The 63,825-nt window shown below is 44.3% G+C and overlaps 1 protein-coding gene across 1 annotated transcript; it reads left to right on the top strand.

The window, feature by feature from the left end:
* Window positions 1-5,072: 5,072 nt before the first annotated feature.
* LOC137547295 (putative gastrointestinal growth factor xP1) lies at window positions 5,073-17,715 on the top strand. The gene is made up of 3 exons (XM_068270724.1): window positions 5,073-5,209; window positions 9,584-9,730; window positions 17,510-17,715. The coding sequence occupies exons 1-3, from the start codon at window positions 5,128-5,130 to the stop codon at window positions 17,521-17,523; spliced, it is 243 nt and encodes an 80-aa protein (XP_068126825.1). The 5' UTR covers window positions 5,073-5,127; the 3' UTR covers window positions 17,524-17,715.
* The last annotated feature ends 46,110 nt before the right edge of the window (window positions 17,716-63,825 follow it).

Below are 63,825 nucleotides of genomic sequence, written 5' to 3'. Positions count from 1 at the left end.
TGAAAAGAGCTCTTTTTGTGGTGCTTTTCAACAACAAATATCAGCTAGGATCAAACTACAAGAGCCTAACTAAGCTTTCCCTATTTCTGCAGCAGGTTTCTCTCCCTTCTCTCACTACTGCAGCAACACCGAGTGAGATAATGGCTGACGCAGCTGCCTTATATAAGGGCCAGTTGTCCTTATATAAGGCAGGTGCGTCAGGAGGGAGTTCAGCCTGACTGGCTGTCATGGGTCTGCTGACTGTGATGTAGAGGGTCAAAGTTTAGCCCAATGATGTAGTATAGGGGCGGGTCGAACTCGCCATAAAGTTCGCGCATGGACGCGGACGCGAACCACCGATGTTCGCGCGAATAAGTTCGCTGCCAAACCGTTCGGGACAACTCCAGCCCTAGGACCACCTAACATAGAAAGGCATAAAGTCCTGGGGCGGTGTTGCAGGGGATCGCGCGCCGATGCGTGTGCATCCCCGCTTGAGCGACGGAGCTCTGTCATCAGTTTCCCTGTGGCGATCGCCGCTAGCAGCAGACTGCTAGACGGCAAAACCGTAGTCTATGTACATTGTACAGCGCTGTGATCTACGGCAGCGCTGTACTGGGGACAGCCGTGTCACTCGGCTGTCCCTGGGAGAGGTTACGATCGCGATCCCCTGTGATGTATATGAGAAGGGATTGCTGTGATTGACAGGGAAGGGGGGGGGGCAGGAAAATAGACAAATTTATTTACAAATAAATAAAAAATAAATGGTCAAACAGGGCACCATCGATCAGAGACCACCAACAGAAAGCTCTGTTGGTGGGTAGAGAGGGGGGGGGAGGTTCATTTGTGTGCTTAGTAGTATGGTTCTGCAGTGAGCTATTAAAAGGGGTACTTAACCTGGAACGGAGAAGGTTCAGGATCCTAAAGAGGCTTGCCCGTCCTCCTCAGCAGAGGGGATCCAGTGCTTGTTGGCGCTTGTCGCCTCTGCGTGCAGGCGCACTTGCTGGACATAGCCAAGCCCGATTGGGTTCGCTCTACTATGCAGGCACGAGCCATATGCACCTGCGCAGTATAGCAGACCCAATTGGGCTCTGCTATTTCCGCCTGCACCAATTGGAAAGCCGCTAGTGCACCTGCGCAAGCAGGTGAATGTAAATATTAGTGTCGCGATTTGTTCACTTGTGCCAGGCAGCGCTGAATCGAGCCAGCTGAGGAGGGCAGGTGAAGCCTGATTAGGATTAAGAGGCTTCCCCCTCCTGAGGTATTAGTTTTAAAAAGTTACAGATTCCCTTAAAGGATACTTTAGCACTTAAGATATTTAAAAATGACGCCTACTGTGTGTGTGTGGAGTTGTACAGATGTTTACCGCACCTCCCGCGCCCCACAGTCACCCGCCATTGTCAGGTAATTAGCCCTGTGCCCGGAACATAATGGTCAGCATGGCCGGTACCCTCTGACCTGGACATACTACACTGCCCATGCGTAGTATGTCTGCTAGGGATGGAGCGCATGCGTGTTCTGACAGGAGTGCATGCCGACATCACATGGGTTTGGCTGGTGAACAAGGTCACAAGGAGCCCAAGCAGACATTCTGCGCATGCGCAGCATAGTGTGCTCGGGTCAGTGGGCACCGACCACATAGCTCCCAACTGTCCTGCAATGTTACAGGGCTCATGGAAGGACACATAGGGCGCGCACCAGACTTTGCGCACCAGACTTTGCGCACGAGTTTATTCCTCAAAACGGTGCTAACCAACTTACTGCAATGGTTATCACGCCCAAAAGTCTTTAGGCGTGCTAAGAAGGTTAGCACCGCCTTGTGAATCAAGCCCATAGGATTCCAGGAGAACCTCTACTGTATATTGGCCTCTACGCTGGCATATGTGACTAAACAGAATCATGTTTGTTTTTGTAAACCGATACCTCTGACCTTTGATTAGCTATCGGGACAGTAGCAGCGTCCTGAAATGACTGTGTTAGATGAACTCTTCACACGCTCACACTATTTTGCAGTCTGATATTTAGTCACACTCCCTCTTTAGCACCGCCAGTTCACCTAATTTTATTTTAACTTAGGAGGATACAAAAAGTGAAGAATCGAGAGCCCACTATGGTGCAGTATGTCAAGATGAAAAGAGTATAGTACAAAATATAAAAGTGATATATTTGCAAGGCTGGGTTACCTCAAAGGCAACCACTGGATGTGCAGGTGGGAAGAATTATGACCTGACCCCACTCAGGTAGTAAGAAGTCGCTCTCTGTAGATAGGAAGAATAGGGGATACACCCCTCCACCAAAGGTGGACTAGATCAGTAGATAATAGGTGAAAACAGAGGCGCCAAATTAGAATAAAATAGTTAAAAACTGTTTAAATGGAGGGGGGGTAGGTGGATATAAGCTCTCCAAGTATGCAACGTGTCACAGTAGGCGCTTGGCCCATTGATTGACACAGCAATGTGTATTTTCAACTTTGATTGCCTGAGGAAGCGGGCGGTAGACCCGTGAAACGCGTTGCATACTTAGAGAGCTTATAATAAATTTTATTGTCTCTTTAATAGGACTCATTGGCTGGTCATTATATACCTGAGGGAGGTGTCCACCTACCCCCCTCCTTTTAAACAGTTTTTAACTATTTTATTCTAATTTGGCGCCTCCGTTTTCACCAATTATCTACTAATCTCATTTTAAGCAAACGTGATCCATACCTAAAAAGAAAATAAAACATTGATACTAAACCTTCGGAGAGGGAAGGCTCTGGATCTCATAGAGCAGAGATCCCCAACCCTGTCCTCAAGGCCCACCAACAGTGCATGTTTTGCAGGAAACCACAAACATGCACAGGTGAGGTAATTAGTGTCACAGTCGAGCTGATTAACTACCTCTGTGGCTTTCCACAAAACATGCACTGTTGGTGGGTCTTGAGGACAAGTTGGGGAACATGGTCATAGAGCCTTTCCGGTCTTCTCTCCATGCTCTCAGTCCACTGCCCTCCCACGTTGAAATTACGCACTTTCGGGAGTCTTTGGTAGGCTTCAAAAGCACTTGTGCCCCTGAATGCTCCATGTTACACATGCGCGTGTGCACTCTGACATGCACGATTTGGAGTCCCCTGTCTTCTGAAGCACTTGGGGGCACAAGCACTTTTAAAGAATTCTGAGGACTCTTGAAGGTGGATTCAACCAGTTGGTCAACTAACTCCAACGGGAAGGGTTGCAGGTGGACCGTTTCACGCTCAGAGGCCCAGGAAGGCTATATGGGATGTAGAACCTTCCTTCTCCATAGGTGAGAATCGAATTTTAGGTTCATTTTAGTTTTACTAGTACCCCTAAAGTGATAAAATATTTTGTGCATGAAGCCTATGGTGGCCTAGATTACCTGCTGCTGACCTCATTAGTGGTGCTCCTTATCTTTGGAGTCCCTCACTGCCCAGGGCTGTCGGGATTCTAAACTAGGCAAGCCCAGTAAAAGGAAAAGTTTAAGCAACAAACAAAAGCCCCGTGGGCGGGGTGAAATGCGTCGGTGGGCGTGGCTACTGCAGGAATGCCCGCGCAGCGTCCCCACATGTAATGCTGTCCACACTGACCCGGCTCCTTGCACATGAGTGGATAACGCAGCTCCAGAAGCGCTGAGGCCTAAGCAGATGGAGGTGATTGTTTGTACAGCGGCGGAGGAAGTTCTTTATATCCAGTGCACTGCAGTCAACGGAGGGCCCCGTGAGCCGGAGCTAACCAACTGAAGTGCGCAAGTATCATAGGTTGTACAGCCGCAAGATACTACAAGTTTGTGAAGCCTGAATGTGCCATACTGTGACCCCCTGTCCTCAAATGCCAGTGCATGAACTGTTTGTCTGCAGTAGCTACTTCAAAACTAATGGCCATCTAGTACTGCAGCAACATGCCATTCCAGTCACAGAAAGCGGGTTTTGGCAATATAACACAGTGTGTGCGGTGTCCAGGTGGTGGCTGAGGACCATATTGATCCTAGTTTGCTAGGTGGTTTTAGCAGTAGGCTGCGGCTGGGCGATTACACCTTGCGGGTAACTGGATCTGGTCCCTCTTAGATAAAATCGCGCATATCCTGGCCAGGTGCTGTTGTTTTTATTCTTGTGGGGTTTTTAATTGTGTTGTGCAATTTACATGTAGCTAAGGCTGTTATTAAAACGATTTTGTATGTGCATTGAGACTTCCAGGCAACTGGTATTGTTTAAAAGGAAGCATCCATATCCCTCTCAGTTAAAGGGGATCTTTCGCGAAAAAAGTAGGCAGTTAAAAAATGTGACAGATGACAGGTTTTGGGCCAGTCCATCTTTTTAAGGGGGATTCTCAGGGCTTTCTTTGTTTTCAACAGCATTTCCCGAACAACAGTTTAACTGCCAAAATAGCAAGATACCAGCCGGCCTCCCTAATCACTTGCACACTATTATGTCAGTTAAATCTTGCAACTGTTGTTCAGGAAATGCTGTTGAAAACAAAGAAAGCCCTGAGAATCCCCCTTAAAAAGATGGACTGGCCCAAAACCTGTCATCTGTCACATTTTTTAACTGCCTACTTTTTTCGCGAAAGAACTCCTTTAAGGTTCCCTGTAAGTTGCTGGCTCCTTGCCAGGCAAGTTGCACAAATCAGTTCTTAAAGGGGTGGGGCTCATTATTTTTTGTAAATCCAGGTTTTATTGTTTATTACAGAGTCTCTTTAAGCAGGAATTTGCTTGTTCATCGAACCTTTCAGCCCAGTAGTTCCAACCTCCCTTTACACTTCCAGAGACTAAAATAAAGTTGTTCCTCGCCTTGGGCTGTAAACTTACTGAACTTAGATGTTAGTGTTGCACAACACCTTGGCTTGGTCCAGAAATTCCCACCCTGGCTGAGTGTTAAATTTGGCAACTCGTACCTGAGATAACAGAGCAGAGCACCCAAAGGGAAAACATGATGAGTGACTCACAGGTGCTATCACCAGTCCATCGTGCCAAAGCAAAGACCTGAAAATAACTGTGTCCATTGTGTCAGTCCATCCCAGGAGGAGACACGCCTTAATCAGTGTTAGCTGATAAAAGATAAAGTCTGGTGATTGGGAGTATAAAATAACCCCCAGGAAGGACACACCAGCCTACATCGATCTCCATCTGTCCAGGGCAAGACCAATCCAGAGACCAACTATGGAATACCGGGTGTTCTGCTTGTTCGCCATTGCCCTGATCGTCGGCTCCTTCAGCTCTGCAAATGGACAGGCTGCACTGAGTAAGTTCAGTTCAAGGATGGGCTAAATCCAGTCCACAGTATGTCTAGGCCTAGGTCTGGAGACACCTATACCTGGCTATCTATACTGGGGGCACCTATGCCTGGCTACCTATATTGGGGGCACCTATGCTTGGCTACCTATACTGGGGGCACCTATGCCTGGCTACCTATACTGGGGGCACCTATAACTGGCTACCTATACTGGGGGCACCTATGCTTGGCTACCTATACTGGGGGCACCTATGCCTGGCTACCTATACTGGGGGCACCTATGCTTGGCTACCTATACTGGGGGCACCTATGCCTGGCTACCTATACTGGGGGCACCTATACCCTGGCTACCTATACTGGGGGCACCTATGCCTGGCTACCTTTACTGGGGAAACCTATGCCTAGCTACCTATACTGGGGGCACCTATGCCTGGCTACCTATACTGGGGGCATCTATGCCTGGCTACCTATACTGGGGGCACCTATGCCTGCCCACCTATACTGGGGGCACCTATGCCTGGCTACCTATACTTGGGGCATCTATGCCTGGCTACCTATACTTGGGGAACCTATACCAGGCTACCTATACTGGGGGCATCTATGCCAGGCTACCTATACTGGGGGCACCTATGCCTGGCTACCTATACTTGGAGCACCTGGCTGTGCCTGGCAACCTATACTGGGGGCACCTATGCCTGGCTACCTATACTGGGGGAACCTATGCCTGGCTACCTATACTGCGGGCACCAATGCCTGGCTTCCTATACCGGGGGAACCTATACCTGGCCACCTATACTGGGGGCACCTATGCCTGGATACCTATACTGGGGGCACCTGTGCCAGGCTACATATATACTGGGGGCACCTATGCCTAGCTACATATACTGGGGGCATCTATGCCTGGCTACCTATACTTGGGGCACCTGTGCCTGGCTAACCTATACTGGAGGCACCTATTATTATATAGGATAGTTGAATTGCACTCTAAAGGATGCCATACATGGTACAATTTTTCATATTTTTTTTTTATAATTTTATATTTTATAATTTTTGTAGATAATTTAGTTCGATGATTCCGTTAGATCGAATATAAAGATTTTTCAAGCATGTCCGATCAGATTTTTCTCAAAAAGGGGGATAATCGTTCAAATTTCTTCATCGAAAAAGAAAATATTTTCAACTTTCATTGTATTCGATCATTTGATTTAGATTGAATAAACGGAAAAATCGAACGCTTTTATTGTATCGTGTATGGTACCATAAGCCTTCCATTACCATCAGTTATTTTTTTGGAACAGACTCTTTGAGTAACCCTGACAGATAGAAGTACACAAATACAGATGAACAGATGAATTATTTACAGGTCTTCCTGGAGAACTGGCACGTGTACAGTATACCGTATATACAATGTGCCCTTCTAGGAAATAGAATGAATGAATTCCACAACCTGCCGCATGATTCGCAGATCTGAGCTCGGCCAACCCACCAGCGAGAGAAATCATCTTCACCGTCCAGCGTGGCCACAAGGCGGCGATGCGTCATTCGTGGAAAGGCTAAAATTACCCCCATTATTTACTTAGCTCAAAATTTAAAACTTTCTCAGCACGGGAATGAACTCAGCGGCGCGCCGATATAAGTAAACACTTACCCGGCAACTGCCCAGGGATTTCTAATGACTGCATAATTTCCCTTTTGTTTAATTAAATTGTTAAAAACTATATTTAGGAAGCGAGCAGATTAATAATGTCACTGTAAGTAAGCTCGGCTTTGGAAGCGGCTGTATGTAAATAATAGTTATTACCCTTGTTAAACAGATGTTAGCTTGAAGAATGACTTAGCAGAGTACACAGGAAAAATATCATGGAACCGCTGTGAGTCCCGGTACATCTACAGGAAAGAGTCACTTACAGGGAATCTGAAGCGAAAATAAACTTATGATATAAGGAATTTTATGTGTAGTACAACTAAGAAATAGAACAATAGTAGCAAAGAAAAGCGTCGCATATTGTGTCCAGTACAGGAAGAGTTAAAAAACTTCAGTTATTATCTATGCAAAAGAGCTTCTCTGAGCTCTCCGACTAATTTAGTCAGGGAGCAGTGCTATTTTGTGAAGCACTTATCTCAACCTTTTCTGGTTGAGCTCAATGGACGTCTGTCTTTTTTTCAACCCAAATAACTATGTAACCTGTATCCCACTGTTTCTTGTTTGTTAAGGTTTTACTGCTGAGCTAATGACCCTTTGTATTTTAAACTATGAAACAGAGCAGGAAAGTTCAGAGTATAGTTTGTATTGTAAACTGCAAATATTAAATAATGATGCAATGTTATAAAAAAAAAAAGCTATATAAATGAAAATAAAAATATGAGACACTTTTCTTTGCTACTGATGTTCTATGAATTACCCGTACTACACATACAATTCGTAATATCATACTTTTGCGAGCGCGTCTCTGCTTGGTGGGCTCCGCTCCGCCTTCAGTCTCCCAGCGGCGACCGCCGCTTGGAGACTGTTAGACGGCGAAGATGGTTAGACGGCCGTCTATGTACTACGTACAGTGCTGCAATCTAAGGCAGCGATGTACATGTGACAGCCGTGTCACTCGGCTGCCCCCTCCAGAGGGACAAAAGCAATCCACTGTGATAGGCTGAAGTCTATCACAGCCGATCGCGTTGATTGGCTGAAGGGAGGAGGGAGGGAAGGAGGGGGAAGAGAAAAAAATAATAGGAAAAAATATTAGAAAAATAAAGACATAAATATTTATTAAAAAAACAAACAAACACCTGGGATCAGACCCCACCAACAGAGAGCTCTGTTGGTGGGAAGAAAAGGGGAGGGGGCGGAATAAAACTTGTTCACTTGTATGCTGAGTTGTGAGTTGTGCCCTGCGGCGAGCCCTTAAAGCTGCAGTGGCCATTTTTATGAAAAATGGCCTGGTCTTTGGGGGGGGGGGGGGGGGGGGCTGTGGTCTTTAAGTGGTTAAAGAGGAACTGTAGTGAAATTAAAGTATTGAATACAATTGCTTATTTTTTTTACAATATTCACTTATAAATCATTTAGTCAGTGTTTGCCTATTGTAAAATCTTTCCTCTCCCTGATTTACATTCTGAAATGTATCACTGGTGGCGACATCTTTAGTTCTTCCAGGTGATCTGTATGGAATGTTCGTTACTCAGAGTTCCATGCACAGAGGGAGATGCTTGCTTGCTTGCCAGTTGGAAAAAAGCTGTTATTTCCCACAAAGTCAACAGGGTTCACAGACAGCAATCTGTCAGGACCCACAGGTCCGATCTGATTTCTCACCATTTTTCTGATCGATTCCTACAAAGCAAATTAATTGACCACTATCGTGAAAAAGTAGGCAGTTAAAATCTGACAGAACCGACAGGTTTTGGGCCAGTCCATCTCCTCATGGGGGATTCTCAGGGTTTTTTTTGTTTTCAACAGCATTTCCTGAACAGCAGTTGCAAAGTCTAACTGACAATGGCCTCAATTCACTAAGATTATGCTGGAGATGATAAGGCAAGAGAAAACTTACCTCCACACAGTGAGAGAGCTATCTTATCTCTTCATTCCTTAAGTTACCTCCTGTGTTGTTAAGTTACCTCCTCTGTAGTTAATTTACATCCTCTGTAGTTAAGTTATATCCTCTGTAGTTATTTTCACACGCAGTTAATTAACAGCCTGTCTTTAACTTTAGAATTCTAGAGTTGTTTTAAGGATTGAAGAGTTAACTTTAGGTTTGCCTGAGGTAAAATGTTTCCTGAATACTACATGCCTCATTACCATGGTGATAACTTTAGAAACGTTATTAAAGACAGGAGAGAAGCTTAGTGAATTGAGGCCAATATAGTGTGCAAGTGAGTAGGGAGGCTGGATGATATCTTAATATTTTGGCAGTGAAACTACTGTTCAGGAAATGCTGTTGAAAACAAAGCAAACCCTGAGAATTCCACATGAGGAAATGGACAGTCAAATTTTAGCTGCCTACTTTCTTTCGTGATAATAGCCCTTTAAGAAGTTTCAAGCAAATCGTAAACAAAGGTTAACTGATATTAATGTGCTGCAATAGCTGCTACAAATATGAGATGTGAATGGGAAGCCTCCTCGTGGCGCCCCTGGATAGTGCTATGTAGCATGAACTAATTCCCGCAGGGCGATTGTTTTGCGGTTTTTGGTTTTTGACCCTGCATATTTAGGCATGCGAAAGCAAATATATATTTGCATGAGCAATGTCTCGTGATTAGCCAACAGGCCAAATTTGCAAAGCCAGATTTGTCAGGTTCACTTGGTTGATGCACACATTTTCTCTCTGTTGTAATTAGATTTAAATATGAGATGTGTGTAGATTATGATTCATGTCTGTTCTTTCTCTCTGGACACAGCTCAGCAGCAATGTAACGTTCTACCAGTAGCCAGAGTGAACTGCGGAGCGTCTGGCATCACCCCTCAGGAGTGCTTCAACAGAGGCTGCTGCTTCGACAACACCATATCCGATGCCATCTGGTGCTTCTACGCCAAGCCCAACGACGGTAAGAGAAACTCTGAGAAAGGCAAAACAATATGGAGGCGTAGGAGCTGTTGGCAAAGGCATAGCTAGGATTTTCAGGGTTTTCCCGGGAGAAAGACAGTTTTTGCGCCCCGCTCTGGACAAAATGGGCATGGCAACACATCAAAATATAGTCATGGGTGGAGTCTAAAGTTATTTAGATAGCTATATGTGCCCCCTTACCCCATTCAGATAGCCAGATGTGCCCCCCTTTAAATAGCCAAATGTGTGCCCCTTTAGGCCTGGTTCACATTAGCGTTCCAGGTCCGGCTTCCAGACCCGGAACCATCCGTACACAGCGGATGGTGAATGGATACATTGTTAATCAATGTATCCATTCACACTCGTGCGACCGTCCGGATCCGATCCGGTAACGCAGCCCGGGGACGTTCCGGCTTTTTTCCAACTTGCTGCATTTTTGCCGTACGTCCTCGTGCGGCTGCGGACCCGGGCCGGATCCTGACCCGAGCATGTGCCCATGATGTGCAATGGGAAATGGATGTTTCTCCTCACACTGGCAATAGGAACCGATGCTTCCAGCACCGATCCTATGCCACTTGGGGGGCCCGGACTACACGCCGGTATCCCCCCTGCTTGCGGGGATCCATCTGTAAATGACGCCCGAGAATAATGGCGCACGGTGTTGCCGCTAATCCGTTTGCCGCTTATCGCTATTTAACGTTAAAGCCTTATTGTTATTTAACGTTAAAGCCTTATTGTTATTTAGCGTTAACACACAGAACCCTCTCTGTACCTATCCCTAACCCCAAAAACCCCCTGGTGGTGCCTAACTCTAAGACCCCCCTGGTGGTGCCTAACCCTAAGACCCCCCCGGTTGGTGCCTAACCCTAAGACCCCCCTGGTGGTGCCTAACCCTAACCACCCCCCTGGTGGTGCCTAATCCTAACCACCCCCCTCGGTGGTGCCTAACCCTAAGACCCCCCTGGTGGTGCCTAACCCTTAGACCCCCCCTGGTGGTGTCTAACCCTAAGACCCCCCCAGTGGTGCCTAATAGAGTTGGGCCGAACGGTTCGCCTGCGAACGGTTCCAGGCGAACTTTGAGGGTTCGCGTTCGCCTGCATCAGGTGAACTTTTGCGGAAGTTCGATTCGCCCCATAATGCTATATTGAGCAAATTTTTTAACCTCCATTTCACTGTCAGCAGACATGTTATTGTCAAACACACTGCTTTCAGTGTTAGAGAACTCGCCCACCCTCCCTTCAAGCTAGGTCCTTTATACCATTTGACTCAGTTGTCTGCCTACACTAATTAATTATGGGACAGCTGCTACACACTCTGCTAGGGAGATTTTAATTCCTCCCTTCTACCGGAGGGAGGAGGGTCTCTTCTGCCAGGGAATTATACTATTTTAAAAACCAGTATACATCATACCATAGCTGGGAATACATACATGAGTATACATCATACCATAGCTGGGAATCGAACCCAGATCTCACTGTGTGGTGGACACGTCACCCTAAGCACTGTACCACTACAGAAGTAAGTGAAGCTAGCCTAAAATTTAACATTTATGCTCAATGCAATAGAACCATTAGGTTGCTTAAAGGAGAACTGTAGTGAGAGGTATATGGAGGCTGCCATATTGATTTCCTTTTAAGCTATACCAGTTGCCTGGCAGCCCTGCTGATCTATTTGGCTGCAGTAGTGTGAATCACACCAGAAACAAGCATACAGCTAATCTTGTCAGATCTTACAAAAATGTCAAACACCAGATCTGCTGCATGCTTGTTCAGGGTCTAGGGCTAAAAGTATTGGAGGCAGAGGATCTGCAGGATAGCCAGGTAACTGGTATTGCTTAAAAGGAAATCAATATGGTAGCCTCCATATACCTTTCACTACAGTTCTCCTTTAAAGGGAACCTTAACTGAGAGTGATATGGCTGTTTCCTGTAAACAATACCAGTTGCCTGGCAGTCCAGCTGATCTTTGTGACTGCAATAGTGGCTGAATCACACCCTGAAACAAGCATGCAGCTAATCCAGTCTGACTTCAGTCAGAGCACCTGATCTGCATGCTTGTTCAGGGGCTGTGGCTAAAAGCAGGCAATTCAGGCAACTGGTATTATTTTAAAAGGAAAAATTAGCTGCATGCTTGTTTCTGGTGTGATTCACACTACTGCAGCCAAATAGATCAGCAGGGCTGCCAGGCAACTGGTATAGCTTAAAAGGAAATCAATATGGCAGCCTCCATATACCTCTCACTACAGTTCTCCTTTAAGCAACCTAATGGTTCTATTGCATTGAGCATAAATGTTAAATTTTAGGCTAGCTTCACTTACTTCTGTAGTGGTACAGTGCTTAGGGTGATGTGCCCACCACACAGTGAGATCTGGGTTCGATTCCCAGCTATGGTATGATCTGGTGTTTGACATTTTTGTAAGATCTGACAAGATTAGCTGCATGCTTGTTTCTGGTGTGATTCACACTACTGCAGCCAAATAGATCAGCAGGGCTGCCAGGCAACTGGTATAGCTTAAAAGGAAATCAATATGGCAGCCTCCATATACCTCTCACTACAGTTCTCCTTTAAGCAACCTAATGGTTCTATTGCATTGAGCATAAATGTTACATTTTAGGCTAGCTTCACTTACTTCTGTAGTGGTACAGTGCTTAGGGTGACGTGTCCACCACACAGTGAGATCTGGGTTCGATTCCCAGCTATGGTATGATCTGGTGTTTGACATTTTTGTAAGATCTGACAAGATTAGCTGCATACTTGTTTCTGGTGTGATTCACACTACTGCAGCCAAATAGATCAGCAGGGCTGCCAGGCAACTGGTATAGCTTAAAAGGAAATCAATATGGCAGCCTCCATATACCTCTCACTACAGTTCTCCTTTAAGCAACCTAATGGTTCTATTGCATTGAGCATAAATGTTAAATTTTAGGCTAGCTTCACTTACTTCTGTAGTGGTACAGTGCTTAGGGTGACGTGCCCACCACACAGTGAGATCTGGGTTTGATTCCCAGCTATGGTATGATCTGGTGTTTGACATTTTTGTAAGATCTGACAAGATTAGCTGCATGCTTGTTTCTGGTGTGATTCACACTACTGCAGCCAAATAGATCAGCAGGGCTGCCAGGCAACTGGTATAGCTTAAAAGGAAATCAATATGGCAGCCTCCATATACCTCTCACTACAGTTCTCCTTTAAGCAACCTAATGGTTCTATTGCATTGAGCATAAATGTTAAATTTTAGGCTAGTTTCACTTACTTCTGTAGTGGTACAGTGCTTAGGGTGATGTGTCCACCACACAGTGAGATCTGGGTTCAATTCCCAGCTATGGTATGATGTATACTCATGTATGTATTCCCAGCTATGGTATGATGTACCAGCTATGGTATGATGTATACTGGTTTTTAAAATAGTATAATTCCCTGGCAGAAGAGACCCTCCTCCCTCCGGTAGGAGGGAGGAGGGAATAGGTAGAAGGGAGGAGGGAGGTGGAAGGAATTAAAATCTCCCTAGCAGAGAGTGTAGCAGCTGTCCCATAACTAATTAGTGTAGGTAGGCAAATGGTATAAAGGACCTTGCTTGGAGGAGGGAGGGTGGGCGGGTCCTCCAGCAGTGATGTGTATTTCACTGAATTAGGTGTGGCTCCAGGTATTAAAGCTTTTGAAACATGTTTTCTATCATTTTTCCAGTTGATAGAATTTTTTAAAACTTTGAAAGTTCGCCTCCCCATTGAAGTCTATGGCGGTTCGCGAACTTTTTCGCAAACCGAACCTTTCGCGGAAGTTCGCGAACAGGGTTCGCGAACCTAAAATCGGAGGTTCGGCCCAACTCTAGTGCCTAACCCTAACCTTGACAGTGTTACATTAAATCCATTCACCGTTTTGCAGTTAAATAACGTCTGCAGTTTGGCTTAAGTAGGGCGCTATTGATAAATAACGTTACTGTGGGCAATAACGTCTGCTGTTTGGCAAATGAACGGCACTATTGATAAATAACGTTAGTGTGTGCCACTATTGATAAATAACGTTAGTGTGTGCCGTTTTTCTTCTTTTTTCCCTGTGCGCCATTATTATGCAGTACTAACGATAAATAGCGATAAGCGTATCTTTTTAATGCGGCGCCATTTTTATGCATAGGCACTGTGCGCCATTATTCACTGATCCGGCTTGCTGTGCCTTTCCGGCACTGCAATGTATCTAGTTCCGGCTACTTTATTGTAGCCGGGACTGATAAATTCTGGATCCGCAACTTGTGGCCACCGCAGAGACCCGTACGGTCTCTTTACGGCCCCCGGACCCCTGGACCCAGACCCCCGGACACTTGCGGACTCGAACCGCAAGTGTGAATGGGGCCTTAGTTAGCCAGTTGTGCTTCCCTTCACCCTGTTTAGATAGCCAGATGTGCCCCCTTTAGACAGCCTTATTCTGCTGCTGTAATCGCTTCTGCAGAGGGAGGAGAAGCAGGGGCACTTTGGTCAGCCAGCGAGCCGCCTCTCATGCATGTAGGGGTGCAACGGCTGTGCTGAGCGCCCTCACAGTGCTGCGCCTGGGGACATATGTTCCCCCTTGCCCTCCCATAGCTACGTCTCCGGCTGTTGGAAGTATCAACAGGATTATTGACTTGAACTGCAGTGTGGTAAAACAGCCACAAGATGTCACTGTAGAAAAAGATCATGGTGATATTTATGAGATTGTCAGTTTCCTGTATTTATTCACTCTGTGTTTCTCTCTGTTGTAAGCAAGCTGCACTTCCTGATGTTGATGTATAGTATATCTCTGCATGTCTTCCTTTAGTAAAGAGTTCTAACCTGTTATACTGGCTCCCTAGCGGAGTGTAAAAAACAAACAAACAAACAAACAAACAAACCACTAAGCTCCAACAGGAGCAGCAACGTGACCAACTGGGGAATTGGGGTGGAGCCAAAATTCTGGTTTAGAGGATGGTTCCACAAGGAGAGGGCACAGGCACCTCACCAGAACAACTATATACAGGAGGACAATAAAACTATAAGTTACTGTTTTGCAGGAAAGACTATTGTAGTAAATGTACTAACTAATAATCAGGCCTGTGACACCTCTCACACTTTAACCCCTTCAGGACCGGCTGCCTATCCCCCCTTAAGGACCAGGCATTTTATATGCCAGGGGGGTGCGTTTGGGGGGGGGGGTCAGGCAGCCGGATCCCTACTGTGGGCACATAGATATGATCCCCCCTGGGTGGCCAGGTGTCCCCCGTATTGCTAGCGGCCTTTACTCACCTCCCAGGCTCCAGCGATGAGCAGCTGTAGACACCTCCGCTCTCGCTGGCTTACCGGCTTGTACTGACGCTTAGTTCCGGGCCACAGCTTGATGACGTCATCAAGCCGGGACCCGACACATAGCGTCAATACAGCAGGGATGCCGGCCAGAGCGGTGGGGAGCGCCTATCGTCGGGGGAATAGCAGAAAGGTGAGTGGATCCTCTTCTTTCCCCCCTACCACCACAGCTCTGTAAGTGATCACTATGATCCGCCGGCGATCATAGTGATCACGTGATCAGCAGCCATACGCGATGTCAGCTTAATCTCCCCTCTCCGGTTTGCACGATCGCGTCGGGATGGTTTGTTAGCACGGACGTTGAATAAGCGTCCAGTCAGGGTGGCAGCACCACCAGCTGGACGTAAATTCAAACTACCTTGGTCCCCAAAAGGTTAAACATGATGCTGTGTTGCGATTGTTATTCAATCGCTCCACAACATTCCCAACAGGTCGCACTGCATGATAACAGTGTGGTGTGACCATACAGTGGGGCATACAGTACAGTGAAAGTATGCTTCATTCACTGCCATTGTAAACACATAATTCAAGGCAAAGCATCAGTGGCAGAACTACAGATCACGGGGCCCCTATCCGGGGATCATGCGGAATTGGGACCAGGCCCCCATCCCCCCTTCTATTCAGTAATGTGCGCTCTCCCACCCCATTATAGTATCTAGATGTGCCCCTTCCCTCCCTCCCCAGTATGGTAGCTACATGTGCCCCGCTCCTCTCCACCCTAGTACATATCATAGCTGACAGCCCATGCCCATACTTCCCAACTTTTTGAGATGAGAAAGAGGGACACTCAAGCCACGCCCCTGTCACACCCATGATCACACCCCCATCACACTCCTAGTCACACATACTATAAAGATCTCATAAGAAAAATAAGTTGTTTTATAAACCACACTGGTCCTTTCTATCCTGGTTTATTTTCCTTCATAATAACTTTTTAATGGATACCCGAAGTGACATGTGACATGATGAGATGTACAGTGGCTAGCACACAAATAACTATGCTGTGTTCCTTTTTTTCTTTCTCTGCCTGAAAGAGTTAAATATCAGGTATGTAAGTGGCTGACTCGGTCCTGACTCAGACAGGAAGTGACTAGAGTGTGACCCTCACTGATAATAAATTCCAACTATAAAACACTTTCCTAGCAGAAAATGGCTTCTGAGAGAAAGAAAGAAAGATAAAAAGGGAAATTTCTTGTCAGTGAGGGTCACACTGTAGTCACTTCTTCTCCAAGTCAGGACGGAGTCAGCCACTTACATGCCTGATATTTAACTCTTTCAGGCAGAAAAAGAAAAAAAGGAACACAGCCAAGTTATTTGTGTGCTTGGCACTGTACATACACATGTCTATCTCATCATGTCACATGTCATTTCGGGTATCCTTTAAGGTTTCTAATATATGAATTTAAAGGATGGGAATAAAGTTTAGAGTCAATGAAACACATTTTTATATATATATTTACATAGAAAGGGACAAAGTCCAGAAAGAGGGACAAATGAGGAGGAAAGAGGGACAGAGGGACAGGGCTCCCAAAGAGAAACTGTCCCTCCAAAAGAGGGACAGTTGGGAGCTATGCATGCCCAAATTATACACTTGGCAATGCAGCGGACATATATTCTGACTCACATGAGATTGCTGTACCTGCCCAGTCTAGTTGCAGTTTAATTCAACTAAATGGCAGCGTTTGTAATCACAAAAGTGTTAAAGTGGACCCAAATCAAAAATACAAGATTTCAGAAATAAAATCAATTTTCTAAATTATAATAATAAATAGCCGCCTTTTTTCAGCTGCATGATGACAAATATAAAATATTTTACATTTATTGGAGGAACCCCTCCCTTCCTTTCATATTGCCGGGACAGAATCCAGCAAACTGGTGGAGTAGAAGGTGTCCGGCAATGGAGGAATTGCTAATGGCTGCCCCCAGTATAACCCTAGTTATTAAAAGAGAAGGGTGAAAAGCATGCACTGAAATGCTCATAGGCCTGAAGGAGTGTTTACTTATCTTTGTATGTGCCAGAGTAGTGCAACTAAATATTTTGAATTAAAAAAAATGTTTGGTTTCGGTCCGCTTTAAGCCTGGTATACACCTTCAATTTGGATTGGCCAATAACTGGCCAATTTTACCACTTTCACATAGTTTACATTTTTGAATACTAAGTATAGATTGATTATGTAGGTAAGCTTGTATACTACATGGAAGTGGTAAAACTATCCATTTATTGCCCAATCAAAATAGGATGTTTGTACCAGGCTTAATTGACAGGCAGAAGACACACCACTGTTAACTGGCTATGTGTATGAGCCCCTTACAATTTAAATCAGAGAAGTTAAAAACATAAGAGCAGTTTCAGTAAGTCATAGAAATATTTTGGACCTGGTTGAGTTTGGAAAAATCGAGGTAAAGCATCATTTGTTCTTTCATTTTGATTGTCAGGCAAACATTGATAAACATGTTTCCCTCTTACCGCAGAATGCCTCCTCTAAAGGAAACTGGATGAAGAAACCGGTCACTGCCAGTGGAACGATCGTCTCATCTAACACTTCAACACGACGATCTGAGATCTCTCCCTATCTGATGATCAGATGATTGACTAATGCTAAAGACTTTTCCTCTTTTTCAATGTTTTATAGCCAGGCACATATTTAAAGTAATAAAACTGCAACTCTAGAAATGTATACCAGTCTCACAATTCATTTTGGCAAAGGAGAAAGTGTGATTTGTAAGATCCTCAGGGGTGGAGCTAGTGCCTGTGCTGTGTGTGCCCTGAGGATCATTGTAAGATCCTCAGGGGTGGAGCTAGTGGCTGTGCTATGTGTGCCCTGAGGATCATTGTAAGATTCTCGGGGTGGAGCTAGTGTCTGTGCTGTGTGTGCCCTGAGGATCATTGTAAGATCCTTGGGGTTGAGCTAGTGTCTGTGCTGTGTGTGCCCTGAGGATCATTGTAAGATCCTCGGGGTGGAGCTAGTGGCTGTGCTGTGTGTGCCCTAAGGATCATTGTAAGATCCTCAGGGTGGAGCTAGTGGCTGTGCTGTGTGTGCCCTGAGGATCATTGTAAGATCCTTGGGGTTGAGCTAGTGTCTGTGTTGTGTGTGCCCTGAGGATCATTGTAAGATCCTCGGGGTTGAGCTAGTGTCTGTGTTGTGTGTGCCCTGAGGATCATTGTAAGATCCTCGGGGTTGAGCTAGTGTCTGTGTTGTGTGTGCCCTGAGGATCATTGTAAGATCATCGGGGTGGAGCTAGTGTCTGTGCTGTGTATGCCCTGAGGATCATTGTAAGATCCTCGGGGTTGAGCTAGTGTCTGTGCTATGTGTGCCATGAGGATCATTGTAAGATCCTCAGGGGAGGAGCTACTGTCTGTGCTGTGTGTGTGCCCTGAGGATCATTGTAAGATCCTCGGAATGGAGCTACTGTCTGTGCTGTGTGTGCCCTGAGAATCATTGTAAGATCCTCAGGGGTGGAGCAAGTGAGTGTGAGATAGTGCTGACAACACATAAAATTGTTTGTGTTCATTGTCTATTTTTATTTTTCATTGGAAGGGTTAATAAACCTGTATAGTCAAAGAAGTCAGGCTGCAATGGTAGCTCTCCTCAAAATTAATTAGAGGTAATAAAAATTCTGTTTGCCAGACACTCCTGATAGTGGGCTACTGATGAAAATTTCAATAAATCATCATTTCTCTGTATGGGAGCTGAATGAACAGCAGCCATCCATGTACATGCGACGTTAAACATGGCTCAGACTCCAGATTGAGATTTTTAACCACAAAATAAGGACATGGACTCCAGGATAGTTCTAATTAGGATTAGTTGTACAGGTCCAGTACAAAACATCAACATAACCAGACAGGTACAGTTTACTGGAACATTTACTCTGTAAAGTGCTGTGTAAGTGTTATATAAATAATAATAATAGTAATAATAAATACAGCCATAATAACAGAACTTGGTGGATTTCAGTAAGATTTCAGATTTAGAGTTTAAAGAGGAACTGAAGAGAGAGGTATATGGAGGCTGTCATGTTTATTTCCTTTTAGACAATACCAGTTTCCTGGCAGCCCTGCTGATCCCCTGCCTCTAATACTATTAGCCATAGCCCCTGAACAAGCATGCAGCAGATCAGGTGTTTCAGTGGTTCAGACTTATAAGTCTGATCTGACAAGACTAGCTGCATGCTTGTTTCTGGTTTTAATCAGATACTACTGCAGAGAAATAGACCAGCAGGGCTGCCAGGCAACTTGTATTGATTAAAAGGAAATAAACATGACAGCCTCCATATACCTCTCTCTTCAGTTCCCCTTTAAGAAAGTTGCAGACATGGTTTAAAGAGACACTGAAGTGAAAAAAAAATTACGATATAATGAATAAGTTGTGTAGTACACCTAAGAAATTAAACATTAGGAGCAGAAACATAAGTCTAATATTGTTTCCAGTACAGGAAGAGTTAAGAAGCTCGAGTTGTTATCTATGCAAAAGAGCCATTGAGCTCCATGACTTTCAAAGTCACAGAGAGCTCTGTCTTCTGAAGCTTGTTATCTCAAGTGTCTCTAACTGTATTTTTTTTTCCTTCAGAGGACAGTTCAAAAGTTCACTGGCCTGCTCTGTAAAATCATTTAGAATGCTGAGTAGTGTGTAAACTGCAAATATTATAGAATGATGCAATGTTAAAACCTATATAACTGAAAAAAATATGATAATATTTCCTTTGCTACGAATCTTCCAGTAATTATCTGTGCTACACAACCAATTCATTATATCATCATTTTTTTTCACTTCAGCAAATTTTTCGACAGCAAATTTCTCATGATAGTTTGGCTGCCATTAGTTCAGCCCCCAGCCATCATGGCTGACATCCAACAAAGCAAAGCAGCCGAAAAATGTGAAGCTGTATGTGCGTGTAAAGCAGTGTGTGCTATAGACATGTGTTCAGTTTAAATGATACCAGAGTCGAAAGGGTAATTGAAAAACGGGGGAGCAGGCACGGACACAAGCAATCCAGCGCAGGAGATTTGGGCGCCACCATAGGCCGTAATAGGAATTACAGCTATAGCAGCGCACAGAGAGTAACTTTGGCGCCGTCAGAAGACGGAGCTGAAGTTACATTTAAAACACAATAATTCATCCGCCAGCAATAGCTGGAAGCCGAATTCCCCACTATCCACATGGACCTAGAGGGGGAATAGTAATTACCGCTGCCGGGACTTGTGCAGCAGCAGGATCAGCCATATACCGGCTGTATCCTGCGCCCAAGTCTCCCGGCGGCCAGTTATCTCCTACGCAGCAGGCATGAATTAGATGCAGTCCTCACGCCCAACTCTCCCCTCATTGTCCTGTGTCTCCCTCCTCGTTACCCTAAATCGCTGCCGCAGCTCAGCTACTGCTATGCAGGCGCATGCGGCCAGGAGCGTTCTGGGCATGTGCACAATGATGTCATCCTGGCACGCGTACAGCTCCGCCCTGCAACTATTTTGCAGATAACGTCTCTTGACCTATTCCTGTTCATTGCCTGATCTAATGGCAGAGTTCCCCTTTAGCCTTGTAATGGGAGAATTATTAGAGTGCATATGAAATATATCAGTGTGAACATCTCCAGCCTCTATTATAAAATAACACCGGGGGGTCCTCATAGTCTTCCTGTCACATGTAAACTCTGCCTAGGCCTGCTGTGATAACCTGACTCCTGACTCCTCCAGCTCTATTTATACAGTCATTCCACCTGCAGCCTATCTACTCAAGTGTGGAAAATGTCTCTGTATAAACAGCACTGAACATGTTTATGTAAAAAATGCTCTCTGCTTCGTGGTTCTAATATTTATAGGCACCGGTGTCTGGTCACCCAAGTCCCATATCTAGAAATGTATGAAAGAGAGCATTACTCTCCAGGTTAACCAATAACCTTCCTTCTCTCTCATGTGGAAAATATGCAGGTTGGAAAAAATAAAGGATTTAATTAATTTGATTGGCTGTCTTGAAAGTTACGGTGCACCTGTAGGGGGGAAAAAAATCCCCATTTAGATACTCACCTCTGTAGAGGGAAGCCCCACCCCCTTGCCCCCACTGATCCAGTGCTGGGATAACCCGAACTTTTTCAGCAAAGGCTTGTCTAGAGGTGCGCGGTCATACTCCCGACCATGAATGGGGGCCTCGCACTATATAGTCGCGGGGCACCTTGCACAAGCTCAGTAGCATGGAGGCGCTTGAGCTCAACCAGGGACGTAACTAGAAATCACGGGGCTTCCCTGTAAAACTTTGGATAGGACCCCCTCCTCCCGTTTTTTTGCACTGGTAAACTGAGAACCAATGTTATTCAATTGGCAATGGCTAGTGCACACTTGACAGCAGTCAAGCACTGCATGCATTTTGTCTGCCAATTAAATTAGCTTCTGTGATAAAACATGCATGTTTTCACACATACAGACACACAGGGTGTGTAAAAGCTACATACAGAAAACCAACAGAGGAGTGTGCTCCCAGCCTCAGCTTATTGCACTCACTTTGTCCATCTCTGATAGATCAGAACTGGCTCTGCAGACTCCTCCAGCGTCACTACAGTACACAGCACTTGGGAAGGGGTAGGAAGGTTGGGAGTAGAGCAGTGCTGTACACACGACCCTACTGAACACTGAATACTAGGGACCGTCTACAAACCTTTGTCTGCAAAACTATGTATGATTCTTTATCAGTGGCTGAACAGATGCAGTCATTAAAACAATTGTGCAGAGAGCAGAAAGCTTTTTCACTCTGTGCCCTAATTTGTCAGTCTCCCCCCCCCCCCCCCCCCCGTAGCTGCTAGCTGCATCCCTTGCAGGGTCTATTGTTATGCCCCCTGGGCTCAGCATTTTCCACTGAGTCTGAACAGACCCGTGCTACTGCGCAGTGTGGCTGCGCTTGTTCGTGGACTAGAGCACAGCTACACATTTCCAGAGGGTCTCAGTGGTGGATCAGTGGTCTTGAGGAGAACATGAGAAGCTTCTGGAGGATCCAGAGTCTTCCCTCTACCAAAGTATGTGACGTTCTCTCCTTTTGAAGTCACAGGTTTGCTTTACTCGTGCAGCACCACAACTAGACAGTGACCTACAAAGTAAATGTAAGTTATAGGCAGCTTTAAAATGAACCAATCAAATAAACGTCCTGTCAAATTATTTACAGTATGCATGTAATGTGCATGCAAACTAATTATTTGCATCAGTGACCACGGCTGCAGATAACACACTGCTCCGGACCTTGCTAATGCTACCATTCCGTTCCAGGTACGAGGTTGTGGGCACAGTGGCCTGTGTGTAAGAGGTGGTGGATAGGTGGTGGGTACAGTGACTTCTCTATACCAGGTGGTGGTGGGTACAATGATCTCTGTATACCAGGTACAAAAGAAGGGACACCGAGAGCCCAATATAGTGTAGTAAGAACTTGTAATTTCAAAGAGTAATGAAAAGTAAGTATACTAATACTCTGTCGGGCGCTTGGTGTAATTTATACCTGCAACTGTTATATGCTACGTTTATATATTGAAGCAGGGTCACGCTGTAAAACGCGTTGCACAAAATTTTGGAGTATGTAAAAAAATTTCTTTGATTTGTTAGCTTATTTTAGTCTTTTGTTGCCTCTGTTTGCTTTGAACATTGTCTGTATACCAGGCGATGGGCACAGTGACTTCTCTGTACAGCACTGCGGAAGATGTTGGCGCTTTATAAATACTAAATAATAAATTATAATAAGTGTCTCACTTTCTCATCTCAAAAAGTTGGGAGGTGTGCTTTAACTACCTAACGACCATGTCACACTGATGGGCGTGACCGCGGGGGCAGCCCCAGGACCGCTTAACGCCAATTGGCCTCAATGTCCTGGAGCTGCAGTTTAGCAGGGAACGCGCGCATGCGCGATTGTTCCTTGCTATCTAGCGCAGCGCTGTACAAGGAACACACGGCTGTTAATCAGAATGGCTGGCAATCTGTAACGATCTTGTGTCGTAGTTCAGATGTCTGATTATGTGGTGATCTGCAGAATCACCAATAATGCAGACGCTATACCTGATTATGTGTGATCTGCAGAATCACCAATAATACCAGTATAGCAGACAAAGAGCTGAGTGTGTAGTGATTTGGTGCAACCGTAACTTTAATAGTTTAATGAGACCTCACCAGAGGTGCACTAGAGTACAAGCTCCAGCAAGCTGGAGAAAATAATACCGAAGAGGCAGAATCTCCCGTGGAGCGGGTGATTCAGGATGTACTCCAGCCGAGTGAGACACAAGCAGTACTGCACTAGTGATTGCCTGGGAACAGGTGAGTCCGACTGTACTACAGCCGAGTGATCACCCTAGAAGTGGGTGAGTCAGACAGTACTGCAGCCTAGGAGACACAACCAGGACTGCACTAAATAATAACTTCACCAGAGGCGCTGGTGAAGCTAGCACCTCACCAGTGGCGAGGGCCCACTGATGAGTAGAGTAGTCTGACAGGCAAGTTTCGGCAACAGAGAGGTCAGTATCGGTACAGAATCGTGAGGCAGGAGAGTAAACGGTAATCAGGCAGAGGTTCAGCAACAGGAAGGTACGTATCGATACAGAATCGTGAGACAAGAGAGTAATCGGTATTCAGGCAGGGGTTCAGCAACTAAAAGGCAGATAGGCAAAAGTACAGGATCAGAGTCGGAGTAATAGCCAATAGTCATACACAGGAGATCTATATAATAAGCAATATCCTAGTCTAGGTGTGAAGTCCTTGGCATCAACACCTCGGAACTAGTCTAACAAATAAACAGTAACAATATAGTAATATCCTAGACTAGGTGTGAAATCCTTAGCATCAACACCTAGGATCTAGTCTAAGGTCTGAGCGCTAACACGCAAGTATTCACGACAACAGACAGTGTGAGAATGAAGCCCGGAGGATTATGAAGCAGAGGAGACCCCACTGGCACGCCCCTCCTGAATCAGCCAATCCTGGGTGCCGTGGGACTCCTCTGACGTCAGCCGACCAGCAGGTCAGCTGACGGGCTTCCTCCCCGCATAAAGGTCCCGTCTGTGCGCACGCCTGCGCGCTAAGGCGACCCCCTGCACGAGAGAAGGTTCCGTCCTCGGCGTCCTGGACGCTGGACGGACGGATGGCCGCATGGAGGCAGCTGCGGCGGCGGTGCTGTTCGCCGCAGCTGCCTCGTGTATTAGACAATGTAATCAGAATTGCTGGCCGGCGGAGAAGAGGACAGATCGCCGTCCTAGTCAAATCAGGACGGGGCGGGGGGGTGGGAAGGAGAGGGAGGGGGGACGGAGGGAAATTCAGACAGTGTCAGCTGAATAAAAACAAAACCAAAGGATCGCAGGAGCGATCAGACACCTCCAGAAGAATGTCCTGTTAAGGACAAGAAAAGCAGGTAGTATTCTTGTGTGTGCTTAGTTGTAGGGCTGACAAAGCTGCACAGCCCTGTTTTCTTAAAAATGGCCTGATCACTAGGGGGGGCTGTAAGCCTGCGGTCCTGAAGTGGTTAAGCACTAGCACCATGTTTTTAATAGTAATAAATGTAGTGACTGGATGGTGTAATGGTTAAGGGCGCTGCCTCTGACACAGGAGACCTGGGTTCAAATCTCAGCTCTGCCTGTTCAGTAAGCCAGCACCTATTCAGCAGGAGACCTTAGGCAAGTCTCCCTAATGCTGCTACTGCCTATAGAGCGCGTCCTAGTGGCTGCAGCTCTGGCGCTTTGAGTCCGCCAGGAGAAAAGCGCTATATAAGTGTCTGTCTTTGTCTCCTTTTTTTAAATCACAATCTTTTTAAACAGAGTATATATTCCTTTCTTTCTCTCTCTTTTTAATTTATCTGTGCAGTTGCAATCACATTTTCGTAGCAACTCTGGTCGACTCATCAAATAGCACAAATCCTGCTTGACTGGAAAACATTAGAAAAGCGGACACAATCACTGTGCAATTATCAATGAAAGCCCCTCAGAACTGGCGCAATTTGAGGTTTCAGCCATACAGGTCAAATTCGAAAAATTAGAATATCGTGCAAAAGTAGATTTCGTTCAGTAATTCAACTTAAATGGTGAAACTACTCTATGAAATAGACTCATGACATACATAGCGAGATATTTCAAGCCCTTATTTGTTATAAGTTTGATGATTATGGCTTACAGCTTATGAGACCCCTAAAATCAAAATCTCAGACCATTAGAATATTGTGAAAAGGTTCAATATTCTCGGCTCAAAGTGTCAGACTCTAATCAGCTAATTCATCCAAACCACCTGCAAAGGCTTCCTAGTTTATATATTAGTTTCACCTTTTAAGATGAATTACTGAAATTAATGGATTTTTGAACAATATTAAAATTTTTAGTTTCACCTGCATGTTATTTCATATTTTGCCACTAGGTGGCACTGCTTTATTAACTTGAGAATACAGGACTTGAACTGTGACATAGGGCCAAATACCACAAGAACTAGCAAGGAAATGAATGACGTAAAAATAAGTATAAATTCTGCTACAGATTTCTCACACATCTCACAGATGGCTTACATACTATTAACCCCATGCAAGTTCATGCAGAAAATCTGCGTAAGAGTCCAGGGAGTGCAGTCACGAGCTTGGAGTCTGTCAAGAGCTTGGTGGATTCCTTTGGGGGAGTAACTATGTAACGATAACTGTGTGTGTTCTATGATAGGGCACTCACAGTCACATAGTCACACAGTCACACAGTCACATAGTTGGGTTGAAAAAAACACATTCGTGAATGATTCGTCCATCACACAAGCCTGCAGGGCGGATTTCTGGAAAGAACAACAAGGCCCGGGCCTTGGGCGGCAGCAGGCCTAGGGGCGGCTGGACATGGAAGAGGGATTGCTGCATATGGAAGAAGGGTCTGCAAATGGAATACAGAGGTTTCAAATAAGGCCTCTTTTCCACGTGTGTGTGCTCAGCAGCAGTTATCAGACAGCAGTGAGCAGTTGTGAAAGATTGAGAGGCATTTCAATGCCTATCAAAAGTCCGTGGAAAAGAGGCCTAAGGAGAAACATATGGAAATCGGGAGCTGCTGCCCAAGGGACCTGTTTACAACTGAAGGAGGCTGCTGTACATGAATGTTAGACATGGAAGAGGGGGCTGCACAAGGAATAGGAGGGGGTGCTGCACATTGAAGGAACACTGCAAGAAAGTATAAATCCGACCTTGCAAGACCCAGGTAAGGAACCTCTCATTTACACACCGCTCGGGACTCTGCATAGGAAAGGCAAGAGGGAAGGGGAGTGAACCACCTTTCCATTATCAGGTGCCTATAGGCAAGTGCCTACAGTGCCTTATGGTAAATTCGGAAAGCACCTCAGCCCCCTTTAAATGTAGAAATAGAATTTGCCATTACTATTTACTGTGGGAATATATTCCATATTTTAACCATTCTTACTGTAAAGAACCCCTTCCTGAATAGGTGTCAAAAACTGTTCCTTATGCAGGTTATGTGTATACCTCGGTACAAAAAGCTTATTTGCCAGCCAAGCTTTATATTGCCTTCTTGACACTTTTTTCGATATTAAAATGCTTCCTGACCCTTCTCTAAGCAAAAATAAAAATACTGTCATGGATGCTACTTGTTTGCTACATGTTAAGGCTTGATAATAACTGCTATTGTATGCATATGCTGTGACTAATTGTGCTCAAAATCTGGCAGTGTAGATGCAGCAGTTACAGTGAGGTGCTGCAGAAGATGTCAGTGCTATATAAATACATAATAATATGGTAGGACATTACACTATGACTATGGCAGGGATTAGACTGTGAGCTCCTCTGAGGACAGTCAGTGACATGACTATGTACTCTGTAAAGTGCTGCAAAAGAAGTCAAAGATGTCAGTGCTATATAAATACATAATAATAATAATAATAATAATAATAATAATAATAATAAGTAGGATATTAGACTATGACTAGGGTAGGATTAGATTGTGAGCTCCTCTGAGGACAGTCAGTGACATGACTATGTACTCTGTACAGTGCTGCAGAAGATGCCAGTGCAATAGTGCATACGATTCATACGATAGGACATTGGGCTATGACTATGGTAGAGATTAGATTGTGAGCTCCTCTGAGGACAGTCAGTGACATGACTATGTACTCTGTACAGTGCTGCACAAGATGTCAGTGCTATATAAATGCATAATGATAATATGATAGAACATTAGTCTGTGACCATAGCAGGATTAGACTGTTAGTGCCTCGGAAGACAGCCAGTGACATGACTATGTACTCTGTACAGTGCTGCAGAAGGTGTCAGTGCTATATAAATACATAATAATAATATGGTAGGACATTAGATTATGACTATGGTAGGATTAGATTGTGAGCTCCTCTGAGGACAGTCAGTGACATGACTATGTACTCTGTAATGTGCTGCAGAAGGTCTCAGTGCTACATAAATACATAATAATAATATGGTAGGACATTAGACTATGACTATGGTAGGATTAGATTGTCTGCTCTTGTTAGGACAGTCAGTGACGTAACTATTCAGGGCTGCTTCACACAGGCTTCTGCGCTACGGTAAATGCAACGTTTTTATCAGACAACAAAGCGACATTTAAAGTGCTCAACCACTAATTCTATTCAAATGTACGGAAGAATTTTTTAAACTTGTAAAGCGTGTATAGTTTGCATAAACGGAGTGACAGGGGGACAAAAAAGGTACGGAGGGGAGGGGGGGGATCTCAGTTTTGGGCAGGGCTTAATCCAAGGGCATGGCTCCACCCAGGAAGAATGGCTCTCCAGAAATAACCTGGAATGCCTTTGGTTAAAAGCATTGGATAATAAATTATAGATAAATGCCTGACTCAACCACCTCCTTAATGAACTATACCCCCACCTCCTATCTGAGGGACTGACCAAAATACAATAAATTCAAGATTAGAAAAATAACTAATTTCTGGTCTCTCATAGGTATAGAAAATTACAAAAAAAGCTTTATTTTGGAAATGCGTACGTCAAAATTGCAGACCAACCAATTAAAATCATTTAAAACATTTGGTTAAAAGCATCCCTGACTGAGCCACAGCAAGCTGTTCCGCAAGTGTGAACCAAGTCTCTGTAAGCTGTAAAAGATGTCACTGCTACAGGTGTAAATACTAAAACTACTACTTCTATTTGTATAAATGCAGAAAATAAAAAGCAATGAATAAGGAAGTTAATGAAGAATGATTTTCACATTCCATTGGATGTAGCCCTGTTATGGCTTAAAGGGAATGTTCACACTGTACATTAAAAAAACTGCACTAACCTGGGGCTTCTTCCAGCTCCTGGCAGTCGATCGGTGCCCTCGCCGCAGCTCCTCTCCCTCCCGGCGTCCATCGGTGAAGAAGGCGACCTCGCCAGGTCGGCTTCTGGGTCGGCGTCATGTGCATTCCACGGCGGGGGGTCACATGGTGTAAGTGACGTCATCTGGTCTCTACTGCGCAGGTGCAGTAGTTCTGCACATGCGCAGAAGAGACCCGGTGATGTCCCTACACCACGTGACCCCCCCACCGTGGGGCGCACAGAAGCCGACCTGGAAGCCGACCTGGCGAGGTCAGCTTCTTCACCGCTGGACGCCGGGAGGGAGAGGAGCTGCGGCGAGGGCACCGATCGACTGCCAGGAGCTGGAAGAAGTCCCAGGTAAGTGCAGTTTGTTTTTTATGTGCAGCGTGGACCTTCCCTTTAAGTGAGAGGGATAAAGAGGCTGCCATATTTATTTTCTTTTAAGCAATACCAGTTGCCTGGCTGCCCTGCTGATCCTCTGCCTCTAATACTTTTAGCCATAGACCCTGAACAAGCATGCAGCAGATCAGGTGTTTCTGACACTATTGTCAGATCTGAAGAGGATCAAGATCAGTTGCATGTTTGTTTCTGTTAATATTCAAACGTCACTGCAGCCAAATAGAACAGCAGGGCTGCCAGGAAACTGGCATTTATTAACTACTAGCCGACCGCTCCACCTGGCGTGAACGCAGCGGCAGCCCCAGAACCGCTCCACGACGATTGATCGCTTGTGTGCTGACATGTACAGCCCTGCAGCGAGGCCTTAAAGCTGCCGTGGCCTAATTAGGGAAAAAAGGCCTGGTCTTTAGGGGGGGTTCAAAACCACAGTTCTCAAGTGGTTAACAGGAAATACATTGGCAGCCTCCACATTCTTCTCGCTTCAGTTGTCCTTTAATAGCAGCCGGGCATTTGTGAAGGCTGGATGATGATTCAGATTAGTGACCAGCAAATAATGACCGTGATGTGCAAACAAGTCCTCTGACAACTCCCAGGTGAGTCATTCCTGGCACGCCGCTCGTCCTGGTCACCATATGCTCGCTGCTGTATATAGCAATGTAATAATGAGCAACATAAACTGCTAATTTCATAATAATGGGAGGATGTGAGCGCAAGAGAACGTATTAACACGAGAGAGCTAAATCAACTCCAAATTGCCCGCTGATCAATATTATACTTGTAACGCATTACTGAAACTCCCGCCGGAGCAAGCAATGCAACTTAAAGGGGAACTCCGGAGTGTACAAAGTAAAAATACCCATCTAGTTACATTGGTTATTGCAATTTAAACTTGTCTACTATTTATCGTAGCAAGAAAAAGGGCACAGGCAGCTAGTGGACGAAAAGGGCGCCGCGATAGACTCTAATGCAATTATCGTTCGTCAATACGGCGAAAAAAAGCAGAAAAAAGGCAGCTCGATAAATATCATCAACAAGATTAGAACATTACAGTTTTTGAAGTATGTTATCATTTTAGAAGCTCGAGTGTTAAAGTTTTTTTCATATTATTTTGTTTGTATGTACAGAACAGATTTTACGTTATCTAAGATATTATCGTTTCTATGTGTAAAAGGGTGTTTCTGCAGAGGGAGTGGTTAGGCTTAGGCACCACCAGGGGGGATGGTTAGGGTTAGGCACCACCCAGTGTGGTGTTTAGTTTTAGGCAACACCAGGGGTGTTGGTTAGGGTTAGGCACCACCAGGGGGGTGGTTAGGGTTAGGCAACATCGGGAAGGTTAGGGTTAGGCACCACTGAGGGGGTGGTTAGAGTTAGGCACCACTGGGAGGGTTAGGGTCAGGCATCACTGGGTGGTTGGTTAGCTTTAGGCACCACCAGGAGTTCTGTGTGAGATTAGGGTTGGGTTAAGCTGTATTGTTGAATTACATAACGATTTTTAACATTAATATATTTTCGTTATTATCTCACATCTGTTTTTAAAACTGTATTTATCGTTAACCAAGTTTGACAATTATATTTATCGTTATTAAGATTTCGTTTCCAGCCGGGCCCTTTTTCCTGGTGTCCTTTTTTCATGCACGCCTATTTTTCCTTTTATGTTATATTGAAAACATATCTGCACCCCCATAAATAGCCACAGAACTGTATACAACACAAGAAGAGACAAGGAAAAAAAATCCTGTCAAAATGGCTGCACAACCAATAATAATCAAAATGTGTATATTTTATACGCATCACAAGGATCACCACATGTACAATGACCAATTCATTAAAATTGCTAGGACACATAGTAAACAACAATAGGTCTATCCTCAATCGTATAGGATGTGAGGATTGACCAGTACCTACTGCCTCGCTCACTGAATATGCCCAGTTCCTACATGGACAACCAAAATTGGATCTGTGCGATCCAACAGTTGAGTCGACCTGGGCCCTATGTATGAAAAAAGTTCACTAATAAAGGTGCTGAACATAATGGTGAAAGTAAAAAATCACAGGCAGCGCTACTGTTTAGGAATTCAAGGTAAACAAGCTAAATACATTTATTGGATAAAAACAGCTTGAGGCTGAAAACTTGTGTCAAGCTTCTTAATAAAATGCTATTAGCACAGATTGGTATATGAACCAGTTAAAATAGTATATGTACATATACTGTGAACAACAATATTACTTGATGAGCTTGAACAGATGATACATCTGATACTAAAACTGGGGGAGTCCCCGATGATGACTTTGTCAGATGAACCCCCTAGGGGTCTGGTCTTGTTCAAATATCGGGGAGCCTCTGACAAAAGATAATGGTACTTCTTCCGTGAAAAGTAGGATTTAGGTTTAACACATCCTAGAATGGAATGGCATAATGTTCCTTCTATTCAGCAATATAGACGTGAAAACTGAAACGGTCTCACCCGTCTTGCGGTGACTTGCATTTGTTTGTAGTGCGTGAAACTGAATCTTCGTGGGAGCCGCTCAACCCTACTTGCCCCGGCCGGTGGCACAGTAGGAGAGACTAGACGGAGGTGTCACGTCGGGCAAGCGTGCCCGGCTCCCTTGTGGTTGATGTTAGTCCTGGGGTGGCAGCGGCAAGCAGCTAGCCGGACTTCCGTGTTCAGACTTGATGGTAACAGCCGCGCGGCTCCAGCTCATCCAGTTCCCCACTGGTGTGACGTCACAAGAACAGCCTCCGCTGACGTTTCGGAGGGAACGCCCCCCTTTTTCAAAGCTTGGCTGCTAGGGGAATCTGGAACTGGCTATTTATATCCCATAGGATATTATCAGTTTTGCTCAAATGCATATAGTTCTAGATCCTTATTGAGACCGTGTGGAATAAGAGAATTAAGGTTAAAGATCCACATTGTTCCTTGCACAAAACTTAGTTCCTTTAAAGGAGCAACCATGTTTCAGCTTATAATGTTCTGACAATGAGCTGAAACATGGTTGCTCCTTTAAAGGAACTAAGTTTTGTGCATTGGAGCAGGTTAAAAAACCATGGAGAGGAGGAGACTACTTGCTGGAAATGTCTCGTAAAGAAACAATGTGGATCTTTAACCTTAATTCTCTTATTCCACACGGTCTCAATAAGGATCTAGAACTATATGCATTTGAGCAAAACTGATAATATCCTATGGGATATAAATAGCCAGTTCCAGATTCCCCTAGCAGCCAAGCTTTGAAAAAGGGGGGCGTTCCCTCCGAAACGTCAGCGGAGGCTGTTCTTGTGACGTCACACCAGTGGGGAACTGGATGAGCTGGAGCCGCGCGGCTGTTACCATCAAGTCTGAACACGGAAGTCCGGCTAGCTGCTTGCCGCTGCCACCCCAGGACTAACATCAACCACAAGGGAGCCGGGCACGCTTGCCCGACGTGACACCTCCGTCTAGTCTCTCCTACTGTGCCACCGGCCGGGGCAAGTAGGGTTGAGCGGCTCCCACGAAGATTCAGTTTCACGCACTACAAACAAATGCAAGTCACCGCAAGACGGGTGAGACCGTTTCAGTTTTCACGTCTATATTGCTGAATAGAAGGAACATTATGCCATTCCATTCTAGGATGTGTTAAACCTAAATCCTACTTTTCACGGAAGAAGTACCATTATCTTTTGTCAGAGGCTCCCCGATATTTGAACAAGACCAGACCCCTAGGGAGTTCATCTGACAAAGTCATCATCGGGGACTCCCCCAGTTTTAGTATCAGATGTATCATCTGTTCAAGCTCATCAAGTAATATTGTTGTTCACAGTATATGTACATATACTATTTTAACTGGTTCATATACCAATCTGTGCTAATAGCATTTTATTAAGAAGCTTGACACAAGTTTTCAGCCTCAAGCTGTTTTTATCCAATAAATGTATTTAGCTTGTTTACCTTGAATTCCTAAACAGTAGCGCTGCCTGTGATTTTTTACTTATTTTATTCAGGTTTGGGACCCCTTTACAGATTCTGCAGCTGCTGGTGTGGGCGCAACGTTATATTTGTTCAATAATGGTGAAAGTGACCAGTAAAATATATGAGAGATAAGGCCCATACACACGTCTGATTTTTGCGAACGACGGGTCGTTTCAACGTCCCGTCATTCAGTCGTTCGCACGCCAGATCGGGCGTGTGTACAGACTGTCGTTTGGGTGATAAGACTGGTTTTGAGCGATCCGCCCGGCGGATCGCTCAGGACCAGTCTTATCACCCGAACGACTATCTGTACACACGCCTGATTTGGCGTGCGAATGACTGAACGACGGGACGTTCAAATGACCCGTCGTTCGCAAAAATCAGACGTGTGTATGGGCCTATATACTCATTGGAGTGACAATCAAGTAATATATAATATTGCAATGATAGAGCAGGTATACATATGCCAGACAATTGGTGGTTGCATAAATAAATGAAGCAATGGTGGTACATGCCATAGGAGGGGTAGTGAGGGTCCACTGTGGGATGAATGAGGGCTGGAGGGAGGCAGGAAAGCTCATTTTTCCTTTTATGGATAATGTTTTAAAAAAATGATTGAAAAGAGTGCGCAGTGTGGAGTGATACATCCTGTTGTTGTAAGACTGGTACACTACCTATTGCAGGTGTCCTCTTTATGCTCCCTAACTCCCATTATTATTATTATGTATTTATATAGCGCCGACATCTTACGCAGCTCTGTACAGAGGATATTGTCACTTACCTGTCCCTCAGAGGAGCTCACAATCTAATCCCGACCACAGTCCTATGTCTATGTATGTATCGTGTAGTGTATGTATGTATGTATGTATCGAGTAGTGTATGTATGTATCGTGTACTGTAGGTATGTATCATAGTGTAAGGCTACATTTTTTTTTTCTTTAGGGGAAGCCAATTAACTTATCTGTATGTTTTTGGGATTTGGGAGGAAACTGGAGTGCCCGGAGGAAAGTTCAGGAAACCCACGCAGACACGGGGAGAACATATAAACTCCTTGCAGATGTTGACTTGGCTGACATTTGAAACGGGGACCCAGCGCTACAAGGTTAGAGAGCGCTAACCACTATGCCACCGTGCAACAAGTTGCTTCCAGAGTCATTTATCGCAAAGCCTTCATGTCCCCTTGCGGGAGTAAAAAGCTTTGATTGCCGCCGAAAGCTGCCAAATGCTTTTTTTTTTTTTTTTCAGGCTTGCAGTCAGAAAAGCATTTGACCAAGACACCAATGATGCCCGTATGACCGGACCTAACAACACGGGTTATGCGCGATGCATGCTACCTTGTCAGCAAAATGAATGATAAAATTCCCGAGTGCACCCTGTGCGTGGCAACTGTACCGATACTGAGTGCACCCTGTACCGATACTGAGTGCACCCTGTACCGATACTGAGTGCACCCTGTACCGATACTGAGTGCACCCTGTACCGATACTGAGTGCACCCTGTACCGATACTGAGTGCACCCTGTACCGATACTGAGTGCACCCTGTACCGATACTGAGTGCATGTGCCTCCGTGACTTGTGACTTGAGCTTATTGCTTTGAAAATTCATAGCTGCCTGCAAATTAAAATGGAAAGACCATTTTAATGACATGATAGCACTCAAGCAAAACCTGAACTAAAAATAAACGTATGAAATCATGAATTGCATGTGTAGTACAGCTAAGAAATAGAACATTAGTAGCAAAGATATGAGTCTGATATTGTTTCCAGTACAGGAAGAGTTTAAAAAAAACAGTTGTTTTTCTAAGCAAAAGATTTTCTCTGAGCTCTTTGACCCACTTGGTTAAATACAGTTCTGTTTTCTGAAGCACTTAAAGGGAATCTGAAGTACATAGCTGCCTGCAAATTAAAATGGAAAGACCATTTTAATGACATGATAGCATTAGCCCCCTTGCCGGTCCAATTCTGACGGCAAGGGGATGGCACATCACTTTAAAAAAAAAAAAAATTAAATCATGTAGCGAGCCCAGGGCTCGCTCTATGATAGCCGCTGACAAGCGGCATCCCCCTACCTACTTTGATTGCCACCAGCTATCTTTGCAAGCAGGAAATCCCGTTCAGAACGGGATTTCCTGCTGGGCTTCCCCCGTCACCATGGCGGGGCGGGATCACGGGGCGCAAGGGGTCTGCAGGGGGGGGGGGGGGGGGGGCGGCGCGGCACGGCGGGTAGCGGCGGATCGGCGGCAAGCGGCGGCGAACGGATGTTACAAGCAGCTAGCAAAGTGCTAGCTGCATGTAACAAGAAACAATTATGCAAATCAGCCCAGCGGGGCCAAAGAAATCCTCCTGCGCAGGTTCCCCAGAGCTGAGCTCGGGATAACCGGCAAGGGGGTCAAAGGACATCCGAGGTGAAAATAAACTGATGAGAAAAACAATTGTATCTATCCTCCTTCTCCTAAAAAATGACTTATTTAGATATCCCACAGTTTTATTTTATATTTAAGTCTAGTTTTTAAGTTTTTACTGTTGTCTTGTCTCTGCTCAATGACACCTTCATTAAAGCATGCTAGAGCTCAGATCTATGAATTATTGACCCTTTTTTATCTCTTTCCTGCTCCGGAAAGCCGTTTACTGACAGGAAAGTATTTTATGGCTGTAATTGCTCATCAGTGAGGGCTGTGCTACAGTCTGACCCAGTCCAACCCGGTCCCGACCCGTATAGAAACTGCCACTTGCATACCTGATGTTTAACCCTTTCAGGTACAGAAAGAAAAAAAGGAACATAGCCTAGTTATTTGTGTACTAGGCACTGTACAGACACATGTCTATCTCATCATGTCACATGTCCCTTCGGTAAAAAGTTATTATGACGGAAAATAAACCAGGATAGAAAGGACCAGTGTGGTTTATAAAACAACTTATTTTTCTTATGAAATCTTTATAGTATGCGTGACTAGGAGTCACATGTCACCTCGGTTGTCCTTTAAAGCAAACCTGAACTAAAAATAAACGTATGAGATAATGAATTGCATGTGTAGTACAGCTAAGAAATAGAACATTAGTGACACAGGTATGAGTCTTATATTGCGTTCAGTAAAGGAAGAGTTAAGAGTTAAGAAACTGCACTTGTTATCTATGCAAAAGACTAATTTAATCAGACAGCAATGCTATTTTCTGAAGCACTTGAAAGAAACAGTGAAAGACGACTTCAGATTATATTTTACTGCACGGAGGTTTAAAGGGTTATTAGCTCTGCTCTGTTTCATAGTTTAAAATGCAGAGTGTAGGTTGTAAACTGCAAATATGAGAGATTGATGCAATGTTAATATAAAATAGCTATATAATCGAAGATAAAAATATGGGACTCTTTTCTTTACTACTAATGTTCTATTTCTTAGCTGTACTACACATACAATTCTCTATAATATCATACGTTTTTTGTTTTTTGTTTGCTTCAGTGTCACTTTAAACAGCCAAGAAACAGTGAGCAGCAGCTTGAGATAAAGTTTTACGGCAGGAAAGTTCAAAGGGTCATTATTTCTGCTTTGTTTTATAGCTTAAATGACAGAGTGTTGTTTCTAAAACAGCAACTGTGACAGTATGATGCAATGTTATTAAATAAAAAGCTATTATAACTGAAAAAAAAATATGAAACACTTTTCTTTGCTACTAATGTTCTATTCATTATTTGTATTACACATACAATTCATTATACGTTTTTTGTTTTGTTTTTTCGCTTCAGGTGTGCGTTCAATTACAAAAAGACTTGCACAGCACCGATCTATGTTTCTGGCAATTTTACTACAGAAGTGGGGTGCCCCTTTAGGAATGCACACAGTGACTGTTTGCTCTCACAATAACCTGTGTGGGTAGGACGCCCATTTTTATAGAGGAAAGTCAATAAATTTATGACATGTTTGCTGAGTTGTGGACGGGGCAGCGCATTCCCCAACACACGACGCTATCAACAGTTCAACATATTACTTTGTCATTAAGGTTCAATGTGAGCCGTCTGTATGGAGGAGACTTTTCCACTAAGTCACTAAAGTTTCTCCTCCTTCAGCAAACCCCATTCATTGAGCGCCATCAAATAAACACCTCGGAATATACCATTATTACGGCCCTATCAATCACCGATGTCACACTATGGCTGTGTCACACTTTAGTGCTCCAGTCCTGGAATCTCACTTCTGTCCCATTTCCAAGCATAAGTTACACACATGCAGAGACTTCAAATCCGAGGTTACTAAAGCAGAACTGAATGCGGCCCTTGGCCTTACTAATGTATTTGTGAGCCAGAGAATTAAATACACAATTATTAACCATCTTGGAGGGGACTGAGACACAAAATTCACATATCACAGATGGACAGCCTTTTGGCTCAAGGGCTGCTACCTTGTGATATGCGAATTGTAATAATTGTTTAGATGAATGCACTTTAGCACTAGGCACTCTTGCACAAGCATTTTTTTCATACCTCTGATGAAGCCCATATTTTAAGAGGGTGAAACATGTAGGTTTTTTTATGCAGGGTGAATTTGTATTGTCTATATAGCAGTGTAACTTGAGGTGACCACTATCGCTCTCTATTGGGATTACTAATTATTACCTTCACCTCAATCCACTGACCTTGTCACTTGAAAATTGTGTATAAGGAGAATATATTATGTATACGAGGATACATAGCAGGAATGCAGAGCCAGGAGGGGGTGGGGTTGGGCTTGAAAAAACATCACAGAAGACTGACTCAGCTATAATCATTACGTGGCAAAGCTAGACTTAATGCTCAGTCAGAGATTTTATCAGAGCTGATAACAGGCAGACTGAGCAGTGAAACATGAAATAAAGAGCAGAGTAGGTGTTTACTCTCATGTTCCCATTGATATATATGGTAAAATACAAGAGGGTGCTTCGTCTCTGGTTCTCTTTAAAGAGTACTGAAATTATAAATTAAAGTTGGCTTTAAACCTAATAAGTTGCCAAGGTATATTAAATCACACATAATAAAGTATGATTTTCTCACCCCCAGGGTCTTTATTCCACAAATGGGCTAAAACAAATCCCCCCCCCCCCCCCCCAATCGGAAATTGGGCTTTGGCAATTGTTTTTCTTTTCTATCCATGGGTGCAAAGAATGCCGGGGGCATAGCTGTACACAGTGCATAGACTATATATGTGTATTGCCATTCAACGTTTTTTGTCGGAAAGTAGTCCTTTAAAGAGGAACTCCGGTGAAAATAATGTAATAAGAAAATGCTTAATTTTTACAATAATTATGTACAAATGATTTAGTCAGTGTTTGCCCATTGTAAAATCTTTCCTCTCCCTGATTCACATTCTGACATTTATCACATGCTGACATTTTTACTGCTGGCAGGTGATGTCACTAGAAGGAGATGCAGCTTGCTTTTTTGGCAGTTGGAAACAGCTGTTATTTCCCACAATGCAACAAGGCTCCCACAGTGTGATGTCATGGCCTCAGAGCTGTGAGGCGCTGACATCACACTGTGGGAGGGGTTTAACCACAAAATCAGTAACACAGAGCCCCCTGATGATCCGTTTGAGAAAAGGAAAACATTTCTCATGGGAAAGGGGGTATCAGCTACTGATTTGGGATGAAGTTTAATTCTTGGTTACAGATTCTCTTTAACTGTTCCTAGTACTGCACTCTTTACTGAACAGATAATTCTAATGTTGTTCCTAGGATCTGTTGAAGCACTCTTCCAGTTTAGGGAACACAAGTGTTCCTGCCTTTATTGGGACCACATTTGCCTTCACATTTATCCAGTTCTTCTTTCTTGCCCTGGAAAAGCTCCAGCTTTTCCTTTTTATCATTAACAAGCTCCTCCCATGTAGTTGTGGGCCGATGCCTCACCCTTCTCTTGATCATCCTCACCTCATGAGGCAAGATCTTGCATGGGGCTCCAGACAGAAGGAGAACGATGGCCATTTTATATTTCCTTTTCTGAAGAGCTGCACCAACAGTTGTCAGCTTCTAACCAAGCTTCTTGCTAATGGTCTTGAAGCCCATTCCAGCATAGTGCAGATCTAACATCTTGTCCTCCATATTCTTCAGCAGCTTTTTGTTCCTGGTGATGGAGAAGATGTAATGGAAAGAACTGATTCTGTGAACAGGAGGAGGGCATTATGCACATGATGAGTTGAGGTCACACTTGTATCTGTAATAGATTGATTGCAATCTGTGTGCCACAACCAATCTGTGGGAGCCAGAAGTATGTCTGGGTTGTAGGGGACTAAATACTTATTCCACTCAATGACTTGCAAAACAATTTATAACTTCTACTTAAAGCGGGATTGTCACCATAAAAATCAAATTTCAACAGCAACTGGTCTGAGTGTATTAAGTGATAAAGATGCTAATCCTGCATTCAAAACTTGCAAAACTTTTTCTGCTGTTATGGTTTGTAGTTATCACATACTTTAGGTGCACTGGCCCTAATGCTAAACAGTGCCAAAGAGTTGAATGCTGGGAGTTCTTTTTATCTATAATATATTCCTCCTCTTCAATGTATTTCCCTGCTTAGCTGCTTATCAGAAACACCCTCTGAATACTTGTGGTTACAAGCAAGGCTAAGGTGACTCAGTGATTGGATGTGTAAATAAAAAAAAGACAGTGCAGTTGTTAGTATACACCTCAGTGGGAGTGTCTGAAGACTCTGGGAGGAGGGCAGCTAATGAATACACAATGAGCAAGAGAAGGGAGGGGGGAAACATGAGTCAGGGAGGATATGATGTCAGCATTAGCTTGGCAAGATGGCCACTGCCTAGAATAGGATTTTCTGCTTTTCCTTTATAAAATTCACAGGAATCATTACGTGGATAGCACAATACATCTGTTATGTGAGTAGAAGTAGTATTTATCTACTTATATATGTGCTTTTTATTTCTAGGTTAGCATGGGTGTCACTCAGGGCCGGGCCGAGGCATAGGCTGGAGAGGCTCCAGCCTCAGGGCGCAGTGTAGGAGGGGGCGCAGAATTCATTCAGCTGTCATTCCTAATTGTGTTTGAAGCAGAAAGAAATAAGAAAAGGGGATACATGGCAGTGACTGCAAGGCAGATAACTAGATATTAAGGTGTTGGGGAGGTTGTGGGCCCTGTGGCGCCTCTTAGTCTAATAGCAATCAGTGTGTGGCGGCTGGGGTGGCAGGGATGGAGGGGCGCACTTTGGTGTCTCAGCCTTGGGTGCTGGAGGACCTTGTCCCGGCTCTGGTGTCACTTGTTCTTTAATGTGTTGTTTCTGGGTTTTTGGTTGATTTTCCGTCTCTTTTCATTAAAATGAAACTACCATAAACATTACAGATTGTTCATTTCTTTATAAGTGGGTAAACCTACAAATTTAGCAGGGGATCAAAAAAAAACTTTTTTCCTATGTGCCACATTCAGACCAGCATCTCTCCTGCTGGTGTTCAGTCCATGTGTGTCCATATACTGCATTGTGAACACCTTCTTGGTCTTCATATCAACAACTTCCATGTTTTCCTTTGACCAGCTTATTATAACAGTAGGGTACCTAGTGACTGTCAGGCCATATGTGGTGTCCATTGATCAGCTTCTTCAGGATCTGTCTTATCATTTGTTGGTAAAGAAAAATTCCCCAAAATAACGGTGCTTCCTCTTTTCTCATACAACTGACTTTCCTGTCACCAACTTCACCGTCACCACACCACCAATATAAACACTCACTCACCAAATCCTAGGACCATTCCACATAGTCATATGCATGCAGTGGCTGAATAGTGTACTTGTTAAGGGCTCTGCCTCTGACACAGGAGACCTGGATTCGAATCTCGGCTCTTCCTGTTCAGTAAGCCTGCACCTACTCAGCGAGGAGACCTTGGGCAAGACTCACTAACACTGCTACTGCCTATAGAGCGCACTAGTGGCTGCAGCTCGAGCGCTTTAAATCTGCCAAGAGAAAAGCGAGATATAGATGTTGTGTGTCTTGTCATGTGCATGTATGTTATAGCCTGGGAACATTGAGTCTTACAGGGGCTTCCCTTGTCTGCAGGTGATCAATTATTTTCCAAGCATGTGTATAAAAACTCACAATAATGTGATATTGTTTTCTAAAATATGTTTCTCCATTAAAAAGTTATTAAAAACGTACATGTTCCTATGTATTTCTATTACAGGCATACAAAAGAGCGCAGTTTAGGATTAGCAGATTGCCCACACGGATTACCGTTCCACGCAAATTCACCGCTAGCTTACCTCCGCTCTCTCCTATCAACCTGGCTCGCAAGTGTCAGTTCACCCAACTGGTTTCGTCCTCGTGACCTTTTTCAATTTGCTGGTACGTGGGTATTGCTGTCTTCCTTGCCTTCATGATTGTTCTTAGCCACCTTTCCTGTTATTCCTACCATCTGGTCACACTTATCCCAGTACAAATGACATTCCAGTGTCTTGACCTAAAACCTATGCTATGTGGATCAGTGAGTTAACGTCTTGTGCGATCTTAGCATACAGCTTCATGTCATCCATACAAGATAGAAAATAATACTTTCACACCTGCATTCATATCTTGTTTTTATCTCACTTAGGGAAGGGGGGGGGTGGGGGAGGGTCAGGCTTATGTAGGTTAGTATTGGAAACAGAGTATTACCTTGGTATATCCTTGGTATATGCCACACCTGATGGCCACTTGTTCCAGCTCTCTTGAGTTGGTTTCCAGTGTTGTTTCACAGTATCCCATTAAAGGGATACTGTAGGAGGGTCGGGGAAAAATGAGTTGAAGCTACCCAGGGCTTCTAATGGTCCCCCCCAGACAGCCTGTGCCCACGCAGCCACTCACCGATGCTCCGACCCCGCCTCCGGTTCACTTCTGGAATTTCAGACTTTCAAGTCTGAAAACCACTGCGCCTGCGTTGCCGTGTCCTCGCTTCCCCTGATGTCACACTGTGGGAGGGGTTTCACCACAAAATCAGCCATACAGAGCCCCCTGATGATCCATTTGTGAAAATGAATAGATTTCTCATGGGAAAGGGGTTATCTGATTGGGATGAAGTTCAATTGTTGGTTACAGATTCCTGTTCTTAGTACTGCACTCTTTACTGAACAGATAATTCTGATGTTGTTCCTAGGATCTGTTGAAGCACTCTTCCAGTTTAGGGAACACAAGTGTTCCTGTCTTTATTGGGACCACATTTGCCTTCACATTTATCCAGTTCTTCTTTCTTGCCCTGGAAAAGCTCCAGCTTTTCCTTTTTATCATTAACAAGCTCCTCCCATGTAGTTGTGGGCCGATGCCTCACCCTTCTCTTGATCATCCTCACCTCATGAGGCAAGATCTTGCATGGGGCTCCAGACAGAAGGTGAACGATGACCATTTTATATTTCTTTTTCTGAGTAGCTGCACCAACAGTTGTCAGCTTCTAACCAAGCTTCTTGCTAATGGTCTTGAAGCCCATTCCAGCATAGTGCAGATCTAACATCTTGTCCTCCATATTCTTCATCTTCAGCAGCTTTTTGTTCTTGGTGATGGAGAAGATGTAATGGAAAGAACTGATTCTGTGGACAGGAGGGCATTATGCACATGATGAGTTGAGGTCACACTTGTATCTGTAATAGTTTGATTGTAATCTGTGTGCCACATGGGCACATAACCAATCTGTGGGAGCCAGAATTCTGTCTAGGTTGTAGGGGACTAAATACTTATTCCACTCAATGTCATGCAAAACAATTTATAGCTTCTACTCAAAGCGGTATTGTCACCATAAAAATCAAATTTCAACAGCAACTGGTGTGAGTGTATTAAGTGATAAAGATGCTAATCCTGCATTCAAAACTTTTTCTGCTGTTATGGTTTGTAGTTATCACATACTTTAGGAGCACTGGCCCTAGTGCTAAACAGTGCCAAAGAGTTGAATGCTGGGAGTTCTTTTTATCTATAATATATTCCTCCTCTTCAATTTATTTCCCTGCTTAGCTGCTTATCAGAAACACCCTCTGATCACTTGTGTTTACAAGCAAGGCTGAGGTGACTCAGTGATTGGATGTGTAAATAAAAAAAAGACTCTGGGAGGAGGGCAGCTAATGAATACACAATGAGCAAGAGAAGGGAGGGGGGGGGGAAACAAGAGTCAGGGAGGATATGATGTCAGCATTAGCTTGGCAAGATGGCCACTGCCTAGAATAGGATTTACTGCTTTTCCTTTATAAAATTCACAGGAATCATTACGTGGATAGCACAATACATCTGTTATGTAAGTAGAAGTAGTATTTATCTACTTATATATGTGTTTTTTATTTATAGGTTAGCATGGGTGTCGCTTGTTCTTTAAAGAGGAGCTGTTAGGTATAAGGTCTCAGAGAAAATAAACACATATATCAGTAGCTAAATATAGGCTGTACTTACATTACATATGCATTTCACTGTCCACGTTTGGATTTCACAGAATTTTTATATAGTATATGCAGAGAATGATGCTCCTGACAGCTCATGGCAGGTTCCATGTTTGTCTGTTTCCTATGAAGCCAAATGTGTCGTCATGTCCTCCCTGCTTCCTGATCACAGAAAAGCTTGTACTGAATAACACTAGTGTGCAGTGAATATTAATTAGCCATGTGGCTAGGAACAATAGCGGACTCCTGCAGTGTACTCTGCTGGGAGATTTATCAGTGCTGTGCTCTGGACTGAGTTACATGCTATTGTTACTTGACCCTGTAACTTCTCATTAGCAGCCGAGGGGAGAGCCCCAGAATGCTTTGCAGTATGGTATGCGGCTTGTGTCTTTGCTGATAAGCACACATCAAATGTAAGAGAGATTTTTATCTTCAGTAATGCCTTTTTGGCTTCCTTCTAAACTGTTTAACACAGGAGAATAGAGGTTTAAATTAGCTTTTGTAGCCTGACAGTTACTCTTTAATGTGTTGTTTCTGGGTTTTTGGTTGATTTTCCGTCTCTTTTCATTAAATAAAACTACCATAAACATTACAGATTGTTCATTTCTTTATAAGTGGGCAAACCTACAAATTTAGCAGGGGATCAAAAAATATTTTTTTCCTATGTGCCACATTCAGACCAACGTCTCTCCTGCTGGTGTTCAGTCCATGTGTGTCCATATACTGTATTGTGAACACCTTCTTGGTCTTCATATCAACAACCTCCACGTTTTCCTTTGGCCAGCTTATTATAACAGTAGGGTACCTAGTGACTGTCAGGCCATATGTGGTGTCCATTCATCAGCTTCTTCAGGATCTGTCTTATCATTTGTTGGTAAATAAAAATTCCCCAAAATAACGGTGCTTCCTCTTTTCTCATACAACTGACTTTCCTGTCACCAACTTCACCGTCACCACACCACCAATAAAAACACTCACTCACCAAATCCCAAGACCATTCCAAATAGTCATATGCATGCAGTGGCTGAATAGTGTACTTGTTAAGGGCTCAGCCTCCCTCTGACATAGGAGACCTTGATTCGAATCTCGTCTCTTTCTGTTCAGTAAGCCTGCACCTACTCAGCGAGGAGACCTTGGGCAAGACTCACTAACACTGCTACTGCCTAGTGGCTGCAGCTCGAGCGCTTTAAATCTGCCAAGAGAAGAGCAAGATATAGATGTTCTGTGTCTTGTCATGTGCAAGTATGGTATATCCTGAGAACGTTGAGTCTTACAGGGGCTTCCCTTGTCTGCAGGTGATCAATTATTCTCCAAGCATGTGTATAAAAACTCACAATAATGTGATATTGTTTTCTAAAATATGTTTCTCCATTAAAAAGTTATTAAAAACGTACATGTTCCTATGTATTTCTATTACAGGCATACAAAAGAGCGCAGTTTAGGATTAGAAGATTGCCCACATGGATTACCGTTCCACGCAAATTCACTGCTAGCTTACCTCCGCTCTCTCCTATCAACCTGGCTCGCAAGTATCAGTTCACCCAACTGGTTTCGTCCTTGTGACTTTTTCAATTTGCTGGTAAGTAGATATTGCTGTCTTCCTTGCCTTCATGATTGTTCTTAGCCACCTTTCCTGTCATTCCTACCATCTGGTCACACTTATCCCAGTACAAATGACATTCCAGTGTCTTGACCTAAAACCTATGCTATGTGGATCAGTGAGTTAACGTCTTGTGCGATCTTAGCATACAGCTTCATGTCATCCATACAAGATAGAAAATAATACTTTCACACCTGCATTCATATCTTGTTTTTATCTCACTTAGGGAAGGGGGGGGGGGGAGGGTCAGGCTTATGTAGGTTAGTATTGGAAACAGAGTATTACCTTGGTATATCCTTGGTATATGCCACACCTGATGGCCACTTGTTCCAGCTCTCTTGAGTTGGTTTCCAGTGTTGTTTCACAGTATCCCATTAAAGGGATACTGTAGGGGGGTTAGGGAAAAATGAGTTGAAGTTACCCAGGGCTTCTAATGGCCCCCCCCAGACAGCCTGTGCCCACGCAGCCACTCACCGATGCTCCGACCCCGCCTCCGGTTCACTTCTGGAATTTCAGACTTTAAAGTCTGAAAACCACTGCGCCTGCATTGCCGTGTCCTCGCTCCCGCTGATGTCACACTGTGGGAGGGGTTTCACCACAAAATCAGCCATAAAGAGCCCCCTGATGATCCATTTGTGAAAAGGAATAGATTTCTCATGGGAAAGGGGGTATCTGATTGGGATGAAGTTCAATTGTTGGTTACAGATTCCTGTTCTTAGTACTGCACTCTTTACTGAACAGATAATTCTGATGTTGTTCCTAGGATCTGTTGAAGCACTCTTCCAGTTTAGGGAACACAAGTGTTCCTGCCTTTATTGGGGCCACATTTGCCTTCACATTTATCCAGTTCTTCTTTCTTGCCCTGGAAAAGCTCCAGCTTTTCCTTTTTATCATTAACAAGCTCCTCCCATGTAGTTGTGGGCCGATGCCTCACCCTTCTCTTGATCATCCTCACCTCATGAGGCAAGATCTTGCATGGGACTCCAGACAGAAGGACAACGATGGCCATTTTATATTTCCTTTTCTGAAGAGCTGCACCAACAGTTGTCAGCTTCTAACCAAGCTTCTTGCTAATGGTCTTGAAGCCCATTCCAGCATAGTGCAGATCTACCCTCTTGTCCTCCATATTCTTCAGCAGCTTTTTGTTCCTGGTGATGGAGAAGATGTAATGGAAAGAACTGATTCTGTGGACAGGAGGAGGGCATTATGCACATGATGAGTGGAGGTCACACTAGTATCTGTAATAGATTGATTGCAATCTGTGTGCCAGTGCCACAACCAATCTGTGGGAGCCAGAAGTCTGTCTGGGTTGTAGGGGACTAAATACTTATTCCACTCAATGACTTGCAAAACAATTTATAACTTCTACTTAAAGCGGTATCGTCACCATAAAAATCAACTTTTAACAGCAACTGGTCTGAGTGTATTAAGTGATAAAGATGCTAATCCTGCATTCAAAACTTGCAAAACTTTTTCTGCTGTTATGGTTTGGAGTTATCACATACTTTAGGAGCACTGGCCCTAGTGCCAAACAGTGCCAAAGAGTTGAATGCTGGGAATTCTTTTTATCTATAATTTATTCCTCCTCTTCCATTTATTTCCTTGCCTAGCTGCTTATCAGAAACACCCTCTGATTACTTGTTTACAAGCAAGGCTGAGGTGACTCAGTGATTGGATGTGTAAATAGAAAAAAGACTCTGGGAGGAGGGCAGCTAATGAATACACAATGAGCAAGAGAAGGGAGGGGGGAAAACAAGAGTCAGGGAGGATATGATGTCAGCATTAGCTTGGCAAGATGGCCACTGCCTAGAATAGGATTTTCTGCTTTTCCTTTATAAAATTCACAGGAATCATTACGTGGATAGCACAATACATCTGTTATGTAAGTAGAAGTAGTATTTATCTACTTATATATGTGTTTTTTTTTCCTATGTACCACATTCAGACCAACGTCTCTCCTGCTGGTGTTCAGTCCATGTGTGTCCATATACTGTATTGTGAACACCTTCTTGGTCTTCATATCAACAACCTCCATGTTTTCCTTTGTCCAGCTTATTATAACAGTAGGGTACCTAGTGACTGTCAGACAGTGGCCTACCTAGGGCATTTGACACCCGGTGCTGGGTATTATAAGACCCCCCCCCCCCCCAAATAAAAGTACAGGGGCAAAAAACGGGCTGATGAGGGCGGAGCTAACTTTAATTTAACGTGAACCTGGGGTGAGAGTGATATGGAGGCTGCCATATTTTTTTCCTTTTAAACAATACTAGTTGCCTGCCAGCCCTGCTGATCTATTTGGCTGCAGTAGTGAACTGAATCACACCAGAAACAAGCATGCTTGTTCAGGGTCTGTGGTTGAAAGAATTAGAGGCAGAGGACCAGCACGGCAGCAAGGCAGCTGGTATTGCTTAAATAGAGATAAATATGGCAGCCTCAATATTATTCTCACCTCGGGTTCCCTTTAAAAGTGCAACGCAAAGACAGTGGACCCAAGTTTTGGTGACCCTTTCCCCAGAAAATTCACATACTTGTCCAGGTTTTATCAAGAAAATACACGTAATGTGTGCAGATTTGCCCAGAGAACATGTTCAATCATGTCGGCAGATTTGCCCAGAAAGTACATGCAATCATGTCGGCAGATTTGCCCAGAAAATACATGCAATCATGTCGGCAGATTTGCCCAGAAAATACATGCAATCATGTCGGCAGATTTGCCCAGAAAATACATGCAATCACGTCGGCAGATTTGCCCAGAAAGTACATGCAATCATGTCGGCAGATTTGCCCTGAAAATACATGCAATCGTGTGGCAGACCTGTCCAGAAAACACTTCAATCGTGTACCAGACCTGACCAGAACATAAATGATACACCTGGCTGCTAATATAAATTTAAAAATTTTTTTTTTTTTTTACTCACCTGCAGCAGAGCTCCTGTCCTGGCCTCCGTCCGGTGCGCAGCTCCCACGATCCTCTGCAGCCAGCAACTGAAACTCACAAAGTCTCCAGAGCAGGGCTTCGGACATTGTACTATAGCCCTGCTCTGCCGCTGCGGTGAACTGACACGGCATCTATTAGATGCTGAAAGTCAGTTCACCCTGGGGTTAGGGTGCCGCCACTTCCCCCAGTATAGGTAGCTAGTTGCCCCCAGTGAAGGTAGTATAGTTGCCCCAATATAGCTAGTATAGTTGCCCCCAGGATAGGCAGCATAGCTGCTGCCCCCAATGTAGGTAGTGTTGCTGCCCCCAGTGTAGCTAGTATAGTGGCCCCCGTACAGCTGCCCTCCAGTATAGTGGCCCCCATAGTTGCCCCAGTATAGCTAGTATAGTGGCCCACAGTTTAGATAGTATAGTGGCCCCCAGTGTAGCTAGTATAGTGGCCTAAAGGTAGCTAGTAAAGTTGCCCCCAGTGTAGCTAGTATAGTGGCCTCCATTGTAGCTGGTATGGTGCCCCCCCCCCCAGTATAGGTAATATAGTGGCCCCCATAGGTGCCCCCACTATAGCTAGTATAGTGACCCCCAGGCCCAGTGTAGCTAGTATAGTGGCCCCCCGTATAGCTGCCCCCAGTATCGGTAGTATAGTGGTTCCCAGTATAGCTAGTATAGTGGCCCCCAGTTTAGGTAGTATAGTGGACCCCAGTGTAGCTAGTATAGTGCCTCCCCGTTGTAGGTAGCATAGTGCCCTCCCCCCCCCCCCCACTCTAGCTAGAAGGAGGGGTGACAGCAGGGATAGCGGTGGGGAGGGGAGGACATATCCCCCTCCCTCACCTGGGTCCCCTCCTTCTGCCGCTCTCCCCCCCCCAAAAAAAAAATTGCGGGCAGCGGGCCAGGGGCAGTGGTCAGCGAGCAGGCGGGCACGGAGAATACTTACGTCACTTCCGCGTATCAGCCTGGAACGCTGCGTCGCCGTCACGTGCCTCTTCTGCGCCTCCAATGATTGGAAGCGCAGAAGAGGCACGTGACGGCGATGCAGCGTTCCAGGCTGATACGTGGAAGTGGAAATACATATATCCAGGCACATCGCCTCTAGTTAGGACATTAAATAAATTATTAGGGAAAGGGAGGTGCTGAAGGGGGTGTGGCTAGAAAACAGCAAAAATCTATTAACCCTTCGCACACTCACATGCAAATGTTCAAACAAATGCATTCACAGATTCACTCATCCAGGCACAACTGTTATCCCTACAGCTAAATTAAAAGCCAGGGTTTTAGTTCACAGAAGAATGCATTCTTATGCTTAGTCACCTATACTGCGCAGAAGTACCCAGGTAAACATAGGTGTCCTAACTCTGGCCCTGTAACATGCATAGTGCAGACATGCAAACACATTCATTGCATCAAACCTATCAATGGATTAGGAGCACACATCCTAACTTCCTCTCCTGGGAAAGACGGTGCATCTTACCAATCGCACAAGGGAGCTAACGTTATGTGTCCATGTGCACCATGCGCATACACCAGCATAAGCTGTGTGCATGCTGACAAATACATACAGGGGAAGGAGGGAGTGCACTGAATTAGACCCTAGCCACAGGGGTCAGTAGTAAAATGGAAATACATATATCCAGGCACATCGCCTCTAGTTAGGACATTAAATAAATTATTAGGGAAAGGGAGGTGCTGAAGGGGGTGTGGCTAGAAAACAGCAAAAATCTATTAACCCTTCGCACACTCACATGCAAATGTTCAAACAAATGCATTCACAGATTCACTCATCCAGGCACAACTGTTATCCCTACAGCTAAATTAAAAGCCAGGGTTTTAGTTCACAGAAGAATGCATTCTTATGCTTAGTCACCTATACTGCGCAGAAGTACCCAGGTAAACATAGGTGTCCTAACTCTGGCCCTGTAACATGCATAGTGCAGACATGCAAACACATTCATTGCATCAAACCTATCAATGGATTAGGAGCACACATCCTAACTTCCTCTCCTGGGAAAGACGGTGCATCTTACCAATCGCACAAGGGAGCTAACGTTATGTGTCCATGTGCACCATGCGCATACACCAGCATAAGCTGTGTGCATGCTGACAAATACATACAGGGGAAGGAGGGAGTGCACTGAATTAGACCCTAGCCACAGGGGTCAGTAGTAAAATGGAAATACATATATCCAGGCACATCGCCTCTAGTTAGGACATTAAATAAATTATTAGGGAAAGGGAGGTGCTGAAGGGGGTGTGGCTAGAAAACAGCAAAAATCTATTAACCCTTCGCACACTCACATGCAAATGTTCAAACAAATGCATTCACAGATTCACTCATCCAGGCACAACTGTTATCCCTACAGCTAAATTAAAAGCCAGGGTTTTAGTTCACAGAAGAATGCATTCTTATGCTTAGTCACCTATACTGCGCATTGGTAAGATGGCCAGGGCCAGAGTTAGGACACCTATGTTTACCTGGGTACTTCTGCGCAGTATAGGTGACTAAGCATAAGAATGCATTCTTCTGTGAACTAAAACCCTGGCTTTTAATTTAGCTGTAGGGATAACAGTTGTGCCTGGATGAGTGAATCTGTGAATGCATTTGTTTGAACATTTGCATGTGAGTGTGCGAAGGGTTAATAGATTTTTGATACGTGGAAGTGACGTAAGTATTCTCCGCGCCCGCCTGCTCGCTGACCACTAGTCATGGGAATTCCGGCTCTTCTCGGAGAATCGGCTCTACTGAATCGGCTCCCATTAAAGAGCCGGCTCTGAATCGGCTCTTCATTAAATATCACTAGACACCACTCAGAATCGGAGTAAAAGCCCCGCCCCCATCTCCATGACAACTCCAGACTGCTTCTCTGACTCGGCAATCCCTCCTGCTACTGCTCTGCTCCGCCCCATACACTCCTACAAGCTGCAAGAGGAGGACTACATCTCCCAGCATGCCTCAGCGCCCTTTATTACACAGCAAATCAGAGCTGTGTGGGGCGGCTGAGGCATCGGCTCTTTCAAAACTGAGAACCGGCTCTTGTCGTTCGCAGCAAAGAGCCGGCTCTTAGAGCCGGCTCGTTCGTGAACGACCCATCACTACTGACCACTGCCCCCGGCCCGCTGCCCGCATTTTGAGGGGGGGGGGGGGGTGAGGCAGAAAGAGGGGACTCAGGTGAAGGAGGGGGGATATGTCCCCCCTCCCCGCCGCTATCCCTGCTGTCACCCCTACTCCTAGCGGTGCTCTTCCCCTCCTGCCTGGCTCCTGCATGATCTATGAGGGGTCGTGGCGACACCCTCTGGCTGTCTGGCACCCAGTGCGCCACGCCCCCCTGCGCCCTGTGGTAGGAACGCCACTGCTGTCAGGCCATATGTGGTGTCCATTGATCAGCTTCTTCAGGATCTGTCTTATCATCATTTGTTGGGAAAAAAATCCCAAAAATAGCGGTGCTTCCTCTTTTCTCATACAACTGACTTTCCTGTCACCAACTTCACCGTCACCACACCACCAATAAAAACACTCACTCACCAAATCCCAAGACCATTCCAAATGGTCATATGCATGCAGTGGCTGAATAGTGTACTTGTTAAGGGCTCCGCCTCTGATATAGAAGACCTGGATTCGAATCTCGGCTCTTCCTGTTCAGTAAGACAGCACCTACTCAGCGAGGAGACCTTGGGCAAGACTCACTAACACTGCTACTGCCTATAGAGCACACTAGTGGCTGCAGCTCGAGCGCTTTAAATCTGCCAAGAGAAAAGCGAGATATAGATGTTGTGTGTCTTGTCATGTGCATGTATGTTATATCCTGAGAACATTGAGTCTTACTGGGGCTTCCCTTGTCTGCAGGTGATCAATTATTCTCCAAGCATGTGTATAAAAACTCACAATAATGTGATATTGTTTTCTAAAATGTGTTTCTCCATTAAAAAGTTAATAAAAACGTACATGTTCCTATGTATTTCTATTACAGGCATACAAAAGAGCGCAGTTTAGGATTAGAAGATTGCCCACACGGATTACCGTTCCACGCAAATTCACCGCTAGCTTACCTCCGCTCTCTTCTATCAACCTGGCACACAAGTGTCAGCTCACCCAACTGGTTTCGTCCTTGTGACTTTTTCAATTTGCTGGTATGTAGATATTGCTGTTTTCCTTGCATTCATGATTGTTCTTAGCCACATTTCCTGTTATTCCTACCATCTGGTTACACTTATCCCAGTACAAATGACATTCCAGTGTCTTGACCTAAAATCTGTGTCATGTGGATCAGTGAGTTGACTTTTCGTGCGATCTTAGCATACAGCTTGATGTCATCCATACAAGGTAGAAAATAGTACTTCCACACCTGTATTCATATCTTGATTTTATCTCGCTTGGGGGGGGGGGGGGGTGTCAGGCCTATGTAGGTTAGTATTGTAAACAGAGTATTACCTTGGTATATCCTATCCACACCTGATGGCCACTTGGTCCAGCTCTCTTGAGTTGGTTTCCAGTGTTGTTTCACAATATCCCACTAAGTTTTTGAGGAAAGTTCTTAGTATCTCATTAACATTGTATAGTGTCAAGTACTCATACAGTGTGAGTCTTTACCTTTAAAGAGTGATTGTTAGGCATAAAATAAAAAACCAATTCTCTATTTGTATCTGGTAAACAAGGAATAAGGATGCTAACCAGGCAATCCAAAGGTTAAAAATCGCTCTTACTTTTCTTCTCAATAGAATATCATTTCCCAGTTTCCCTGGCTCTTATCTGGTGCATCTGTCGCACAACCGAAGTTGCAGGGCATGCTGATTCTTTTTCTTCTTCTTTACTTTCCTCCCCTTTTCCCCTCAGACATAACTAATGCAGCCTGCAGAGCTGTGTGGGAGTGTCTGAAGACTGGGAGGAGGGCGGGCAATGCATACACAATCAGGCAGAAGGGAGAAGATGACATCAGGATTGGCTTCAAAATAGACACGGTTACAATGGGAAATGCTAAGAAGGATTTTCTCTTTTTTTACAATAGAAAAATCACAAAAATAAAAATGTGGACAGTGCAGTACATATGTTATGTAAGTAGAGCAAGTATTTAACTACTTATATGTGTTTTTTTTCTGAGATAGTATGAGCTGACAGCTCCTCTTTTCAACAGCATTTCCTGGACAGCAGTTGCAAAGTTTAACTGACAAAATACTGTGCACGTGAGTAGGGAGGCCGGCTGGTATCTTACTATTTTGGCAGTTAAACTTCTGTTCAGGAAATTCTGTTGAAAACAAAGAAAACCCTGAGAATCCCCCATGAGGAGATGGACTGGCCCAATACCTGTCGGTTCTGTCAGATTTTAACTGCCTACTTTTTTTGCAATAGTGGTCCTTTAAAGAGGAACTCCAGTGAAAATAATGTAATAAAAAAGTGTTTCATTTTTTACAATAATTATGTATAAATGATTTAGTCAGTGTTTGCCCATTGTAAAGTCTTTTAAATCCCTGATTTACATTCTGACATTTATTACATGGTGACATTTTTACTGTTGGCAGGTGATGTAGCTGCTGCATGGCTTTTGGCAGTTGGGAACAGCTGTAAATAGCCATTTCCCACAATGCAGCAAGGTTCCCAGACAGGAAACTGCCGGGAGTACGTACTCAAGAGTTTCTGGTGGGAGGGGTTTCACCACAATATCAGTCATACAGCGCCCCCTGATGGTCTGTTTGTGAAAAGGAATATATTTCTCGTGTAAAAGGGGATATCAGCTACTGATTGGGATAAAGTTCAATTCTTGGTCGGAGTTTCTCTTTAAGGGGCACACATTGGCTGGTAGCTTTCATGTTGTATAACGTCTGTGGCACAGCCTTTATCAGCGCACAGAGATAATGGTCACAGCTCTATATCACTCTGCGCACACATCTCTATCTCTGCTTTGCCAATAATGGCCATAAAGCTAATGGACTCCATATTTATGATGTGTAATTAAGAGGTCTGCCGCTGTTAGAATGGAACGGGTGTAGCAGCAATAAGGCTCATCCCACCCTCAGCAAATGTTCCCCGGGCTAAATAAACACCCCTAATCTTATATATAACAATAGCCTATGGAAAGGGCTGAGTATTCTGCTGGTGGAGATAGAGGACTACAATGGGGCCTAAAGTATTCCTCCTGCTCTGTGTGATATTCATGGTTGGGCAGCCCAGCTGGGGCAAAAAGGGCAGTAAAAGCCATAGTGGGAGCCACAGTGGCAGCAGCGAGGAGAAACATGGTGAGTGTGCCAATAATTCATGTCATTTTATAGGGTTAAGGTGGCCATGCACCAGGCGACTTGGCGGCCGATCGACCATCCGATTTCATGTTGCCAAATGCATGCCCATTCTACGATGCAACTAATTTCAGGCCAAAAATGTTTGCATTAATGGTGTCGGACATGCTGCAAGATCCAGGGCCGACTTGCTCAATCGTGTGCGTGGTGGTAGCAGCGAGTGATATCAGGAAGAGCGACGAACGTGATGAAAACCCCTGGCGCTGTTCCCGCACTGTATAAATGTGATGTAAGTGTGTGTTTACACATTACCTGCCCTGTGTCGCGATGACGATATGTTTTTCACCGCTTTTCGATTAGCCGCATACACCCAGCCGGCGAGTGACATCACATGTATGCGGCTATTACAAGAGCGGCTAAGGGCTATTTTCTACTAGCGGCGGTGTGATGTGATGCGATCATCGCATCTGTGGCTAATGGAAATGAGCCCTTAGCCTACCCCCCCCAACTCCGTAAATTCTCAGGTGCTGCTATAAGTGACTAAAAATATAGGCATTTGGGCTCTCGCTGTGCCCGATATATAGCAGGCGCCAGGGCCGGCGCTACCATTAAGGCAAAGGAGGCAGCTGCCCCAGGGCCCCAGAGCTTGTAGGGGCCCCCAGTGGCTACAAGAGGAAAAACATTTTTTTCAAATCGGCCTTATAGTCTTTGAGAAAATCGATTTTAAAGTTTCAAAGGGGAAAAAAAACACATTTAAAAACCTGCCGACTTTAATGGTTAATAGCAAATCCACCTTAAATGCTAGAAATCCTAAATTTTCAGGATATGTTAAGGAGATCATTAGGAATAAGAGGAAAAAAGAATTTTTCAAAAAGACCTTATAGTTTTTGAGAAAATGGATTTTAAAGTTTAGAAGGAAAAAAGTATAGTTTTAAATGCGGTAAATGTCACTTTTAGTAGCAAACCTAACGGTAGTGTAATTTTACATATATCAAACGAAAGCGCAATAAATTTCCTGACGGGGTTTCCAGGGGGTCCATACGCAGCCGCAGCACTTTGGCCAGGGATCGCTATACAGCCGCCATATGGCTGTATGAAGATCCCTGGTATTTTTTTCCTATTTTCCCAATTTTTTTTATGTTTAGAGTGTGGGAATTTTTTTTTTTTTTTAAATTATGTGGGGTCCCCCCTCCTGAAACTTTTTAACCCCTTGTCCCCCATGCAGGCTGGGAAAGCCAGGAGCTCTGACCGTTTGGGACTTCACACCCTGACTATACCAGCTGCAAAAAAGGTTCCCTAATGCCGATTTTTGTTCCGGGGTATATGTTGGGGGGGCCCCCCAGGTTTATTTTGCCCTGGGGCCCCATTGTTGCTTAAACCGGCCCTGGCAGGCGCTGTACCAGCACCGGATATTTACCGGGTGCCCAAATCTCCCCTACGGCACCCGAATACCGATATTTTACATTGACGCCTATGACACCACACAATTAGTCTATTTGCCGCTTGCACCCTTTTTTCACATATAGAGTTCCCATGCACCCGCCCTCTCCTCTACCCCCCTTACGGCATTTACATTGCACCATTGTACTGCCACGCCTTCTCACCTGCAGTCAGAGCACACAGTCTCTTTTCCCTGGGGTTGTGCATACAGATATTTAGTTATTTCTTATGTTGAGTTGAAGATGGTGATTATACATTTCTTCCCAACTTACAGTCATCAACAAGAAGGAATGCAACATCTCCCCATATCACCGGAGGGACTGCGGGTATCCCGGGATCAGCCAATCAGAATGCACGAAGAGACAGTGCTGCTTTGACTCCAGCATCCCCGGAGTGAACTGGTGTTTCTTCACCAAATCGCAAGGTATGGTGCGTCCCAAGACTGGGGAAGATTTGTAAAACAAATAACAGAGATAGAGAGAGAAAGAGAGAGAAAGAGAGAGAGAGAGAGGGAGAGAGAGGGAGAGAGAGAGAGAGAGGGACCAGTGTGTGATTAGTTAAAACAAATGAACTGCATTTTAGTGCTTTAAATTTCAAAAACATTTTTTTTCTCTACATTTCATAGACACTGTAGATACTGTAATTAAATGCTAATTGGAGTTTTAAAGAACCACTATCGCGAAAAAAGTAAGCAGTTAAAATCGGTCAGAACCGAGGCATTTCCTGAACAGCAGTTGCAAAGTCTATCTGACAAAATAGTGTGCAAGTGAGCAGGGAGGCTGGCTGGTATCTTACTATTTTGGCAGTTAAACTGCTGCTCAGGAAATTGCTGTTGAAAACAAAGAAAACCCCCTGAGAATCCCCCATGAGGAGATGGACTGGCCCAAAACCTGTCGGTTCTGTCAGATTTTAACTGCCTACTTTTGTCGTGATAAAGCCTCTAGAGGGCAGTCTGTGGTTTCATTAAATTAAATGACCTGAGGGCTCTCACCCATCTACAAAGCTGCACCCCCTAGAGGACAGAGAGAGCAGCTGAAGTGTCTAGATCAGGCATGGGCAAACTTGGCCCTCCAGCTGTTAAGGAACTACAAGTCCCACAATGCATTGCAGGAGTCTTACAGCCACAGTCATGACTCATAAAGGCAAATGCATTGTGGGACTTGTAGTTCCTTAGAGTGAACCTCCAGACTAAAAATCTACTCAGCAGAACTGATAAGGCTTTGTGTTTCTTTAACAGTTTCACAGCATCAGAACTTTGTTTTTCTTACCAAAGCATCATTTTTAGCTGCATTTTAGCTAAACTCCACCCATCAAAGAAAACTGCCAGGGCTTTTTTCCCTGATGCTGTGCTAAGCATGCTGGGATTTCCTATGATGCTGTGCTAAGCATGCTGGGATTTCCTATGTTGTTGTTCACGTTGCCTAGCAACTGGTAGGGGTGATGAGCACACAGGACAGTTGGAACTGTGTCTCATGCTTCCTGTCACCTCCTTTCAACCAAAAAGATGGCTGCCCTCATGAAATCAAACATTTGCCTGTTCTTTTAAAACTGGGTGGGTAAGAGATTATATTGCCTATCTATTTTAATTAACATAACTAATGTAACTTAATGACAGTATGTTTGTTTAGGCTGGAGTTCCTCTTTAACAGCTGGAGGGCCAAGTTTGCCCATGCCCGGTCTAGATCAACAATATTCACTGAAGTTCATAGGCTGTGCCTGAGTAACCTCCGAGGGGAATAGGTTATACTCACCTCCAGAGGAGCCCCACGCTGTCCTCTGCTATTGCCCGAGACCCTCAAGCTGACCGGGTCAGTGCTATTCTTCTAGCATGAGCGCACCTGAGTGCAGCCGTGCAAGCATACCCGAGCCTGAGCAGTAGCACAGAGACGTTCGTGCAAAAGCTGCTCCAGCTTACTGTGAAGGCACGGCCGTACTCGTGCAGGCTCAGTACAGCCACACTCGTGCTTGAAGAGAAGTGTGGCTCCAGTCAGATTACCAACAAGCCCTTGTTGGCAATCTTTTGGGGGTCTGCGAGCGGCAACGGGGGATTGAAGGACACTATGGGCATCCTGTATAGGATCCAGAGACTTCCTTCTTCTTAACTTGTTGCCGACCGCGTCTTGCCGACAGGTGTGGCCGCAGCGGCAGCCCTAGGACCGCCTAACGCTGGCCGGTGTAAAGTCCCTGGGGCCCGTTTTGCAGGAGATCACGTGCGCTGATGCATCTCTGCTTGGTAGGTGGAGTTCCGCTCCATCTTCAGCCTCGCATCGGCGATCGTTGCTAGGAGACTGTTAGACGGTTAAACAGTCTAATCAGCTTGTACAGCGCTGCGATCCACGGCAGCGCTGTACTGGGGGCTCAGAGGTGATTGGCTGTCATAGGCTGAAGCCTATGACAGCTGATCACGGGGATTGGCTAGCCGAAGAAGGGAGGGAGGGGGGAGTATAAAAATTAAAAAAAGACACTTTTTTATTCAAAAAATAAACAAATAAATATTAATAAAAGCAAACACTGGGGAGCGTTCAGACCCCACCAATAGAAAGCTCTGTTGGTGGGGAGAAAAGGGGGGGGGGAATTTTTTGTTGTGCGGCACTGCAGCAAGGCCTTAATACTGCAGTGCCCCTTATTGTGAAAAATGGCCTGGTCTTTAGGGGGTTTAACACTGCGGTCCTCAAGTGGTTAAAGTGGTATGAAACTCTGTTATAACATTCAATAAAAATGTGTTTTCCTACTTTTTATTACTCATATAGTTATCATATTTGCTTTTGTGCATAAGTAATATTGTCTGTCTACAAACTACAAGTTTCCAAAGTGTAGTGTGTATCTTGCCCTGCAAGCTGCCATTGCATTTTTTTCCAGCTGATTTTCATTATATGTTAAAATATTCTAGTGAGCTGTTCTGAACTGTGTGCATGCTAGAAGCAGAGAGAGCTTTTCAGAGTGTTTTCAGTTGTTACACACAAATGTAACAACATTGGAATGTAAACAAAGATACTGTTATCTCCAGTCTGGATGCAGATCTCAAGCTGATTAGACTTTCCATGGCAGGACAAGGCGCTGTGTTTAACTGTTTCAATGATGTCCTGCTACAATTTTTTTCTGGGATAGTAGCTTTAAATCTGTAAGGAATCTTTTAGAGCAAAATAGAAATGCTGACTTTCAGACCACTTTAAGCAAGTGTGCAATTTCTGAACTGAGCTTTGACTCAGGTACACTATAAGTCAAAAAATGACTGCCACACTTCCCTTATATGATGGTGCTGTGTGTATATGAAAAGGTGCTGGACAGGAAGCCACTCCATAATCCACCACAGCAGAAATCCACACTCCTTCCTCAGTATTCAAAAACTTAAGTCCTTTATTAGATATCCATTAACCACTTAATGACATGCTGACTTACAAAAACGTCCTGCTAGAGCCTTTTAATGGCTCTAGGACGTTTTTATAAGTCAGACAGTGTTGCTGCTGTGCGTGTGCAGCAGTGCATTCCCGTGCATGTGAAAATAGTGGGGGGAAAAAAAACACCAAAGACAAAATACACATTTATTTCCAAATAATATATTGTCACCATACTTTGTACTAGGGACATAAAATGTTGTGATAGCCAGGACAAATAAGCAGATAAAATGTGTGGGTTTTATGCACAGTAGCAGTGTATATATTAATACCATAGGGGATGAAATTGGAGAAATAGTGAATTTTTCATTTTTTCATTGTATTTACCTTTAAAATGCATAGCAAATAAAGTAATTGCTGAAAGCAAATATCAACCCCAAAAAACCTAATCGGTGGTGAAAAAAACAAGATATAGATCATTTCATTGTGATTAGTAGTGAATAAGCTATTTGCAAATGAAAGGGATGAGTACAGAAAGGTGAAAATCGCTCTTGTCTGTTAGGGTAAAAAACGCCTTGGGGTGAAGTGGTTAACAGCACAAAACAGTAAATTGACAGGCAACACAAGAGCTGACGCATTCCCGGCCCTGCTGGGTCCTTAGTTTTAGCTATGACATTAAGACTCAGAAGGGTCAGAAACGCGTTAGCTCTTGAATTGAAACTGTGTTGGTTTCATTGAGGCACTCCAGTTAATTCAACAACTGTATAAGCCTGTGGGATGTTCCAGTAGCTTCCCAGACACTCCTAGACCTCACTGCTGATCCCTGGGATCCTCTTCCGTTTCTTGGCCATGCTCCCATCTATGTAAAAGCGTGCATGCATAAGTGCGATCCACACTTACAGTATCACGAAGCTGCTCATACATGGAGGAAAAAGCTATGGCCTCATGTTTCTGTGCATGCGCGGTCTGAAACGCACAGTAACGCTTGTGCATGGATGGTTGGGTGGCCACAAACTCTTGATGTATATGCTTAGAGGGACACAGCACTGGATGAGTGGAGTCGAGAGGGATCGAGAAGACCTCTGAGCTATCTAGAGGCTTTCTTCTACTGAAGTATCACTTTTTTTTTTAAAGAGAGCCCGAGGTGGGGAAATAAAATGAAAAAAAAACATAGGCTACCTGATCCCAGAGGCGTGGCGGATCAGGTAGCTGCCATCCCCAGCATTCTCCGCTGCTCCCGTGGCCAGATATTCTTTTTTTTTCACTTTCGTGACCTCTGGGGTCACAACGCTGGAAAGAGAGAGAAATTCTCTCCCAATATGCAGGGAGGTGGGGGATCGGCAGGGGGTGTGGCCAGGGAGAGACAGCTGCCCGATGGTAGCTGTGGAAAGCCTGCAGGAATGCCCCTAGTGGGCGTTTTGAGCAGGGAATTCCTCTCCTCCCATTACCCTCCAGAATAGTGACATTGGGGGGCGGGTTGGGGTTGCAGAGAGCGGTGTGGGGACACAGAGGAAGGTCATGAGGCAGGGAACATGCCTATGTGTCCCATCTGCCCTCCGCCCCTGCTACACTGCCTCGAGTTCTCTTTAAACTTCAGGCACACATGACCTTTAACAGGTAATAGAGAGCAAAAGAGATAGAAAAAACTGTTTCAAATACAAATGGAAAACGCGAAAAATAAAAATATAGAAGTTTAATCAAGAGGGCTGACATTCCATGTTCTGTGCTGTTTTCCAGATAAAGCTCAGTGCTGTGTGGACACAAAAAAGAGGAAAGACTGTGGCTACAGCGGAATCAGCGCTACGGAGTGTTACAGCCGAGGCTGCTGCTTTGACTCCAGTACTCCCGGGGTGAACTGGTGTTTCTACCCACAGTTTAAAGGTAAGTTATCACTTCATGCTGAAGGTTTGACTTTTATGTTGCTTTGAGTGCTCATACTCAGCGTCATACCTAGCGGTTGTTATTTGCAAATAGACAAAAATGCTGTCAGAGCATTACTTTGCTGCAGAGGTTGAAGGTTTGAAGGTGGTGGTGGGTGGGGGGTTGGGGGGTGGAGTGGGCTGTCAACCTGTCATCAAGTTGGTCTGCATTGCTGTCATTCCAGAAGAAAGCATCTTGACAAGCAGACTACTGACATAGTTTACTGGAACCACCGCGTTCTGTGGTCTGATGAGATTAAGATACACTTATTTAATTCAAATAGTGTCTAGCATGTGTGTTGGCAACCAGGTGGGGAGTACAAAGACAAGTGTATGATGCCTACAGTAAAGCATGGTGGTGGGCCTGTCATTGTTTGAAGCTATATGAGTGCTTCTGGTACTTGGGAACTACAGTTCATTGAGGAAACCATGCATGTGGTTGGTTGTGATTTATGTTGGACGTGTGTGAGCCTTTGGTCATGCGGTATTTATCGGATCATCCATGCAGACAAATATGGCTACGGTAGCAGCACTGGCACATGTTGGATTTAGACAATCTCTGTGATGACTTTAGCTCCACTTATACTTATAACCAATCAGTTGCACAGCAATACACTGAGTACATGTATCACACAGCATTGATCTTTCCTCTGATATCTGCTTACACTGGTTGTATTGCACACAGGATGCTCCGTCAACCACAAGCTGAGGAAGGACTGCGCATATCCCGGGGTCAGCAAGAAGGAGTGTAAATCTAGGAACTGCTGCTTCGATGACAGTATTCCCGGCACAATCTGGTGCTTCTACGGCTATTAGTACGTAATGAATATTCTCAATTATTAACTAGTGTGTGTTATGTAATCCCCCCTCCCCCATAACAACAAGCGTGGTCAGTATAAACACCCCTCTGTCCAGCAAGTTTGGCAACCACAACACCCACCCCACCCCCAGCAAAATGCTCATTCCGATTCCGCAAAATAGAAATATCTGCATCTCCGTTCGGAATACGTAAAACGGAATCCTGCGGAAATACAATTTACTGCAACTCTGTAATTTTAGTCCAATCACAGAACTCGGAAGCTTTGGACCAATCAGAGAATGCAGCATTTTTTCACAAAAATCGGATTACCGCGGTAACTTTAGACTAATCACAGGATTCCGTTTTTCTGATTTACGATTTTCCGTTTTTTTTGTCATGTTTTGTATTCGCAAGATTCAAAAATTTACAAATAATATACTCCTCGGACATTGGAAAATCGAAAACTGGAAAAACAGAAACTGGCTTTGGCGGAAATCGGATTTTTCACAGAATCGGAAATGGGCATTCCTGACCATCCCTAGTGGCCAGTTCAGTTGTCCTCCACCACATCCCAATTCGATAATAATTAAATCGGATGGTCGATCTGCCGCCAAGTCGCTGGATGTATGATGAGCTTCAGTCTTTTATGTGAGTTGTCAATTTTTTTGCATTCGCAGGAAGCAAAAAGGTGGCCACTAACTGTCCAATTTCTAGCGAAAAATCGTCCAAGCGATAAGAAATTCGGTCCGGATTGGTTGAAAATAATCTCAGTTGATGGGCACAATCGATTATGAACGATTATGAAAATAGTCATCCGATTGGATTTTTGTCAAACCAAAATTTGGATTTTCTTGATTTGTTGTGATAGATAGGAAGCAAAGATTGGTTCGTTGATGGTGCAGTGAACGATTTTTCTTCCAATCAGAATTTCTGATCGCTCTAACGATTTTTCGCTAGAAATTGGACCATTAGTGACCTGATCTGCTGCTTTCTCATCTCTCTACAACAGATTCAGCAATGTAATACGTTTGTTTCTTTTCCACAGGTAACCACTATAATTATAAAGCTACAGTCCCTGGATGATCTTAATACTGGAAACAGTTGTCATTTTTGTTCAATAAAAAAGTTTTCATTTCATCTACATAAAAATTGACCAATAAAACTTTAAAAAAGTCTGTCAGCGCTATTTGTGGATTATCTGGAGAGGGATGGGCCAGGTGAACCGTGGATCCGGAAAACGCAAAAGAGAAAAACTGGAAGCCAATGGTGCAATATGTAAAAACACCAGGAAATTAAGTAAATGTGTATAGAATACACTCACAAATGTCTGGTTGCAAGGCATTCTGGGCTGGCGAGGATCCTCAAGGTTGCACTCCCAGGGATTAAGTAGGTCCTACTCCTAGGGACAAGAACTACAGTAAAAAGTACAACCTTCCAACCGAGGTGTAGCAGATGATAGTAGATGGTTGGAGATACCCCAAAAATATATGAAAGAATTAAAAACCGTTTAAAAAGTAGAGGTATTATATTTATTATTATTATTATTATTATTATTATTATTATTATTAGTTGGCGTACCTCTTCCATTGGTCATAAAGCAGCCAAAGCAGCAAAATAACTCAACTGAATAGTTCAAGAGTTTCTCGGGTATTTCCCGCTTCATCAGGTCAGTAAACACAACAAAAGTGCCTCCTGGCCATAAAAAGCAGAATATCAAGTACGTTGGGGTGCCTCCAACCACATACTATTTGTGGATTATGTTGGATGGATTTGGCCATGACATTGTATGGGCGGAGCTTAACCGTAGCACAGCAAATATAGCCAACTATGACCATTAAATAATAAATGCAGCAACAGTTACCCCAGACACCAGAAAATAAAAACGCAATTTGTGCAACATTTTCAGCAGAAAACAAACGCAATTTGTGCAACATTTCAACAGAAAACAAACAGAATTTGGGCCACATTTCAGCAGAAATCAAACACAATTTGGGCCACATTTCAGCAGAAATCAAACGCAATTTGGGCCACATTTCAGCAGAAATCAAACGCAATTTGGGCACATTTTCAGCAGAAATCAAACGAAAGTAGGGCACATTTTCAGCAGAAATCAAACGCAATTTGGGCACATTTTCAGCAGAAATCAAATGCAATTTGGGCCACATTTCAGCAGAAATCAAACGCAATTAGGGCACATTTTCAGCAGAAATCAAATGCAATTAGAGCACAGTTCAGCAGAAATCAAACGCAATCAGGGCACATTTTCAGCAGATATCAAACGCAATTAGGGCACATTTTCAGCAGAAATCAAACACAATTAGGGAACAGTTCAGCAGAAATCAAACGCAATTAGGGCACAGTTCAGCAGAAATCAAACACAATTAGGGCACATTTTCAGCAGATATCAAACGCAATTAGGGCACAGTTCAGCAGAAATCAAATACAATTAGGGCACAGTTCAGCAGAAATCAAACACAATTAGGGCACAGTTCAGCAGAAATCAAACACAATTAGGGCACAGTTCAGCAGAAATCAAACACAATTAGGGCACAGTTCAGCAGAAATCAAACACAAT

Source organism: Hyperolius riggenbachi, chromosome 2 (genome assembly GCF_040937935.1).
Source record: "Hyperolius riggenbachi isolate aHypRig1 chromosome 2, aHypRig1.pri, whole genome shotgun sequence".
NCBI lineage: Eukaryota > Metazoa > Chordata > Amphibia > Anura > Hyperoliidae > Hyperolius > Hyperolius riggenbachi.
Note: the sequence above shows the minus strand (reverse complement) of the source record. Positions and strands in the feature narration are given on the sequence as shown.

Coding starts and splice junctions, on each gene's coding strand:
- LOC137547295 (XM_068270724.1), top strand. CDS start 5,128: ATGGAATACCGGGTGTTCTGCTTGTTCGCCATTGCCCTGATCGTCGGC. Junction 5,210..9,583: donor AAATGGACAGGCTGCACTGA/GTAAGTTCAGTT, acceptor CTCTGGACACAG/CTCAGCAGCAATGTAACGTT.